This window comes from Loxodonta africana, chromosome 18 (genome assembly GCF_030014295.1).
Source record: "Loxodonta africana isolate mLoxAfr1 chromosome 18, mLoxAfr1.hap2, whole genome shotgun sequence".
Lineage (NCBI taxonomy): Eukaryota > Metazoa > Chordata > Mammalia > Proboscidea > Elephantidae > Loxodonta > Loxodonta africana.
This window is the reverse complement of record NC_087359.1, coordinates 47394848-47448540: the sequence shown is the minus strand read 5'-3', so window position 1 is coordinate 47448540 and position 53693 is coordinate 47394848. Positions and strand designations below refer to the sequence as shown.

The 53693-nt window shown below is 47.3% G+C and overlaps 2 protein-coding genes across 2 annotated transcripts; one reads left to right on the top strand and one right to left on the bottom strand.

Moving 5' to 3' along the window:
* The first annotated feature begins 1217 nt into the window (after positions 1-1217).
* MPO (myeloperoxidase) lies at positions 1218-12312 on the top strand. Its single transcript, XM_003414378.4, has 12 exons — positions 1218-1302; positions 1457-1550; positions 1923-2098; positions 2541-2664; positions 2747-2876; positions 2962-3168; positions 4179-4497; positions 6141-6301; positions 7997-8243; positions 8749-8919; positions 9867-10104; positions 10786-12312. Exons 1-12 carry the CDS (start codon positions 1227-1229, stop codon positions 10991-10993), a joined length of 2151 nt encoding a protein of 716 aa, XP_003414426.2. The 5' UTR covers positions 1218-1226; the 3' UTR covers positions 10994-12312.
* Positions 12313-14003: 1691 nt separating this feature from the next.
* LPO (lactoperoxidase) lies at positions 14004-33404 on the bottom strand. Its single transcript, XM_064271292.1, has 12 exons — positions 33130-33404; positions 32105-32192; positions 27202-27362; positions 26325-26442; positions 25720-25849; positions 24777-24980; positions 23210-23534; positions 20677-20837; positions 16623-16875; positions 15603-15776; positions 14668-14905; positions 14004-14303 (listed from the first exon to the last, which is right to left on the bottom strand). Exons 1-12 carry the CDS (start codon positions 33227-33229, stop codon positions 14096-14098), a joined length of 2160 nt encoding a protein of 719 aa, XP_064127362.1. The 5' UTR covers positions 33230-33404; the 3' UTR covers positions 14004-14095.
* Positions 33405-53693: the final 20289 nt, after the last annotated feature.

Here is a 53693-nt window from a genome sequence, read left to right as displayed (position 1 = left end):
TGGGAACCATGGTTGGCATGTGTCCAGCCTCTCTAGCACCCAAGAAAGTGGACAAACACAGTCATAAGTCATAGGGTACTTTTCTGCCTAAGAATGAAAGCCTCTTTGCCAGCCTTCCTCAGGGAGAAACTTCCCCTTCTTCTATTTTAGAATGATCCTAAAGTTTAACCCAAACCCTCCCAACAACCCTGATCTTGTCCCAAAAAGGCCCTGGGCTTCGTCACCCCACTGACCACAACCACAACCAGCTCTATTCTCTCCAGTTTCCTGAAATCCAGGAGCAGATGGTGGGGATGTGGGGACAGCCTCCTACAAAAAGCCAAGATGAAAGGGGAGATTGGGTAGGATAGAGGAAGTTTCCTTGGTCCTGGGCCTCTAGCTCTCAGGACTCTCCTTCCTGTGAAGCCCAACGGTCTCTGGCCAGATTTCCTGCCCATTTAGCCCTTGACAAAACCAGGGGGCTGCCCATCAGAGTTGATCCCAGAGACAGAATACTACTGGGATGGTCCCCTGAGCCTGATCAGGTCATTAGCACTCCAGATCTCCCCTCCTCCACCTCTCTGGGGTCACTCCATTCGCATCATTCCTTAGGCTGACTTTTGTCCCTTTCAAAGGAGCCCTGGGGGCTCAGTGTATCCAGAATTTGGGAGGAGGGTTAGCTGTTTGTAACCCCTGGTGACAGCACTGGTCTAGGCACACAATGGAGGGCTGAGAAACCCTGGATTGGGGGTGCTAAATTCAAAGGCTGCAAACAACTCTGGTCCCTCCTTTCTTGCCCTTCTCCTCCCCATCCTGGGCCCCTCTCTGTGCACCCCAGCCTCAGTTGTTGTTGCTGTTAGGTGCCATTGAGTCAATTTTCCACTCATAATGACCCCATGTCACAGAGTTGAACTGCCCCATAGGGTTTGGGGGAGGAGAATTCAGGCTCCTGGGGTGGACCTCCTTCTGCCCCACCCCTCCCTCCAGCTTGGAGGACATAAAAGCCCAGGCCCAGTGCAGAGGTATTGCCAATGCCAGGTGAGCTTTGGAGGTGGGGTCTTTGGGGCTAGATGATTGCAGCTGGTGAGGGTGGGCACTGTGGACCACTCCCTCAAAGAGGCCTGGACTGCACGCATAGAAAGGGTTGGGAGAGGTAGGAGGCAAGGAGGAGATGGACAGTGGGGTTCTCTTCTCCCAAATGCACCCTGGGCTTGGGACACTGACTGGGTTGGGGTCTCCTTGCAGAGATGAAGCTGCTCCTGGCCCTGGCAGGGCTCCTGGCCACTCTGGCCATGCCCCCGCCCTCTGAGGGCACCACTCCAGGTAACAGCTCAGAAAGGAGAGAAACGGTTGTTGTTGGGGTGGGTGGTTCTGACTCCCAGGGACTCCTCTCTTCAATACAGTCTTCCCTAGCTCTGGGGTCTGGATGGGGGGGACTTGGGGTCCATCCTGACCTCATGACCCCTGCTCTGGGCAGCTGTCCTGAGGGAGGTGGAGACCTCAGTGGTGCTGACCTCCATGGAAGAGGCCAAGCGGCTAGTGGACAAGGCTTACAAGGAGCGGCGGGAAAGGTGGGGGAGCCGATACTGCCCAGCTCTGGGCAAGGCTGCTCCGGGGCCTTTCAGAGCAGAAGCAGGCAACGGAGAGTTTGTGGGATGCTCCAGGGGTGTGTGAGGGGAGGCTGGGCTGGAGCTGGATCAGGGGACCCTCCGCCTGTCAGTCTGTCTGTCAGTCCTTGTCTTTCTGGGTGTGAGAACATCCTCAAAACCACCCCTCCCATGGCCTTACCTCTATCTCGACACCCAGACCCTGTTTATAGAGAAACTCTCGTCCCATTTGTGGTCTGTCTGTGGTGCCCTGTGAGTCTACCCCCCTCCCTCTGCTGGGGTTGCTGAGTGCTCCCGCACCCTTGTGCAGCCCTCACCCCTCCTTTCTCCAAACAGCATCAAGCAGCGCCTTCGTAGCCGCCTGGCCAGTCCCATGGAACTCCTGTCCTACTTCAAGCAGCCAGTGGCTGCCACCAGGACCGCTGTGAGGGCCGCAGACTATCTGCACGTGGCCCTAAGCCTACTGGAGGGGAAGCTGCGGTCCCTGTGGCCGAGGCCCTTCAATGTCACTGGTACTGTTGCCTCCTCCCACCCCAGCCCCGTGCTTACTAGTGACCCTTCCTAGTGTCCCCAGTCACCTCCCACCAAAAACCAAAACCAAACCCACTGCCATCAAATTGATTCCAACTCATAGCAACCCTGTAGGACAGAGTAGAGCTGCCCCCATAGAGTTTCCAAAGAGTGCCTGGTGGATTCACACTGCCAACCTTTTGGTTAGCAGCGGTAGCACGTAACCACTACGCGACCAGGGTTTCCCCACCTCCCACAGATCCCCCCAATTCCTACCTCTGGGGAGTCTCAGGGGCTTCCTAGCATCCCCTCCTAGTCCTCAGACTGGACCCCCACCCAGGGTCTCTGAGGTCCCCAGCCTCACACAGTCCAGGTTAGAGTGGCAGGGATGGAGGCTGGGGAAGGGGGCTCAGCTCCCTCTGACACCTCCCTCCTGGTGCGCAGACGTGCTGACTCCCTCTCAGCTGAACCTGCTCTGGAAGTCCAGCGGCTGCGCCTACCAGGATGTGGCGGTGACCTGCCCAGAGAGGGACAAGTACCGCACCATCACCGGGAAGTGCAATAACAGGTGCGGCCGGCTGGGGAGGCGTCAGGGTCCACGGTTGGGGCGCGGGGCCACCCGGTGCTCAGCACCCTGTCCTCCCCTGCAGGCGCAGCCCCACGCTGGGGTCCTCCAATCGCCCGTTTGTGCGCTGGCTGCCGGCGGAGTACGAGGACGGCTTCTCGCTGCCCTTCGGCTGGACGCCCGGGGTCAAGCGCGGCGGCTTCCCCGTGCCTCTGGTGAGCGCTGGCGGGCGGAGGGCACGAGGCTGGTCCCCAGTCCACGCAGGGTCCCGGCCTCGGTCTGACGCTCTGTCTTCCGCAGACTCGCGCAGTCTCCAACGCGATCGTGCGCTTCCCTACGGAGCAGCTGACCCCGGACCGGGAGCGCGCGCTCATGTTCATGCAGTGGGGCCAGCTGCTCGACCACGACCTCGACTTCACCCCCGAGCCGGCCGCCCGAGCCTCCTTCACCACTGGCCTCAACTGCGAGACCAGCTGCCTGCAGCAGCCGCCCTGCTTCCCTCTCAAGGTGCTGCATCCTTCCCGCCCACCGCGCCTGCCCGGTGGGAAGTGTGTGTGGGTGGGGTGGCTGTTCTTGAGAGCGCCCGAGTTTCCTTCTCCAGACCCTAATGGGTAAGGTTGGCCTTGCCCACCCACCCCCTAGTGTTCAGAGTCAATGCCTGTCTCCTTCCCTACCCAGCAATCAGGCAGGGTCTCTCATTCCTTTACTGTCTCTCCCAGGCATGATTTTTATTGGTGGAGTTGCAGGCTCTTTGTTAGGCTGGGGAGAAAGTTCTCGGCTGAAGGCTTTTCCCAGGGTCCCAAACCTCTGAGTGTAGGTGCCCCTGTGCTCATTCCTGTTTCCCTCCCTCAAAAGTAGTGCCTTCCCCCAAACCCACCTTACACAGAGCAGAGTCCAGGGTCTCCCGGTTATAGAGTTGGAGTGGAGTAGCTGGTCTGCAGCACAGGCTGAGAAGGGAAGGAGGGCTAGGAGACATAGGAGAGCCAAGGGAGGGGGAGACAGAAGAGAGGGAGAGAGACAGGAGAGACACAGTGGTGAGTGAGACAGGAAGAGACAGGAAGAATGGAGAAGCAGAGGGAAAGGGACAGGAAGGCAGAGACAGGGCAAAGGGAAGTGAGGAGATAGAGTGAGAATGTGAAGAGACCAAACCCAGGGAGCACAAAGGAGAGAGAAAAAGGAGAAAGTTCAGTGGGGAGTCAGAGGATGCCCCCTGAGGGGAACACCCTGCATTCCCCACTTCAGTGTTCTGGTGTCACCCCTGAAGCACAGAGGCATCTTGCTGGTGGAGCCCCAGGCAGTGATCATGTGGGGGCCTAGGAGAGGCCTTTTGACAGGCTGAGGGGACCAGAGGCCCTGGGGGACCCCTGCTTTGGTGCCTGAGTCTCCCTCTCTGGTTATGGGCTTCAGGGCTGCTTACCAGGTGAGATCAAGGCCCTCAGGAGGATGGGCAGGGGAAGAGCCATTCCTGCCACTGTTCTGGCCCTAACTGAGTGGTCAGTCCTCCCTCTGTGCCACAGATCCCGCCCAATGACCCCCGAATCAAGAACCAACGTGACTGCATCCCCTTCTTCCGCTCCTGCCCGGCCTGCACTGGGGGCAACATCACCATTCGCAACCAGATCAATGCACTCACCTCCTTTGTGGATGCCAGCATGGTGTATGGCAGCGAGGACCCCTTGGCCAGGGACCTGCGCAACCTGACCAATCAGCTGGGGCTGCTGAGGGTCAATGACCGTTTCAGGGACAATGGCCGGGCCCTGCTGCCCTTCGACAAACTGCATGATGACCCCTGCCTCCTCACCAACCGATCCGTGCGCATCCCCTGCTTCCTGGCAGGTCAGCCCTGGGGCGGGAGCTGGGGTGGCTCAGGGGATGTGCCCTGCTGGAGTCATAGCCAGCCTGCTGTGCGAAGCTTGTGGGTTTGCATTTAAAGAGAGTCCGTCCTCACCAACTTCACAATATTAATCAGTTGCCTTGGTGACAAATTGGATGGAACGAAAAGGCCAAAAATAAAGGTTAAATCCCAAGATGGAGACATAGGTATGGCTGAGGAGCCTCTGTCCATCTGTCTACCCTTTGTCTGTCTTTGTTTCCTCCTCTGCTTTCTGGAGAAGAGTGGAGTTCTTCAGGGGCAGGGAACTAGAAGGACAGACAGCAATGTGACACCATCATCCTCTAGAACTGTGCTGTCCAATAGCGTAGCCACTAGCCCTATGTAGCTGCTTTGATTTAAATTAAATAAAATAACAAATTCACTTTCTCAATTGCACTAGCCATATCTCAAGTGCTCAACAGTTTCACATGCCTAGTGGCTCCCATATTGGGTAACGCAGATGTAGAATATTTTCATCATTGCATAAAGTTCTGTTGCACAGCCCTGATCTGGAATGTCACCTCCTACCCATATTAATTAACCTTAATAAGAGAGAGTGGGATTTTAAAATTTAAAGAACTGGTAGACCCAGAATATGGTCGAGATGGTAATTGTGGTCATGCCCAGAAATACTCCAATGTGTTTAAATGTCAACCCAATAGAGGCTCCTCCCTCTGGCCACCCTCCCACTCAGCCAGGGGAAAAGGATCAAGGTTAGTGCCAGTGGGGAGGATTATCAAGGACAGTGCCAGTGTGAACTTCCTGGGACAGGAATGACTTTCACTGGTCTGCCTCCAGCCTGGTGTTGAAGAGCTAAATACCCCAGGACTGGATCCTCTGACCTCTGGATGCTCACGGGGTAGAGAAGCTGCTCTCGGGGAATTTTCTTTTCACCAGACTCTAGAGCTGGTCAGGACTGAACCCTGTGTCCTTTTGAAGTGAGCCTGGTCCTTCCCTTGAACAGGGCCCCAGGAGTGGACTTCAAATGTCCTATGCCCTAGCCCTCTCCCCCGGGACAGGCTGCACAATTAGCATGCAGTGAGGGTAGAGAGGGCAACTCTGATCAGATGACAGTGGCTTTCTTGAGTCCTGTGTTGAGAAAGATTCTGAGGTTTTAGCAGGAGAAAGTGCTGTGGCCCACCAGCTGCGTCTGACATGAACATGGAAGTAGGGGGTGCCAACAAGCATATAACTTTTTGGCCTTCCCTGTAGTCAACCAGACAGTGTTCATGGATCGCCTGCTTTTACCAGGCATTCACTATGTTAAACCCTGTGTGCCTATGTATGTGCTGGGAAGGAGTTCAGATACAAAAAGGCATAAGCCATAGTCTTTGTCCTCAACGATCTCCCAGCCTCAGGGAAGGTGGTAAGTCCTGCGTCAGGTGTGATGCCTAACATATGAGCATTTCCAACCAGCAGAAGAAGCCATTATGGCAGACTGGGGCATCAAGGGCAGCCTCCTAGAGGAGCATGGCGTGGAAAGATGGGTAGAGACGAGGGGTGGGTAAGGGGCACTTTAGGCCTTGGCTGGGGAGGGAGTTTCAATGGAGCAAGTCCTCTCTGGGACGGAGGTATTAGGAATCATGATGGCTTCTGCTTCCCCAAGGGGACACCCGTTCGAGTGAGATGCCTGAGCTCACCTCCATGCACACCCTCCTTGTCCGGGAGCACAACCGTCTGGCCACAGAGCTCAAGCGCCTGAATCCCCGCTGGGATGGAGAGCGGCTCTACCAGGAAGCCCGGAAGATCGTGGGTGCCATGGTCCAGGTAGGTAGTCCTGAGTGTGGGTGAAGTGGGGGAGGGAGGGTCGGACAGACTCGGAATCCAAACCTGCCTCTGCAGCATCCTAGCTATGTGACCTTGGGTGAGTTGCTTAAGCCTCTCGAGCCTCAGTTTCTTCACCCATGTTGCTGTAAGGCTTAAAGGACACATATGAAAACAACTGGCAGGTATTCTGTACCCAGCAAAGGTTACTTTCCTCTCCTTCTTCTTGGGCTTGTTGCCTTTTCTTCTTTCCTGAGGGTCCAGGAATGGTGTTGGGGGGGGTTAAATGGTGGGTGTGAAGTGCCTGTTGCATCGTAGGGGTTCAGTAAGTGCTTCATTCTTCCTCAATTTCAGAGTCACTCTTGGCTCCTTCACCCACTCGCCTCCTCGTTTTGGCTCTGTCAGAGCCTCCTCAACTGCCTTGGCCTCATTTATGCCTGGGGCAGTGCTCTGTCTCACTCCGTCTCCTTCTGGTGCTTTGGTACTCCCACTGTCCCCCAGACAATCACACATAAACACACGCACACCTTTTGATACTCCTTGACTCTGGAGGAAGAAAGAGTTGCAGGGGCTAAGGGTGAGTTTTTGATTTGCACTAAGAACTTACATGAGATTCATTTAAGCTTCACAGAAAATTCTAGGATCTAGAATCTAGAGTGATGCTGTTTTACCTCTTCCCTTTTCACCGGGGCAAATCAAACCAAGGTGACTCTTCATTCCTTCCTGCCTTCCCCTACTTCCGTAAACATATATTGAGTCCTATTTTGAGCCCTCCAGGAACTTATAAGTTAATAGGAGAAATGAGATATTAATAACTCAAGGGGAGGGGAGCTATTGCAATGACTGACAAAGCCTCTTGTTTTTTAATCTTCTAATTTTTTTTTTTTAAGGCAATAGGAAGGAGCTCTGGTGGTACAAGGGTTAAGCGCTAATCAAAAGGTCAGCAGTTTGGACTCACCGGCAGCATCACAGGAGGAAAAGACCTGGTGATCTGCTCCTGTAAAAATTACCAAAAGCCAAAACAAAACCTACTGCTGTCGAGTTGATTCTGACTCATAGCAACCCTATATGATAGAGTAGAACTGCCCCCATAGTGTTTCTAAGGCTGTAATCTTGATGGAAGCTGACTGCTACATCTTTCTACTGCAGAGTGGCTGGTGGGTTTGAACCACCAACCTTTTGGTTAGCAGCTGAGTGCTTAACCACTGTACCACCAGGGCTCCTTCTCGTAGGGATTACAACCTAGGAAACAGCACACAACAACAAGGCAGTGGGCAGTATAAACCAAACCCACTGACTCAAAGCGACCCTACAGGACAGAGTAGAACTGCCCCATAGGGTTTCCAAGGAGCGGCTGGTAGATTCAAACTGCTGACCCTTTGGTTGGCAGCCGAGCTCTTAACCACTGCATCACCAGGGCTCCTATGGGCAGTGTAATTATCCTTAATTTCCATTTGAGGAACTGGGGCTCAGATCAGTTGATAATTGGCCCAAGATCACACAGCCTTAGTCACACAGCAAGCAGTAGAGCTCTGTTTACGTCAGTTACCACCACTTTGTTAGGCTAGGATCTGTGGGAGGCAATTCCCTGGCCATGGACAGATAGAAGGGATCCTCCCAGCCAGGAGGAGGTGGAGACTCTGCCTGGTGGATGGGGGGCAGTGAGTGGAGAGGCCACTGTGACTATCTTTCCTTTAGATCATCACTTACCGGGACTACTTGCCCCTGGTGCTGGGGCCAGAGGCCTTCAGGAAATACCTACCCCAGTACCGTGGCTACAATGAATCAGTGGACCCTCGCATTGCCAACGTCTTCACCAATGCCTTCCGCTATGGTCACACCCTCATCCAGCCCTTCATGTTTCGCCTGGACAATCGATACCAGCTCATCAGCCGTGTTCCGCTTAGTGAGGTCTTTTTTGCCACCTGGAGGGTTGTGCTGGAAGGTGAGCCCAGCCTGGGCCAGAATGCACTGGCAGCTGAGGGTGCAGTGGGGTGGGCTTGGCCGCAGGGAGCCAGAGTGGGGAGAAATCCTCTTTCCTTCCACCTATGAGGATCTGATCTGACCTTCCAATCTCCATTCACCTGAATGCTGTCTTGTCTAATAATAAAAGCCTCTTTTTTTTTTTTTTTTTTTTGAGGGTGGGTGCGTAGATGGCTCTTAAGGGGAGTTGATTCCTTCCTATGTGTTATTCTCCATGACCCAGGAGGTCAGATGCTGGGGGCATCCCAACCTTGCAAGTCTGAATGGCCTAATTCCCTGATTCCTCAATGCCCTTGGCTCATGTGATGCTGGTGAGGACCTGCCCACTGGGGCCTCCTCAGCACCAGGAGCTGCGTGTGTACAGCCCTCTTCTCCAGTCCCTACCAGCCCTGGACTCGTCCCTGAATCCAACCTGAGCTCTGATACTGAACCAGGTTCTTTCCCAACATTGCTCCTCTTGACCCCAGGTGGCATTGACCCCATCCTCCGGGGCCTCATGGCCTCCCCAGCCAAGCTGAATCGCCAGAACCAAATCGTGGTGGACGAGGTCCGAGATCGGTTGTTCAAGCAGGTCATGAGGATTGGGCTGGACCTGCCAGCTCTGAACATGCAGCGCAGCCGGGATCATGGCCTCCCGGGTGAGGGGCTGCAGGAGTCCCCCGACCCCAACCCCACCCCATCTCCCAGCAGCAACACAGTTGGGGAAAGAGAGGGGTGGTAAACTTGTCTGCTAGGCTCCCAACTCCCCTTCCCATTTAAGGTAGCTGCTGCCATTCCCCGTGTCCCCAGCTGCCCCAAGCTTTCCCCCCACTCCAGCACCATTGTCTCAGAAAGTGACATGAGGTCAGGCCCCTCTCCCTGGGCCCACTGGATCAATTTTCAGCTCTTTTCGGCCTTCTTTGCATTGCTGTAATCCTCAAACTTGGAGCATCACAATAGTAACAAGCCCACTCACAGTCTGAAAATCTGTCTCCATAATTTCCTTTTGCTTCATTTTATATGAACTCTGAGAAGATATTATTGTTATCTTCATTTTGCTCATGAGGAAACTGAGGATTGGAGAGATTCAGAACCTGCCCAGGTTTTCCCAGCCAAGTCAGCTGCAGAGCTGGGCTTTGAACCCAGATGGCCCTGATCCCAAAGCTCCTGCTGCCTTATGGGACAGCCTGTGTGGCTGAGCCTTCTAGACACACTTCATTCTTCTCAGGTGGGAGACAGATCTATCCGGTCGCTCCAGAGGAGGACAATGGGAGGTCCCTATTCTTGGACCTGGCAGGAGTTATGACAATTTTGGGTTTGTTTTAGAGTGGGAGGGCAAGAGTAAGACAGAGAGGATCCTGGAGAGGCCCAGCTGCCACCCTTGACCTGAGCCGAGGGTTCAGGGTTCCTTAGGAGCTTGTAAAAAAAAGACAAACTCCTCTGTGCCCCACTTCCCGATTCACCTCCATATATGACCTAAGTGTGTTGGGAAGGTGAGTTTTCTGAGTTGATGACATATATGTGAATTCCCCTCAGCTATTCCCAGTGACCTCGCACCTTGCAGAAGAGGGATCTACCAACAGCCCCCTTCCCTCCCTTCACACAGGGTACAATGCCTGGAGGCGCTTCTGTGGGCTCTCACAACCCAATACGGTAGGCGAGCTGGGCACCGTGATGAAGAACCTAGAACTGGCGAGGAAGCTGATGGCCCAGTATGGCACGCCCAACAACATTGACATCTGGATGGGTGGTGTGGCCGAACCCCTGCAGCCCAACGGCCGTGTGGGCCCACTCCTTGCCTGCATCATCGGGACCCAGTTCAGGAAGCTCCGGGATGGTGACAGGTAAAAAGGTGGCTCAGGCTCGCTGTGTGTCCGTGGGCATATCGCTGAACCTCTCAGGGCCCCAGTACCCTCCCTCCTGTCAAATGAAGGGGCCAGAAGGAATCTGTGATTCCCCATTGTATTCCAAGGTCATCCCTAATGTGCCCTGAACCTGTTGGGGCTGCAGCAAGGAGGGACCTGGGCCACTGGTTAGGATGATGCCACCCTTGACTAGCATGGCTGTGTCCGTTGCTTTCCCACAACTCCCCACAGTATCAGATCATCATGACCCTGACATCTGTCCTCTCTAGTTCTCACCTTGCCTGTACTGCGCCTTAGAGAAACTTAGGAAAAGGTATCCCTGTCTGAGTGGACAAACTATAAACCACACCCAAGAGGCTCTCGCCTGCCCCTACCCCTACCCCACTGGATGCAGCCCTGGGTGGGGCACAGGGCTTGGTGAGCCAGTATGTGCCACTAGCCTCAGTGGTGCTGGAGACCACTGGGATGGGGGCAAGGAGGAAGCAGCTGTGCTTTACTCTGCACTGGAAGTGGAGTTCCACTTGTCTGAAGGCCCCTGGCAGACAGGGCAGGTGGGTGTCTGCCTGTGACCCTCCTGCGTCTAGGGAGCAACTCAAGCCAGCTGATGCCCACCCAGCCCAGGCTATCCTCAGGCCCAATGCCCACGGTGTCCTTGTGCAGGTTTTGGTGGGAGAACAACGGTGTGTTCAGCACGCAGCAGCGGCAGGCCCTGGCCAAGATCTCCCTGCCCCGCATCATCTGTGACAACACAGGCATCACTACTGTGTCCAAGAACAACATCTTCATGTCCCACATGTACCCTCGGGACTTTGTCAGCTGCAGAACGCTCCCTGCGTTGGACCTGACCCCCTGGAGGGACAGGGCCTAGGGGCTGGGTAAGGGGATGCAACGTGCAGGGTAAGCATGGCTGGGCTGGCCAGCTTAGACCCCAGAGATCTCCCTTTCCCCAAGGCAGAGTTCATCCCTGCTCTAGGTGTCAGCCGAGAAAGAGGAATGTCAAGACATGCATTCATGTGTGAGTGTGTGTGTGATGTATATAAATTGGCATTTCACATATGTGTTGTCTGTGAACACGGTAGGGTTTTGTGCGCCAGGTATGTGCATAGTTTATGGAAGTGTGTGCTTGCTGTTTATGTTAGTATTAGAGCAAACTGATGAAGGGTGCAAGCTCAGGCACTGGACTACCTAGGTTCAAAGACTGGCTCTTTGGCTTACTGGCTGTGTGATCTTGGGAAAATGACTATGTGCCAGACCCCTTAGGGGGCCTGTTTGCAGCCCCTAGTTCTCCATTTCGGAGGCTCCGGGTGGTGCAGATGGTTAACGTATTTGGCTGCTAACCGAAAGGTTGGTGGTTCGAGTCCGCCCAGAGGCACCTCAGAAGAAAGGCCTGATCTGTCCCGAAAAATCAGCTGCTGAAAACCCTATAGAGCAGTTCTACTCTGACACACATGGGGTCACCATGACTGAGGACTGACTCCATGACAACGGGTTAGTTTTTCACTTCTTGAGTCCTACTATGTGCCAGGCACTGTACTAGGCACAGGAAACATACAGAGGTGAGAAAGACATCATTTGTGTCCTCCTGGGGCTTACACTTTGACTGTGTCCTGGCTATGAGAGCTGAACAAGTGACCCCTGGGGAATGACCCATAGCAGTTAGTCTGAGTGGTAGTTGAGTTAGGGGTCCAGGAGAGCTGGGCTCAATCCACAGCCTCCCTTTCTTCCCTTACCCTGCTTTCTTGCTGTCCACAGGAGCCTGCCTGGAGAGGAACTGGGGCCCACCGGCCCTTCTGTACTATTTGTTTGTATCTGATGTTTATGACAATAAAGTATGCTAATGAGGATCTGTGCTCTGTCACCTCTGCATGGGGCTGGAGCCTCAGCTCCCTCTGGGCTCTGAGCCCTGAGCCAGTGTGGTCTGTGCCTCATGGGCCTGTGCACTGGGGAGCCCACATTGGCTGTCCCATAGATGGAAGACGGTTGGTTTCTAGAAGCCTAGGGGCCAGGCCAAGCTGAGCAGACGCTCCACCTGACCCTCCACCCACACCACCCTGGAGAACAGGAACTGTGGTCACCCAGCCCCTATGTTCATTCATTGCTCTGGCAAACATTTGCCACATGCTCACTCCATGTCAGGCCCTGTGCCACATGCTGGGAAGCCAAGGGGCCTTCGAAATTCTCACAGTCCAGTGGGAAAGAATGCAGAGGTGCGCTGAGCAGGCAGGCCCTCCCCAGAAGATAGGGCACCTCTGGATTCTGCATCCCTGAAGCCCGGCACAGTGGCTCAGGGCCTCCAAGACAGTAGATTCCTGTTCACTCCGGCTTCACATGGCCAGGTCTCCAGAACAGGGTCAGCGATGGCTGGTCCCAGGGGAAGGACAGAGCCAGCGCTGGGGGGGAGGGGAGGGGAGGGGCGGGGAGGAGGAGGGGCAAGAGTATATTTTTCAAATAGTCTTGCCTGGAGCTTGAGCCTGGCCCCTTTGTCTGACTGGTGGATCCCTCCCTCCTTCCTTCCCTCCATTTTCCCCTGCTGCTGGGAGCCCGGTGTGCAGGATGATAGGGTGTAGTGTCCCTGCAGGGGCCCCAGGTAATGTTAGGACCTCACCATGGTGAGAAGCAGGATAAATCCTGTCCACCCTCATTTCACGGATGAGAGAGGTGCTCAGAGAGATCAAGGGACTCAGTCCACAGAGTAGTGGGTGCCAGACTCTTCCCACAAGATGGCTAAGTGTCTCCCGCCCCTACTGGCCAGGCAGGATATCTGGAGGCCTCAGCCTGGCTAAGCTTACCAGAGGGCCATTTTAAAAGAAGAACGTATGAATATGTCCTGGGCATCAGCACAAGGAATATTATGGAGCTGCCCCTTCAGAAAGGAGCCCTGTTGACGTTAGTAGTTAAGTGATTTGCTGCTAACCGAAAAGTTGACGGTTTAAACACACCAGTCATTCTAAGGGAGAAAGATGTGGCAGTCTGCTTCCATAAAGATTACAACCTTGGAAACCCTATGGGACAGTTCTCCTCTGTCCTACTGGGTCACTATGAGTCAGAATCAACTTGATGGCAAAGGGTTTGGTTTTGGTGCTTTTTGGCCCCTTCAGAGGCCTTGTAGGCTTCAAGGAATGTCCTAAAAGAAGAGAGTATTTCCCAGAAGGGTTATGGGAAGGAAAATTAATTTGGGCTATAGTGGAATCCAGGCTAGGTTTTCCTTCTTGTTTTATCTCTTGACACCATCACCTGTAATCCCACCCATGGCCCCTCTCATGCTAATCCAAGGCCAATGCCTCTTTTCCTAAGATCCCCCTATATCCTCCCCTTCTGTGAGAACTCTTTGAAATCCCACCAAAGCATGCCCTCTCACCCATAGATCCCATTCACATGACATCTTAGTTGTAAGGCACATCTGGAATGTAAACATCTAGTTACTTATTTTGTGGTGATTCCAAAGCCTGGCTTGTGGAAGGGAACAATGTCATTGCCAGCATCTTTAGTCAATCAGCAAGTGTTTATTGAGCACATACTGTGTGCTAAGCGCCATGCTGGGGATCACCTGGGACACTTGGAAACAGACAGAAGTCCCTGCCTCAAGGAGCTTATAATCTCTTTTGAGAGGACAGGGGGCAAAGGCCACAGCCTCAGCCAAGGCTTGCTCAGGGGACAGGAGGAGCCACACCTGGTGAGACTGGAAGGGCATTTCAGAAGGTCTAAGTCTTTCTGGAAAGGAAGATTTCCATAGGCAGAGAAGATAGGAGTGGGAGCAGTGGGAGCAAAGTGGACCAGCTGGAAAGGCTGAGGCGGCTGCACCTGGCCTTGAGTGAGGCATTCATCTGGCATTCATCTGGTGTGGTAGGGAGCTGGCACATTCCTTAGAATGTGGAGCTCTAAGGGACCAGGTCATTGAACTTGCTAAAAATGGCATCTTGGACCAGAGGGCCTTTACTATGCCATGTGGGAGGTTGCGGCACCCAGGCCCCTAATTCTCCACCGAGGCCCAGGGTGAGAGGTCCAGCTTATCAATGGCTGAGCAATCCACAAAGTCCTGGGGGTAGCTGTTGGCCTGGAATGGGTCCAGAGGGACCTTGGTGATGTGCGTGTTGTCACAGATGAGGCGTGAGACGGACACTTTCTGCAGAGCTTCCTGCTGCTTCTTGGTGAAGACCCCAGGGTTCTCCCACCAAAACCTGCAGAGACAGAGCAGTCTATCCAAATGGCCCAGCGGCAGTTTCTCCCCAACTTGCCAGAGGGGAGGAAGAGTCCCTCTGAGGACCTCTGGGTGCCCTGCTGTAGATTCTGTGGAAGGTGGCCTGGGTTTCACCCTTGTGATTATCCACCAGCTAGAGGTTTCCTTCATCCCAATCTTAGGAGGACAGAGGGGTGGGCATCAGCAAGGGGATAATGAGAGCAGTGAGGAAGGAGGTCATAGGGGATAGGAGAAAGCCCTGCCCATGCTGAGGTCTGGAGCTGGCTCTTACGTAGGATGAAAATTGGGATGCCGAGTGTAGAGAAAGGCTCTGCTTGGCCCTCCCTGGCCCAGGCTGCACATACCTGTCTCCGTCACGAACCTTCTGGAACTGCTTCCCCATGAGACAGGCCAGGAGAGACCCTACACGGCCTCCCTCTACCATGGGCTCAGCAATGGCCCCCATCCAGACATCGATGTTGTCAGGGGTCCCATAGAGATCCAGTAACTTCTTAGCCAGCATCTCATTCTCCAGCACAGTGTTCAGCTCCTCCATTGTCTTGGGCTGGGAGAGGCCACAGAAGCCTCTCCAGGAATTGTACCCTAAGGTGGGGAGGCCGAGACTGTGTTACCCCAGGGGCTTCTTGCGCACACCACCTTTTGGAGACATAACCACTCCAGCTTCATCAGCCCCAGAAAGTCTGGGCTCCCAGCCTTTTGGGATAAGGTAGACAGTGATCCACTGTTTATCCCTTTGACATTTCAGTCTCTAGGGGGCTAGATTATACAGGAGCTTACTGTGGGTCCAGCCACAATTCTAAGCACAGTACAAATGCTGTAAACGAAAAAACAGATGTTAAGTAACTTCCCAGGGTTATACAACTAGTAAATGGCACCACTGGGCTTTGAACTCAGGCAGTAGGGCTCAATTACTACATTAAATTGCCTTTCGTGGGCACAAAGAAAAGCCCAACAGTCATTTGTTTCTTTCCATTTTTTCTTTTCTTAGACTTTTTTTGGGGGGAGGGGCTTTTAAACTGGTTTTACAAGCTAGTTGTTGATTGCTTTTTCATTCAAGGCATTCCAAGGTAGTACCAGGTATGTTCCCTTGTCTCTGCATTAGGGAGAATGGAAGATTCCATTTCACAGATGAGCAAAGTGAGTTTTAAAAACTGGTTTCTCTGCCCTCTGTTTTAGAACTGATCAGATCCTCAGGATTAGAGCAGAGAGTCAGAGAGTCCCCAGGACACCCCAAAGTAGCTAAAAGCTCCCCAGGACCAGGTCAGTCCTGGGCACTCACCAGGCAGCCCATGGTCCCGGCTCCGTTGTATATTGATGGCAGCCAGGTCATGGCCGTAAATGTTGTGAGGTGGCTGGAAGAGCTTGTTGCGTAGCTCTCCTGTCATCATTTTATTCTGATGCATCAACTTGGACTTCCTGGCCAGCATGCCCCGTACCAGAGGGTCAATTCCACCTGCAAGGGGGACCCAGAGGCCATCCTGAGGGTGGGGACATCTTCCATATTTGGCCCTTCCCTCCACCAGACATTGTCTCTCAGGTGAAAGTAGGACCAGAGGAACATGTCAGGCTGGAAGCCTGGAGAGAAGAGTACATTGCAGCCTGCAGAGGATACTAGTGGGAGAGGGCAGCCCAGCTCCCCACAAGTGGCGTTCATGGGTTGATGTCATGAATATAAGCTTCAGGATTTTCTCCAAGCTGCAGTTCATGGAGTCAGCTCCTTCTCCTTCCGTATGTTTCCCAGCAGAACACTGCCGCATGGGGGAGAGGTAGCATAAATCTTTAGGAAATGACCCTGACTTGTCAGTCCTTAAGTAAAGCAGGTCTCAACACAGCCCAGCCCAGGGATAAAGGAGAGCTGGGTCCAACCTCTGACACCTAGTGGTGGTGGAAGGCCGTAAAGGAGAGCAGAAAAGAGCAATATTATTTGCCGACCCATGAATTCTTTCTACAAGGGTTACAGAAGCTTAGGGCAGGGAAAGGAGGTAGGAACATCCTAGGCACTTTAGAAGCCAGAAGGAGGAAAGAAATAACTGATATTTACAAACCACTTTCTGTGTGTCAGGAACCCTTGTAGGGTGCTGTACACATACATGTCATTTAATTATTTTGGATATCCTAGTGAGACAGGTACTATTGTTGTCCCCATTTTACAGATGAGGAGGCTGAGGCTCAGGGAAGTGAATTCACTCACCCAGGGTCGCACAGGAAATGCTGGAAGTCTGAGTTCCAAGCCAGGTTTCCAGACAAGCAGGCGGAGGATGAGAAAGCTGGGTGACAGCACTTCCCTAACCAGGCTTACCGTCTTTGACTATTCTCCAGGTGTTGAAGAAGAGGGTATGCAGGGGGAGCTCTGACTCTGGGCCCCATGGCTGATAGTTCTTATCCAGGCGGGACATAGTAGAGGGAATCTCTAAGTGGCCAAAGCGGAAGGCAAGGGTGAAGACATTGGAAATTCGGGGATCCACAGATTCATTGTAGCCTTGGTATGGAGGGATCTTCTTCTGCATTTCATCACCCAGCACAATGGGCAGGTAGTCCCTAAAGGTGATAATCTGGAGGGAGAAACAAGCCACGGGGAAAGGGCATGAGAAGGCTTAAATCTCTGCAGAGGGAGGCTGACGAGGAGCTGTTGCCAAGAGGGATGAGCAGTCAAAAATCAAGGATGGCAAACAGATAGCATATGTGCCCAGTTTGCCTTCATATGACCGTGGCAGACATTGATAATTGATCATGACATTCTTTCTCTTGATCTCTCATGATTCATCTCAACATAGGTGCTATTCGGATTTGTCAACTGAGATGCACTGTCTTGGCCATCTTTGCTCTAAGTTTATGACCTTAATGCTAAAGTGGCAGTCCTTGTGTGTCACTTTAACTTAACAATGTCATGTTATTAGAATTAAGGCTTACTATTTTTTTTTTTTTTTATAGCTACAGTAATCAGTGTGGTACTGTTGGAAGAATAAATATATAGATTAATGGAACAGAAAAGACAACCCCAAAGTAGAACTACACAAATATGCTCAATTAATTTTTGACAAAGAAGCAAAAGCAATTCAATGGAGGAGGGACAGTCTTTTCAATAAGTGGTACTGGAGCAATTGGACATCCATAGGCAAAAAAAAAAAAAAAGAAAGAACCTAGACCTAAACCTCACACTTTATACAAAGATTAACACTAAATATAAAACATAAAATTATAAAACTTCTAGAAGAAAACATAAAAGAAAATATTTGGGATCTAGGGCTAAGCAAAGAATTCTGAGTCTTGACACCAAAAGCACAATCTATAAAAGGAAATACTAATAAATTGAACCTCATCAAAATTAAAAACTCTTATTCTGCCCAATGCCCTGTTAAGAGGATGAAAAGACAAAATACAGAGTGGGAGAAAATATTTTCAAATCACGTTTCAGACAAAGGACTTGAGTCTATAATACATAAAGAACCCTTAGAACTCAATGTTTAAAAAAAAAAATCTTTTGGCCAGTTGGAAAATCGGCGAAAGATCTGAACAGATATTTCATTGATCTGCAGATACATCAATGATACACAGATATATCAGGTATGCGAAGATATGCAGACGGAAAATAAGCACGTGAAAAGATATAAATCATTATTAGCTATTAGAGGAATTCGGATTAAAATCACAATGAGGTATCACTACACACCTATCAGAATAGCTAAAATAAAAAACAGTGGTAACATCAAATGTTGATGAGGATGCTGAGTGCAGTGCGGTGAATTACTTAACATGACCCTTCTAGCCATAGCCTTTGTAACTCCCACCAAATGACTGGGTGGGACTATGCAAATGAGGGGCTTGTGGCCCACAAGGGGATTGGATAGTTTGCTAATAATGTAAATAAGGTGCATAGCACGCTTGCAGAAGTGGGATTATGCAAATTAGGCATATGGAACCCTGACGAGGGAATTGGTTGGTTTTGCCATCCTGCTAGGCGTAAAAGAGAGCAAATCCCAGACCAGAGGGGGGAACTCACTACCACCAAGAAAGAAGAGCCAGGAGTGGAGCACATCCTTAAGATCCAGGATATCTGTGCTGCATACCTCATACACCCAGGAGACAGAGAGAGAGAGCTGTAACACTGGAGATGTCGAGAAGCAGAGACAGTAGAACTCGGAGACCTGCAGGAGGCAGTACCGACGGGCTTCTCGGCCCTCAGAGTGAGAAAGTTGAGTGCCTTTGGGCAGGAGGCTTCCTGGTGGAGTGGGGTGCCTCCGAGCACTTGGCACCACAGCTAGGCTCACTGACTCACTAAGTGAGAGAGCTGAGCAACTTTGGGCTGAGGCTTACTGGTGGAGTGGGGTGCCTCCAGGCACTAACAGGCAGAGTTAAAAGAGCTTTGTAACACTCACTCAAGCAAGGCAGAGGCCTAGGGGCCAGAGAGAGGCATGCCTGTGGGCACGACAGATAAAAGGCTGTCCTGATCAAAGAACTGATCCTGAGTTGTTCCTGAACCTGAATTATAACCTGCTACTTCCCTAATAGCAGCCCTGGTGGCATGGTGGTTAAGAGCTTGGCTGCTAACTAAAAGGTCGGCAGTTTGAGTCCACCAGCTGCTTCTTGGAAACCCTATGGCACAGTTTTACTGAGTCCTATATGGTTGCTGGAAACCCTGGTGGCGTAGTGGTTAAGTGCTACAGCTGCTAACCAAAGGGTCGGCAGTTCAAATCTGCCAGGCGCTCCTTGGAAACTCTACTGGACAGTTCTACTCTGTCCTATAGGGTCGCTATGAGTCGGAATCGACTTGACGGCAGTGGGTTTGGGTTTGGTTTATATGGTTGCTATGTGTCAGAATCAACTTGAAGACAAGGAGTTATTTTGTTTTTGCTTACTTCCCTAATAAACTTCTTAATGATGAGTATTGCCGGTGAGTTCTGCGTGGCCATTGCAACAAATTATTGAACCCAGCAGAGAAGTAGAGAGTGTGGTGAGAGGGACGGCTGGTGTCAGAATTGGTAAGAAGGCTGGAGGGTAGAGACATGTTTGACCACCTCATAGGAATCAGCCTTGTACTGTTAATCTTGATTCTCACTCTTCTTTATGAAATTAGAGGAGGTCAGACACCCCATCGTGCCATTTTTTGCAACAAGAAACTGAATCATTCATACATTGCTAGGGGGAGGGGGATGTAAAATGGTACCAACCCAAACCAAATCCATTGCTGTTGATTCTGACTCATAGTGACCCTATAGGACAGAGTAGAACTGCTTTATAGGGTTTCCAAGGATCAGCTGGTGGAGGTGAACCGCTAACCTTTTAGTTAGCAGCCAAGCTCTTAACCACTACGCCACCAGGGTACAGCCAGTCTGAAAAGTAGTTTGGCAGTTCCTTTAAAACTAAAAATGGGCTTACCATAGGGCCCAGCAGTTGCACTCTTGGGCATATATCATAGAGAAATGAAAGCTTATTTTCATACAGAAACATGTATATAAATGTTACAATAGCTTTATTCGTAATAACCAAAACCCAGAAACTACCTGTTTAGACAAACTGTGGTACATCCATACCAACAACAAAAAGGAATGAACTGTTGATATATGCAATGTCATGGATGAACCTCAAGGAAATTATGCTGAATTAAAAAAAACAAAACAATCTCAAAAGGATACATAATGCATGGTTCCATTTATACAACATTGGTAAAATAATTTAACTGTAGAGAGGGAGCCGTTCTATTCTGTAACACAAGGAGGTGCCATGAGTTGGAACTGACTTGACGGCAATGGGTTTGGGTTTGGGTTTTGGTTTTAGAGATGGAGAACAGATTAGTGGTTGCCAGGCATGAGGGATGAGGAGTGGTGGTAGACATGACTCTTAAAGGAGGAGCATGAGGGAGTCCTGTGATGATGGTGCAGTTAAGTACCTTTATTGTGGTGGTGGTTACATGAAACTATCCATTGCTGTCGAGTCATACATGAAACTACGTGTGATAAAATTGCACAGAGCTATACACACATGGAACCCTGGTGGCACAGTGGTAAAAAGCTCCACTGCTAACCAAAAGGTCAGCAGTTTGAATCCACCAGCCAGTCCCTGGAAACAGTGTGGGGCTTTAATGGGTTGGTCACATTGAAGTGACCAACCCATTAATGCCTTTCTGATGCTCTGAATCCAGAGATTGATTCATTTTGGGACTGAAAAGCTGAAGAAAGGAAAGGATGGAGGGTTTGAAAGAATGAGACAATGGGAGAAAAGCAATAGAGGAGAGGAGGAGGGGAACGGAGGAGTGGAAAATAAAGAAGGTAGCTGGACGTGCGGCAGCGAGCAGAGGGCTGAGCTGGGAGCCAGCGCCAGATGGTGTGTGAGGCAGTGCTCCCGTCTCTCTTTACCTGTGTGAAGGCTCCCAGGATTTTCCGGGTTTCCTGGTAGAGCATCTCTCCATCCCAATGAGGATTGAGTTCCTTTAGTTCTCTGGCCAGCCGGTTGTGCTCTCGGAGGAAGAGGGTGTGGGAAGCGGCCAGCAGGATCTGCTCTGAGGCTCGGGAATCTCCTAGAAGGCCAGAAGGCAGGAAGGTGGATGCTCCCTGAGCAGCCCAGAAGCCAGTAACCTGTTAAAGGAATGATGGTGCCCCCAAGGAGCCCTCTCCTAAGCATGTCCTTCCAGTTAATTTAAGGGAAGTCCTGTGGAGAAGTGGGATGGGGTGGGGAAATCAGAGATTTGAATCCCAGCTCTACCGCTTTTTAGCTGTGTGACCTTGGGCAAGTTATTTAACATTTCCGAGCCTTAGTGACCTTATCTGTAAGAATGGGGATAACAAGGCCTATCTCATAGTATTGTAGTAAAGGTGACATATTAAAAATTTTACTAACTATAATCCCGACTGCCTTTAAGAAAACCCCAATTCATTGCTGTTGAGTTGATTCCAACTCTTAGGGACCCATAGGACAGAGTAGAACTGCCCCAATAGGGTTTCCTAGGCTGGTGGGTTCCAACTGCCAACCTTTCGGTTAGCAGCCTAACACTTAACCATTGCGCCACCAAGAATCTTTTCACAAATAGGTAAAAGGCTCTGTATTTTGTTGACCAACTTTGAAGGCTTTGGGGATGGAGGTTTGAGGGTAGGCTCCTGGGCAGGGCTGAACTTTTCTGTGGAATGAAGAGAAAAGAATCTGGAGTGGGGAGACTATCTGGGAGGGAGGGCAAGAGAAGCAGGGACAGTGGAGGGAGACCACGGAAATGGTGGAAGACCGTGTGTTCCTCTGTCACGTAAGTCTATTAACCTCACAAATGCTTGGGCTTAGTGGATATCTTTGTGAAAAATGGGCAGGGGCTCAGTTTTGTGTCTGGATTGTTGTGAGGCACATCTGGATGCAGAATCAAGAGATCTGAGAGATCTTGGCCTACGGGCCAGCCTTCTGCTATGTCTCGGTGGCCAGAGGGTTCATCTGGGAGGAGTGGGTTTTTGGATGAGGGAAGGCCTCTAGAAGCCAAGGGCAGAGGGAACCAGGTGGGCATGAGCCCCTGAAATGAACAGAATTGAGGGGGCTCTGATGGTCCACCATATGGAGAGGGGGCTTTGTACCGAGTTTATAGAAAGCCTTAAAAGTACATTCCTCTTAATCTAGAAACTCCCCCTCTAGGAAATTCTATTAAAAAATCATTAAAAATGAGCACAAAGATTAATCAACGAGGATGCTCATTACCTCGGGGGGGGGGGGGGGAATTAGAAATAGCCTGTTGTGTGCCCCTGGGTAGATTCTAACTCATAACAACCCTACGGACAGTAGTAGAACTGCCCCATAGGGTTTCCTAGGCTGTAATCTTTACTGGAGTGGATCGCCTGGTCTTTTCTCCCTTGGAGCCTCTGATGGGTTCTAACTGCCTAGCTTTTGGTTAGCAGCCAAGCACTTAACCATTGTACTACCAGGGATTCTTAGAAATAGCCAACGTGTCCCCAGATAGGGCTGATAAAATACACTGTGGTAATACATGCCATGAAATACCAGGCAGCCATTAAAAATCATGTTGTAGAAGAATATTTGATGACATGGGGTATATTAAGTGAAGGACCAGGTTATAGAACATTATTTATAGTGTGATTTCAATTACGTAAAAAAATGTAGAATTATATCTATGATAGAAAACAGATGCTGTCATGGATTCAATTGTGTCCTCCCAAAATACGTGTTGTAAATCCTAACCGCATACTTATGGTTGTAACCCCATTTGAGAATAGGGTTTTCTTTGTCATGTTAGTAGGCCATAATCAGTGCAGGGTGTGTTTTAAGCCAATCGCCTTTGAGATATAAAACAAGTAGATTAGGCACAGAGAAACAAGCAGAGATGGGGGAAGATAGAAGCCAAACCAGATGAAGATCGCCAGGGAACCGAGGCATAGAAGCTGTAAAGAGACGAGGACCTTCTCCCCAGAGTCGACAGAGAGAGAAAGCCTTCCCCTAGAGTTGGGGGCCAGAATTTGGACTTCTAGCCTCCTGTGGAAAAAAAGAAAATAAATTTCTGTTTGTTAAGGCCACCCACTTGTGGTATTTCTGTTGTAGCAGCACTGGACAACTAAGACAGATATACATCACAATGTTATCATCTGTGAGTGGTGAAATTACGTGTGGTTATTATTTTTTAATATTTTTAATATAAATATGCATTTCTGGACCTCCCTAATTTTTTTTTTTTTTTGCAGTGAACACATGTTCTTGAATTCTGTATTCATCTGGGCCCTTCTGCCAGTCCTGGGCCAGTGCCAGGGGGAGTGGTGGCTTGGTGTGCAATTTTGCAGAAAGATAATGAGAAGGAGCAGTGGTAAAGACCCCCTGCAAGTTGTCTGGCAGCCTTGTGAAGTTTTTGGTCTCCTTCTGCTCTAGTCCCTTTGTCGGTGGGCCCCTCTGTTCCCGACCTAGACTCACCCGCCAGGAAGCAGGGCACTCGGGCCGTGGTGTTGATGAATTCGCAGGGGTTTGGCTTCTTGCTGACAAAGGGCAGGTAGGGGAGCCCATGGTCCGAGACCTCCTGGTTGACGGCCATGAGGCCCAGGGGGCTGCTGAGGTTGCGGAGGCGGCTGGCCAGACTCGGCTCCGACCCATACACAAAGCTGGCATCCAGGAAGGAGGTGGGAGCATTGATCTGATCTCGGGTCAGGGACTCGTAGGGTGGAGTAGGGCAGACAAACCCAGATCGGATGAACGGCATGCACTTCCCTTGAGTCTTCACCTTGGGGTCGTTGGGTGGGAACTGCAGAGATTGGGGTGGGTGACTGGGGAGGGATGGCACAGCTGGGCCCTGGGAACCTCTCTCCAGCTGAATCTGAATGCAGCTGGCAAAATGCCGATGGTACCCTCCCAGGGCCCTACTACCAGACACCTCCTGCTGATACCTCCTGCTGACACCATACATCCTATGCCCACAAAACCCTGAATTTCATTACATCTTGCTGGGTAAGAGAATTCGGGGGGTCATTTAGTCTTTCACAGCTTGGGTTCTGAATTTTTGGTGGGATGGAGCCTGAGATCCCTGGATAAGTAAGCTGGGCATGAGATGAGAAAAGGGTTTGTTAATAATTACTACTAATAATAGCTACCATGTATTTATTTTGAACTTACCATGTCAAGCATTATGCAAACTTTATCTCACTTAGGTCCTCACAAAACCCTGCAAGGTAGACAACTCATCCATTTTTACAGGTCAGAAAACTGAGCCCTAGGCAGGTTAAGCAACTTGCCCACGGACTTAGACACTGGAAAGGAAAGACGTGGGGTTCAGATCCAGATTGGCCTCACTCTGTACCCCATGCTCTTTCTACCACAGCACAGAGCCTTGACTTGTTGCTTGAATGAGTACATGACTCTCTAACTGTAAAATCCACGAATACCTAGAAAAGGTGCACCACTGCAAATTCCTCTCCCTTCCTGCTGAAAATTCCCACAGTTCCCTGCTGGCTCACTCTGACTCATCCATCAAGTTGCAGTTCCTTATGGGAATAGCCTTCCCTGACCCCAGGATGATTTAGAGCATCTTTCCACAGACTTCATTGCGTGTGAGCTGAATCTCCTGGGGATGGTAGTAAAATGTTGGTTCAGTTTCCAAATGTCTGGGTGTGGCTTGTGGTTTTGCATTTCTAATAAGCTCCCAGGCGGTGCCAATGCTGCTGAGCTGCAGGCTTAGACAGCCCTCCCCAGAGCTTCCTGATTTTGTCATCAGTGGTTTACTTGTTCATTTCTCACATTGGCCCTTCGTCGCTGGGCAGGAACTATGTCTTTATTCACCTTTGAATTCTCAGCGCTTAGTGCATGGCCTGCCACCGGTAGATGATTAATGTGTTTACTGAATAAATGGATGAGTGAATGGATGAATAAGTTAGGCTTAGGAAGCTATCAAATCAGCATTAAAGATCCTGGCTGACAGGCAGGGCATGTCTGCTACATTGGGGTGGGCAAGGGGCTTGTCTGGGATCACCACCTAAGCGAAGAGACCTACCATGATGGGGAAACAGTTGTCCCCTTGGATACAGTGTTCGTCACACTGGGTTTGGGAGTGCTGGCTACTCCCCAACTCAGTCTCAGGGGCAAAGTCCAGGTCGTGGTCCACAATTTGGCCCCACTGCATGAAGACCAGGGATCTTTTTTGATCCAGAACGTCCCCGTTCAGATAGCCAACGATCTGGTTGGATACCTCTCTGGCCTATAGATGGAAAGAGAAGGGGAGGATTAGAGGAAAAAGTGTTTGGAGGATTCAGATTCAACTACAGTTTATGCAGTATGGATGATGTAACAGGTACATTTAATCCGATAACAAGCGTCTGAGGTGGGCGGCATTTCTCCCATTATATAGACGAAACTGAATCCCAAAGATGTGAAGTCAGCTCTCCCATGCCCTGCAGCTATGAAGGGACAGAGATAGGTTAAAATCAAGTCTGTATGGTTTCCAAGGTCAGTGCTCTTTCCACTATGAAGAAGGAAACCAAAGACAGGCTGCTTTGGAAACAAGCACCAAGGAGGTGCCAGGTGCCCGGGAGTAGGAGAGGAGCTCTGGGTAGAGGCTGCCAACTCAGATGAGGCCAACAGATAGGACCTCCAGGCAAACAACAGCTGATGCACTCCGGGGGCTAGGACAGGATAAGCACGAGCAGGATGGGGCAAGGAGGCCATCTGCCTGGGAGACCCCAGGGTACCTGGCCGGCCGGCAGCTGGGACACGACCACGACGTGGCTGGACTCCGGGCTCTGCTGCCCTCTAGTGGTGTTGTGGGGATCAGCGCCAGAAGGCAGGTCCCCATCTCCACCTTTCCCCTGATGCGGCTCCATCGCCCTCCCACCTATTTCTTCTCCCTTCCTGTGTATGTTTAGGGAGTGCATTCCCTTCCCTGTGACTCCCATCCTTCATCCACCATAGTCGAGGGCCCACCCCCACCCCGCCCTCACCAGCGGGAGAGGAAAGCCGTTCCGCGTCTTTCCCGGCGTCCACCCAAAGGGGAGGGAGAGCCCGTCCTCGTACTCGGCCGGCAGCCAGCGCGCCAGCGCCCTGTTGGCAGCTCCCAGCTCGGTGTTCCTCCTGAAACCCAGCAAGACTTGCCCTCAGCCTCTGCGGTCCTCCCGGGGTTTGCTTCTCCGTGGAGCCCCGATTGGCCCTGGAAGGATCTGGGAGCCTATGGCCTAGGGGAAGGGGACGCGTAGGAGGTGCCTCTCAAATGTGGGGTTTCTGAATTACCCCCACCCACTGGGAAAAGGTGCTGCTTCCAGTGGGGTACGGTGGTCTCACGGGAGATGGCTGGAGACGTGTAATCTTTAGAGGATGGGGAAGTTGGGGGAAGGCTTCGAAAGAGCAGATTCCGAGGGGACGCAAATCCAGGAGGGCTAGGCAGTGGGAGTTCTGCCTGGAATGCCCAGGTGACAAAGTGCCTAGCTAGTCTGGGCAGCTGGGCTGGGCTGGGCTGGGCAGGTGGGGCAGGTGAGCTGGGCTGGGCAGGTGGTGCAGGCCTGACAGTCCTGGGAGGGTCTACCCCACACCCCCACTCCCGACCAGTCACCTGTTATTACAGTCTCCTGTAATGGTGCGATAAGGGCTGTACTTGTTGCATATCACTGCAGAGGCAGGGAGACCACATCCCACTTCATGAAAGAGGAAAGCCAAGTGCAGGCTGGGGCCTGAAACAGAAGGGACACCAAAGGGGTTAAGTTATTTCTCCATTCTTCATTCTGCAGAGGGGGCAGGCAATTGAAACCAAGGATGGCCTTACATTGTTTCAGGCCCACGTTACGCAGAACAGATTGGAAAGCTCATCTTCTGTGACACAACCCTAGTAAAGCCCCCTTACACAGGTGGCTTAGATGACCTCTCCCCTCCCTCCCGCTGTGGAACTGGTGACACTGTGGTTTGGGACAGGGATCCCACGTTTATTGACGTTAGCACTTCCTCCATTCAGAGGCTTTACAGATGGTATTATACAAAGAGCACTTGTGTCCTCTCCTTAGGAGTTTGCAAGGTAACCTTGTCTGAGTTCCTGCCTCTGGAGAAAAAGTAATGGACTAGATGTCCTCTAAGCTCCTCACTCTGCTGGTCTCCGATTCTGAGAAGGCAGAGACAGGGAATGCAGCTTTTGATGGCCTCTATTCTCTCCTGCAAGGTGCCTGGGTGGTGCACATGGTTTGTGTTGTCTACTAACCTATAGTTTGGAGGTTACAGCCCACCCCAGTGGTGCTGCAGAAGAAAGGCCTGGAAATCTCCGTAAAGATTACAGCCAAGAAAACTCTATGGAGCAGTTCAACTTTGTTACATGGCATCACCAGGAGTCAGAACTGACTCAACAGCAACAGCTTTTTTTTTTTTTTTTCCTCTATCTCTGTCCTTTGGGGAGAGGACCCCTTCTTGCCATCAGAATCAGAGGACCAGTGGGTTTTCTGTACCTGTGACATTGGTCAAGGTCAAGCTCTGAGTCAGTCTCTTTAAGGTCTCCTCCCACACCTGCCCTTTGCGGATGGCCATGCGAGTCTGGCCTTTGGCATGCTTGAGATATTCTAAGAGCTGTCGCATGGTGGGAGACTCAGAGCTCATGGAAGTCTTCAGCCTGCAATGGAGAGCAATGGAGAAGTCATGATGGGACCCCATGATCCTATAGAAGGGAGTTTGTGTGAGGTAGTGCGGGTATAGGAGGCACCATGGGGGGCGGTGTGGGCAACGTATAGGAGACAAGAACGTATTGTGCACTCCTGACATTTTCTTCGTTTCTGTTTAATGCTTCTTGAAATTCTCTCCTGGAAAGAGGAAGCTACAGTGTGTTTTGCAGCTTTGTTATGTGTGGTCCTGAGAGAAGGCAGGTGGATGCTTCCAATCTGAATCACAGAGTTGCAGCTGAGCAGGCTGTGTCGGAGTCAACTGGGGCAGCTTTAAAAACACGCAGCTCCCAGGACTTACTGAATTAGATTTGGGGAACCCCTGACACAAGCTGGCATCTCCTCAAGTCTTGTGGGCTGATAATTAGAGGAATAAGATGCTCATGAGCCTTCTGCCCATGAAATCATCCTTACCTGCTTCTTGGCTAGAGTCAGTGTGGAGTTTGTTTAGATGTGGTTAACATTGGCTTGGGGCCATAGCATCCAGCCTGTCGCTGACCCTACCTTAGACAAGATATCTAGCCTTTCTATTCCTTAATTTCCCACAAGTAGAATGAGAAGCCAAAACCCTTCTATTAAATTTGTGACAACACAGAGATGACTGAGGGCAAGGTTTTGTCAGGAAAGTCCCTCCATGTGAACTTTCTACCCCCTCAGTGGGCCTCAGTTTCCTCATGTGTGAGATAAGGGGATGTGGCACAGTGGTTAATTGCTCGGCTACTAACTGAAAGGTTGGTGGTTTGAACTCACCAGCTGTTCCGTGGGAGAAAGATGTGGCAGCCTGCTTCTGTAAAAGATTTACAGCCTTGGAAACCCTATGGGGCAGTTCTACTCTATCCCATAGGGTTGCCATGAATCAGAATCAACTTGACAGCAATGGGCTTGGGTTTAGTTTCGGTAGGTAGCACAAACTGTTTTCATTCGATTACTAACCTAAAGGTTGGCAGTTTGAACCCACCCGGCAGTACCACAGAAAAAAGTCCTGGTGATCTGCTTCTGTAAAGATTACAGCCAAGAAAATCCTGTGGAGCAGTTCTTCTCTGTAACACATGGGGTCACCATGAGTTGGAATCGACTCGATGGCAACAGGTTTGGTTTTTTATGAGATGATCTCTGAGGTGTTCTATGGTTCTAAGACTCCGCAACTTTGGAAGTGGCTCGAATTATCACCAAAGACAGCCCTGCTTTTTGGGTGCAATTCACTGACTTTAACACCTGTCCCGTCACTACAGGTCAGGTCATTAACTCTATATTTAAAGTGAGGTGTCTCAGCCTCAGGGGCTACATGAGTGTGCAAGCCAGGCACAAGGTGGACTCTGATTATTGGGCTCTAGTCACTGGCCCACCACCTCCTAACCCCCACCTTGATAAAAAAGAACCCTAGAGAACAAGACATTTTGCTTTTTGCTGTTTTCACAAGAGACAGCATGGCCTAGTGGCCCAGACTGCTTCACTGTCCAATATACTAACCACTAGCTATATGTGACTATTTAAATTGAAATTCATTAAAATAAAATGAAATAAAAAATTCAGTTTCTCAATTGCATTGCCACATTTCAAGTGCTTAATAGCTGCGTGTAGCTGATGGCTACTGTATTGGACAGCACAGATACAGAACATTTTCACCGTCGCAGAAAGTTGTCTTGGACACTGCTGGCCTAGAGCCGAAGAGACTCAATTTTGAATCTTGGTTCTACCAGGATTGGCTTAAATTATATGACCTCTGGGTGATCTGTCTCTCATCTATGAACTGGAAAGCATCATATGACTTATATCAGAGACTCAAAAGTATGAACTTTGGAACAAACTGGCTGGGTTCCAACTGCCACTTTGGGCAAGTTACTCAACCTCTCTACCCCAGTTTCCTTATCTGTGAAATGAAGGTAGTGATAGTAATCTTAGGTTGAACCATGGCATTCGATCATTTTTACCCCCCAAATTAGCTCTTTTGTATGGTTTGATCTAACACTTTTTTGTGGATTGAATTGTGCTCCCCAATTTGGAATCCCAACCCCTACACCTATGGATGGAGCCCTGATGGCACAGTGGTTAAGAACTTGGCTGCTAACCAAAATGTCGGCAGTTCAAATCCACCTTGGACACCTTATGGGGCAGTTCTACTCTAGATAGATACCAGTGCCCTAAATTTGGACTTCTAGTCTCCTGAACTGTGAGAAAATAAATTTCTGCCACCCACTTGTGGTATTTCTGCTGCAGCAGCACAAGGAAACTAAGACACACTTCATAGCATTGTTGGGAGGAGTAAATATGAAGCAGCTACAGCAGTATCTGGCACACAGTAAACACACAGTGAACACCCACGTTAGCATCAGCAACGGCAGCAGCCAGGTCCTGAAGGGGTTAGTGCAAGATGTTTTAGAGCAACACCTCCCCCGACCCTGAACATAGGAAGGTGAATTGCTAGGTTTCCTCGGGGCTCAACCTGAAAGATCCCCTGTGGGCATTCTAGATTCTCTCCTTCTTTCTACACCCTGGGCTCTTCGGGGTTTCCACCTGAACACTGACTCACCAGGGACTTACCTCCTGCTTTGAGTCAGAAATAGGCTCCACTGGAGCCGGCAGGCCTTTAAGGGACTCACTGTCCATCCCCACCGCCTCCACCCTAGTCCAACCCACCATCCCCTACCTGGACCACTGCAGTAGCCTCCTACCTGGGCTCCCTGCCTCTTCTTCTGTCTCTTTCCTATCCATTCGTCACACAGATGCTGGGGCAATCTTTTTAGATAAAAAATCAGACCATGTCACTGCCCTGGTTAAAGTTCTGCAGGGGCTTACCCTGGGATGTGGTTTAGGACAAACCCAGCCCTGGGGCCCACCTCTTTACCAGGCCTCCATTGTTTCCTGCGCACCCCAGATCTTCCTTGCCTCAGGGCTTTGCCTTTGCAGTTCCAGTACCTGGAATGCCACCCCCTGCCTCTCTGAATTCTGTCTCCTTATCCCCCTCTGGTAGGCTTCCTTGACCTCTTGCCTAGAACAGCACCCCTTGCTTTGCCTATTTCCTCCATTGTCCTTATTGTGAGTGGCTAGATTATCTGTGTAACAGGATGTTTAAATGTGACTCTTTCTGTCTCCACAAAGCCCCTAAATCCAAGAACTGAACAATGGGCACAAGTATTCCCACATTCCAGAGCAGGGTGCTGGTCCTCCTTCCCCACCCAGCAGGACTTGCAAAGGAGGTAGATGAACACCAATTTTGTGGCTTTTATTCTATCCCCCATCTTGAGGCTATGAAAGGATCGAAGTGGAGGAGAGAGAGAGGATTTTCATCTGGAGATAGCTGCTGAAGTGCTGGGCCTTTCCCCCCACCATGGAGCCTCCCTTTCACTTTCATTTTAGTGAGAAGGACCCTACAAGGGCCGACCACTGAGGAGGAGGGTTTGGTGTGTGTTCTGGAGTCTTGGCTGGAGTTTGATAACCAAAAAAACTAATACAGAGGTCCCCAGCCTGCAGAAAATTCCACTGCAGCTTGCTTGGCCGGCCTTGCAATTTTTGCGTCAGTATTCCAGCCCCATTGCTCGGCCAGCCTTGCCATTTTTGCATTAAAATTTCAGTTCCTTTGCTTGGCCTGCCTGGTGAAAATCCCGGCACCTGTATGATATGATTTAAGAATGTCCTCTGATGTAACTTTTATGAACTCCCTACTTGTAAACCCCTTAAAAATAACTCTTCTCCTCGCCCTCTGGGAGCAGTCTTGGCAGCAGCAGCCCCAACTGCTTCCTTTCCTTGTGCAATGAAACAAAGGCACCTTTCTACTTGCCCACCTCAGCCTCTCGTTTATTGGCTGATATGAGTCATGCTGAGCAAAACCTGGGGTTTCCACCCGGTAACAAAATCTGTTCCTGTCTAGTTGACTACAACTCATAGCGAACCTATAGGACAGGGTAGAACTGCCCCATAGCTAACCAAAAGGTTGGAGGTTAGAACCAAGGGTGGATTACCAGATCAGCTGTAGTGAACAATTTCACATTTTTCACCACATCAAAGATCTGTTTCTAGGTATGGCTGGCATCTATCTCTCTCCCAACCCCACAGCATCTTTTTAAATTTACAATCCCTGACAGGGGCAGATGACTCAGTAAGCAAGGTAAACAAGGGCTTACTTGTGCTTGCTTACAATCTGTAGTGAACAATTTCACATGGGTTTCACCACATCTTTGAAATTATGAAGTTGTTCACTACAGTGAAGTTGTTCACTACAGATTAGGTAAGCAAGGTAAGCACCGTGCCATCTGCTTCTGTAAAGATTACAGCCTTGGAAATCCTGTGGGGTAATTTTACTCTGTCTTATTGGGTCGCTATGGGTCGGAATGAACTTGATGGCAATGAGTTTCAGTTTTTTTTAGTTGCTATTGACTAGCGACTTCATTCATTAGCTGAATGAATGAAGATCAATTACCGACAGGCTTTCTGAGACTTTGGAATGCATGATCTGAGGAAGCATTCAACTACATGTAAGAAAGTTCTTATAGGATTAGAGTAGATGTCTCTCAAGGTAATCTACAGGATTTTAGGGGTTGTAGGCTCTTGCTCTTACCTGCCACATACTTGAGGAGGTGTGGAAGGGCAAGCTTTACAATTGCTTTGGATCATTGGCTTGTCAGGGCTCGCCTAGCAGTGCCTATCGTGAGCAGGAAGCCTGTGAAGGGAGGTACGTGTATGTGTGTGTCTCACGTACCTGGTTCGGGAATCCAAGAAGGCCTTGTCGACTTGGACCTTGACCTGACTCACAGCATCAGAGATGGCAGCAGCTATGGTGGTCTGTGCTTAGAGTGGGAAAATGGAGCAGGATATCAGACACCATGCCTTTGAGATGCCCTGCACCTCTGCCTCACCCTTTCTCAGCCATCACTCCCACCCCTCAAATCTGAGAAAGCAGAAGATCAAGATTAGGAAACTTTCACAACTGTTCCAGTGCTATAAGGGAAAAAAGCACAGAACAGGAAGAATATTCCCTAGTGATAAGATGTCAAAATTACTCTTCAGGATTCCACTAGAATGCCCAGTGATGGAACTAAGAGTGTGACCACTCAGGTTGGCTCAGTTACTGGGTGGAGGGGGTTTTGCTGGCTCCTGGTAGGATGTCCTCCTGGATCCTTAGGCAAGCCCATCAGAGAGCTTAGCTGATGACCACGATCCTGAAGTAGGTAAGGGGTACGAGGGTAGATGTAGGACTCTTGTTTTCACTGGTATCGGGGCCTGGAGTGTGGGGAACAGGATGCATGCTCTGAACAGGGGGAGTATAGTGGGTTGAATTAGTGTCCTCCAAAAATTCATGTTCATCCAGAACCTCACAATGTGATCGTATTTGGAAACAGGGTCTTTGCCAGTGTGATTAGTTAAGATGAGGGCATACTGGATTAGGGTGGGTCCTAAATTCACTGATTGGTGTCTTTTTAAGAAGAGGAGGGGACACACAGACACACCGAAAGAAGAAGGCCATGTGAAGTCAGAGGCAAGGACTGGAGTGGTATAGCTTCAAGCCAAGGAATGCCAAAGATTGTTGGGTGCCACCGGAAGCTAGGAAGAGGCAAGGACAGATTCTCCTCTAGAGCCTTCAGAGAGAGTGCAACCGTGCTGATACCTTGATTTTGGACTCTGGGGCTCCTGAACCATGAGAGAATATATTTCCATTGTGTAAGCCACCCAGTTTATGGTAATTTATTTCAGCAGCCACAGGAAACTAAAACAGGAGATACTTACCACATGTGGCAGACACTGTAGCCTGGAGCAAGGCCAGAGATGCCAGGAGGGCTGGGAGATGGAGAAGGAGGCTCATCACTGAAATGAAACCCAGGTTCATATTTGTGAGCCTCGCTAAAGCCCCAGCTGGTGGTGGGCGGAGGGGGATACGGTGTTGAATCACAGAAAGGGGATGAGAAGGCAGAGAAAGCCCAGGGAATACCAAACACCCTAACACTGGGATAGAGAAGAGGAAATTGTACAAACTGATGAAGCCTCTACCACACCCCAGGCCTCTGCTGTGTACTGTAAGAGATGTAGGTGGTGGTGGTGGAAGGGAAAAACACAGGCTTTGGAGGGAGGCAGCACTGGGTTATAATCCTGTACTTCTCTAACTAACTCCACGACCTTGCATGGATCACTTCACCTCTCCGGGCCACTTGCCTGCTGAGTGAGGGCTCAGGCCAAGTGATCCATGATGTCAGGCCAAGTGATCCATGATGTCAGATTCTGCTCTGACAGCCTGTAACTCTTGAAATTTTGTTCCCTGCCTTGTCACAGTTTTGAGAAATGCTGTCACCAAACTTGTAACACATCTTTGGAGTCCCCTCCCTCTTTCCACTCAGGACATACTGCTCCCTGCAAGTCAGCCTGCTGTGGTCTAGCTCCACTCAGACACTCAGCTCCCTTCCTGGGGAAACATGACAGGGGCCTTCACCTCCCCTCAAAGAGCCAATTTGATGGGACAGCATGAGTGAACTTTGTGACAGAGCTCAGAGTGCCCCTGAGCCCATTGTAGTGTTCCAGGCTGGCTGGAGGAATTCCAGCTGTTAGATTAACCCTCCATCAGGAGCTTCAACTCCAGGCCAAAATCATGTGGACTAAAATTCATGCAGCTTTTTTTTCTGATGAGGGGCTTTGGGACTTTGAGTGTCCATTGGACTTGATGGAGTAGACCCAAAATGTCTTTTGAGAAGACTCTAGGGCTCTTCCCTCCGTCTCTACCCAAAGATCCCCTGAGAGAAATCAGAATTTTGGAGTTTTGCCTGAGAGACTGCTGGTCACTCTTCTGTAGACGCTCTCCAGACCAGAAGAGGTTAGATCAGACCAGAGGAGATGAGGAATCCCTGGGTGGTACAAATCCGCGGGCTGACTTTCCTGATCTGTGTAGAGGAAAGATGTGGGTCAGAAAGCAGAGCCAGGCAAACACAGGGTCATGCCACTAGCAAAGGATGTTCTAAAAAGATCCTGGAGGGACACTGTCTGCAGCTCAAGCCAAGCAGGGCAAAAGGCAGAGCACGGGACTTCACAATGTAAGAGACCAATGAGAAGCTTCTGTGATGCTTGGATATTTACCCACAATCTTATCATCATGGTCAATGCAGAAGCCATTTCCCAAATTCTTTGGTTTGCAGCAGAATCTGGAGCCTTCCCTGGGACATGGAGCACTAACCAGGGACAGAGCCACAGCCTCTGCCCCTCAAATGCCAGGCTGTTCCATAATCCTACTCATGCTTTTCCTTATGCCTGGAATGCCCTCTCTGCCTAATAAACTCCTATTCATTCTTCAAAACCCAGACCAAATGCCACTTCCTCTGTGAAGTTCATCAAATTTCTCCAGTCAAATTTAAGTCACTCCTTCCCATGTCCTTCCACAATATTTTGTTCATATCTTATATTGCTGTTTTCATGTCTCTTTCCCCTATCAGACCATGAGCTTCTCAAGGATTATATCTTATTTATTTCTTTTCTCAGAGCCCAAGCACAGTGCCAACGCATAATAGGTGTTGGGTACACGCTGAATGAATGAAACTCCTGGAGCAGAAAAGCTCAGCCTCTGGAAGTTGGCAGAAGGAGAGGGTAGTGCTGGTCCCTTAGTAGGCTTCTCACATTCGATTGTCCCTGTTAATCCTGGGGGATCTTGTTAAATGCAGATTCTGACTCGGTGGGCCATGGCAGGGGCCTGAGAGTCTGCATTTCCAGCAAGCTCCCAGGTGATAACCAAAGTTGCTGGTCTGCAGAGCACACTCTGGGTACTGGGTACTCCAGTGGAAGCCTTCCACTGAAGACTTGCCCAAGGGATGCCGGAGGAAGACCCAGGAAGGGAAAGAGCCAGAAGGATTCTTTTCCAAGAATGGAGAGCTCTCTATTGAGGATAGTGGGATGAGCCAACAGGAGAGCGAACAAACACCCATCACTCCCCAGAACACTCTATTTGATCTTTTGACCAGCTACAGGATCAAGAGAAGAAAGGACAGGAGTTAGCTTTCATCAAGTCATCTATAGCAGAAGCAATCTTCCACCTTAGCCCCAGAGTTTGGGACTCCTGATCACATAAAACACAATACGATTCAATCATTCCATTCACCCAAAATGAAGCCCATCAAGTATTGCTGCAACTCATACACTCGATTGAGGGCCAGGTGTCTAAGGGCATTTAAGACTCCTGGGACTAGAAATTCAAGGCTAACTAGATGTCTAGAACTGATGCAGGTAGCTGGAAATGGGATGGAGATCTGAGACCCCCAGCTTAGGGAACCTCTAACACCACAAAATTCCACCACATTGGAGAGATCATATGATATCTCTAGAGCACCACACAGAGCCCGTCTTTGTTACTATCTTCCTCCCACTTTTGGCATGGCCCTGGATACATGGCATCTCTTCCCTGGCCTCAGTTTCTAAACTTGGATGGGAAATGTCTATGGTGCCTTCCAACCCGAAGAGTCTATGATTCTGTGACTCAGTTTTCAAGCACAAAAAAGCCTTTTTGCCTCACAATGAGTGCAATCATGTTCTCTCACACTGAACAGGGGTGAACCTGCAGCCAAATCTGGAGCCAGAAAATGCTTGATGGAAGGCAAGTTCAAATCCAGCACTAGGATTTCTGAGAAGCCTTTAGGAAATTTCATCAAGAAGTTTACAGAACCCAGAAAACTAAAGTTAATGTGTCTTACCTGCCAAGTACCTCCTGTGACCTCCTGTGGCAGACAGAGGAGTTGGTTTGCCTGCAGGAACTGCTGTTTTATACCTTCTGGCAAGAATTTATTTCTGCGAAAGACCCAGAAGGAAAGACTTGAGGAGTTGAAGTGGCTTGGAGGAGACACTCCAGTGCAGCAGGCAACACCCAGTGACTCCAGGCAGATGTACAAGGAAATTGCAGGATGGCAGCGATTGGTTGATACAGAGCAACTCCCTGTCTTCCTATTTTCCAGGTTAAATGCACAGTCCTGCTCCCATCGTGGAAGGCAAAACTCCAAGTCCAGAGCATACTTGTCCCTCATACACCCCTAATGGGATCTAAATACCTCTTAAAATTAGGAACCCATTCATGTATTCACTGCCCTCAGATCCCTTTTTTACCTTTCACCCAATCCATCATGGAATCCAATGGACTCATCTTTTGAATTTAAAGTGATCAGAAAATATTTATTTTTTCCCCTCAAATTTCAAAATACTGACTTTTTTTTTTTTGGCTACCAGAGAGGTGGGAAGAGGCCTGGACTTTTCAGCAGAATGGTGGGTTCCAGTCCTGCCTCTCACTAACCCACTGCCTGGCTCTGGGGAAGTCACCTCACCTTCTTCTGGTGCCTCACATTTTCCTAGTTGTTAAATCAATGGTTGGTTTAGATGATTATTATAATTCTATGACTTTGTGCCTTCCATAGGGTGGCCCATGAAAAATACCAATATCCTGAAAATTATTGATTTAAAGCTGAAGTATAATGTTACATACCAATCCTACCTCAGAGATTTTGAAAAATTCAAAATCATTAGACCTATACAGGAAGGAAACAGGGAGATTTGGAGAAAACAAAATTTTGTGAAAATGTATTTTACAGACAGTTCAAAACATAAGCCTCTTCAAGACATTATAGTTCGAGTTGGAAATGCTCTGGGGGACTGTCAGAAATTCATCAGCCAAAAACCCAACCCCTTGATTTACCTTAGACTAAGTGATATCCTTTTCTCCAGCGGACAGAATGGAACTAAAAGCTGCTTCTCTTGTAATGAACCAGGCAACTCAGCCAGGTGCCTCAGAAGAAGGCAGCTGTCCAGGAAATGCAAGTGAGGGACATAGGCTATTCTTATTTTCTTTGAAATACATTTCAGCTCCATAGCCAAGCATTGTTTTTCTTTGACCTTCTCCTGAACTTTGGAGCATGCTTCTCAAGGATTTTACCTCAGGATTTCATGATTTAGGGGCACATGATGTTTTATCTTTAGATGGATCTTGGCCTAGTTGGTCCCAAATGATTTCAAGATGGAATTTCCTTTCTAGAAGACCTTTTGGGATAACACTGTCATTCTATGCGCAATAGCCAGAGAGCTACTGGAATCAGGGTAACAGCAAAATGCAAGTCTTCATCCTGAGTTTTCATCATGTTACCACAGAATGTGATATGTCCCGGGTTTGACCTTTTTGTAATGGCCAGGGATGGGGCAGTATCAGCTCCAGCCTGGCATGGCCCTTCCTTTGATCTTGGCATGAGGCATATCTGGAGGCAGCCACAGTGGACATGTCACTGTCTGATGGCTAATTTCTATTTTCAGAGCTTTGATGGCATCTGATGACATCTTTTCACGGACTTATCTCAGCCAAATCTGTTTAGCACAGTTAGATGTCTCCCCATTAGGGAATGGCAAATTGGCTTGAGAAATGGAGACTGGAAGACAGAAAGACCAGTGGAAAGCTTAAAAGAACAACAGCTTCTCATAAGTCAGCACAGAGATTCCAAGATACTTTATCAATAGAAGCAGCAGCAGGGAGTACTCAACGAAGATAAGATTCCTTGCTTGTTCATAGCCACATGTGCGTGCGCGCGCGCGCACACACACACACACACAAACACACACACACACACACACTCCAGGAATTCACAGTCTGTAAATGATGCTGGCTTGGGATATGGTTGGCCCCCCTCCATTTCCTTCCAGAAGTAGAATGCTGCATGCTGCACTTACAACCTTAGGCAGATCAAAGGGACTCCTGGCGTTGACAGAGTAACCACTCTGTTTGTATGAGGTGATCGCAGCTGTCACACTGGGCCATGGTCTCCCAGTCATCCCCACCTTTACAGGTGCCATCTTCCTTGGAAGCCTAGCCAGTCCCTTCCTTGGCTGTCTGTTTTACCCACCTCCCTCTGCCTTGGCTGTCACACACAACTAGGCAGGTTTATTATTATTCTTTTTTTTCCTGGCTGAAACTCATTTCCTCTTGTTGGTTGCCCAGAACACCACACAAACAGACATCTTATCCTGAGGATGGCTCTATATGCCAATGTTTACCCTCTTTGGGACTCATCTACTTTTTCTACTTCAAAGAAGGGAGGAACCTGGGTGCTCTGTCTTAAGCCATCCCTGTCCTCTGGAGAGGCGTGAAGATGACGAAGTTTCTCTAAATGGCGTCCAGAGCAGGACAGGTCCTGGGAAGGAATGGGAACATTGACAGGCAGTCCCCTTTGAGAGAGGAAGGATTGGTGGAAGAAATAAATACATGTCTGGGATGGTTTGTGAGTCTCCTTCAGCAGACAAGAAGAGGCTTCATCGTCTTTTCCAAGTATTTTTTAGTGAAAGGGTTTATTGGATGTTTGGTGGCTTCTGAGATGGGAATAACATAAAGATTCTGAATGGAGTTCCTGGGTGGTACAAATGGCTAACGAGTAGAAAGGTTAAGAGGTTCTAGTCCATCCAAAAGTGCCTTAGAAGAAAGGCCTGGTGATCTACTTCCAAAAAATCAGCCATTGAAAATCCTGTGAGTCACTGGTCTACTTTGACACACATGGGGCTGCCATGATGGCGACTAGTTTGGTCTTATTTTTGGTCTGAGTGGCAAATTGAGCATCAATGAGTTTTCTCTAATTGGCCATAGCATGTTGAGGCTGGACATTCTGTATCTTGTTCAGGGCCTCTCAGGGACTCATCCCGGTGGGTGGGCAGAGGGAATTCCTAGGAACCACCTGGTGGGGTGGGCAGAGTGCTATGCTTCCCTTCTTCTCATTAAATAAAAATCCTTTTCTTCTGTAAAGGCCATTTTCCCATTTCCCATCACTGTTCTCTCCCTTTTTCCTTTTGTCTTTTCCTCTCCTTCTCAAACACTGATTGAGCACCTAGCATTATATGCTTCCTATTTTTTTCCTTTTCTTACTCCCAATCCTCTCACACCCCAATTAGTTTACAAACAATGAGGTTTGATAAGTTTGCTTCAAACAAAAAAGTAGATCTGCTCCCTGCCTTTGCTGGGTAATGTAGGGGTAGGGTGGAAAAGTGATAGGTCTCAGGGCTCAGCCAAGATAACCCAGGAGCAGAGTTTGACTCCAGATAACCCAGAAACAGAGTTGAGGAGATGGTCCAATGATCCGATAAGTCACAAATAAACAGGGTTTTAAACAAAGCAAATAATTTTGTGTTATTATGTGAGGGGCGCTGATCAACTACGTGTTGTAGGAAATCCATAGAGAAGATATTCCAGCAAAACGGCCCATGATTCTCAAACAAGCACACATGTGCACACACACACATACACACTAAAGTAACATTAAGCAACAATTGGAAATGTAAAGAGCACTGGATCGAGACTCAGCAAGTCAGGTTCTAGTCCCCTTGCTACTCACTAGCCACATGACCTTGAGAAAGTCACGCTCCTTTTCTAGGTCTCAATTTTCCCCTTCCCCCCACCCCCCGTAAAGAGAAGTGGGCCCACTAAATAGTTGCGATAGTGCCCTCCGGCTCTGCTGTTTAGGATTCTGTTGTAGATCTAGTAGGTTCTGGTACTGCCTCGTTGGACAGTCCTGTACAAGTCATGGACCCCAGGTTCTCTTTACACAAAAAGATGATCAGAACCCTGCTACCATCACTGTTAGGACCAGGGATGGGGTAGGATGAGAGAGCTACCCCAAAGGCCATTTTTCTTAGTTCTGAGAGACAACCAGAAACAAAAGAATGGGAGGAATCTTCTTGAGAAAAGTGGAAAAAAATTCTGCTAGGGATGTGATCATTCTCTCAGTCACTCAAGTTGGAAACTAGGGAGTCATCCTGGATGGTTTCCTTTTCTTTCTTCCTCACATCTAGTCAGTCACTAAATTCTCTCCAATTTGTCCCTCATAAATCTCTTGCATCTGTTGCTTCCTTGCCTCCCCCACATTCTACCTCTGCCCTGAATCACCTCAGTTCCACTCTAAAGCCATATCTTTCTCTCTGGTCTCCCTGCCACTACCCAAAGTTTTCAGTATGGAGTTCCCCACTACCCACACGACAAAGTGTTAGCCGATGTTCTATACTGCCTATCCTCGTATGACTCCCAGCCTTATCACACATCACTTCTCTACCCAAATTTTTCATTCCAGCCAAATTAGCCTATTTGTTTTTTCCCAACATGCTGTGCACATTCCTGCTTCTATGCCTGATTGCCCTTCCTTTCTTGTCCAAGTCCAATATCTGGCTCATCTCCATGAAGCCTTCCCTGTCTGCCAAGCTCCAGAAAGCAGTATACATTGGTCCTCTTTTTCTCCCCTTTGTTTTTCCTATTTATTATCTCTTTATGCCTATTTCTTGTTGCCCAAATTAGACCATAAACTCCTCAATATCTACAAATTACATTGGGTAATCAATAATATTTGTTTTGATGATAAAGATGATGACACTGGTGTAAAAATTACCTTGCTTAACTCAATCTTTCAAGTCCAAATGCTTGATTGTCAATTCTGAAGCTACTTCTGGAAACTGTTTTCTAGCTTCATTGAAATAGGTAGCTATATAAAGTGTAGCTCCCATTCCCATTGTTTTTGGGTAGATTCCAACTCATAATGACCCTATAGGACAGAGTAGAACCGTTCCATAGGGTTTCCAAGGCTATAATCTTTATGGAAGCTGGCTGCCACATCTTTCTCCCTCAGAGTGGTTGGTGGGTTCAGGCTGTTGACCTTTCAGTTAGCAGCTGAGTGCTTAACCACTGCACCACCAAGACTCCCTAAAGTGTAGCTAGAGGGCATAACTTTTGGATTTTTCTCTTCTCTCTTCCATCATCCCCAACTTAGAACCCCACAGCTCATCACAAGCTGTACAGGAACAGAGACAGCCAGGAGGTCCTGAGGAACATTGGGACCTTGGTCCATTTATAGTTGAGAGACCAGCAGCTTGAGACCCCTTTTTCAACCTTAAAGTGGAACTTCTGCACCTGTTTTCCAGAAGCCTGAAGAATCTTTCAGAAGCAACAGAACGAATTGTGTTCCCAGTCTTGCCAGGCATGAAAGACTGAAGCTGGAGTTCTAAATGGACATCCTGGAGAAGACATCCGGGAGGCAGCTCCCCTGCTGACTAAACCACGCCCTTGTCCTCTGTTGACCCCAGGGTGTATGCTCATCAGGACTTACTGTAAATGACTGAGTTCTCACAACTTCCCTCTTGGGGCTCCACCCAGATGATTTGGAGGTGTGGGAGGATAGCAAATGCCCTGAAGATTGTGGTGGAGCTTGGAATGGAGTGAGGCACCCCAGCTGACTAGCTGACTCTATAATGGAATCCTTTCTACCCCGGTGGGAACGTGGGTAGAGTTAAGTATTTCTTTGCCTCTCACTCTTGTCACATTGCTAAGAAGGGTACAGGGAAGGGGAGTGAAAGAATCTTTTCTGTCCTGCTCTCATTCTTTTTAAAAAATACAGTTGGTCATCTGTATCCGTGGGTTCCACATCCGCGGGTTCTGCATCTGCAGATTCAGCCAACCATGGATCAAAAATGTTGGGGGCGGGGGGAGGGAAGTTACAAAAAGCAAAACTTGAATTTGCCGCACACCGAGCACTACGCTCAATTCAAGTGCATGTAGGAATGTGTAGGCATCCCGCCATTTCACAGATCTGCAGTCTCTCTCCAGCACTCGTTGTCTGAGCATTGTTCACCTTGGTCTTGTTCGCTTGCTAATATATTGCGTGCACCCTTTGTTTCTGTGAAAATTGCCTCCTAAAAAGCAATAAAGTGAGGGGCGGAGCCAAGATGGCGGACTAGGCAGACGCTACCTCGGATCCCTCTTACAACAAAGACACGGAAAAACAAGTGAATCGATCACATACATAACAATCTACGAACCCTGAACAACAAACACAGATTTAGAGACGGAGAACGAACTAATACGGGGAAGCAGCAATTGTTTCCAGAGCCTGGAGCCAGCGTACCAGTCAGGTACGGCACAAGCACAGAGAGCGGCTCCACCCTCCTGAACTAACCCCGGGAGGGGGACCAGCCAGTTCCACGGGCGGCGTGGGACGCAGCCGGTAGGAGAAGTCCCCGGGAGGCAGTGACTGGTCTTGGAGCAGAAAGAGCAGCGTCTGAGCCGGGGAACCGTCCCGCAGGGATTTGGACTGGACACAGCGGATTTTCGGGAAAAACTAGTTTCCCAGTGATGGCTCGGAGACAACAATCCATATCAAACCACTTAAAGAAGCAGACCATGACAGCTTCTCCAACCCCCCAAACAAAAGAATCAAAATCTTTCCCAAATGAAGATACAATCTTGGAATTATCAGATACAGAATATAAAAAACTAATTTACAGAATGCTTAATGATATCACAAATGAAATTAGGATAACTGCAGAAAAAGCCAAGGAACACACTGATAAAACTGTTGAAGAACTCAAAAAGATTATTCAAGAACATAGTGGAAAAATTAATAAGTTGCAAGAATCCATAGAGAGACAACATGTAGAAATCCAAAAGATTAACAATAAAATAACAGAATTAGACAACACAATAGGAACTCAGAGGAGCAGACTCGAGCAATTAGAATGCAGACTGGGACATCTGGAGGACCAGGGAATCGACACCAACATAGCTGAAAAAAAATCAGATAAAAGAATTAAAAAAAATGAAGAAACCCTAAGAATTATGTGGGACTCTATCAAGAAGGATAACCTGCGGGTGACTGGAGTCCCAGAACAGGGAGGGGGGACAGAAAACACAGAGAAAATAGTTGAAGAACTCCTGACAGAAAACTTCCCTGACATTATGAAAGACGAAAGGATATCTATCCAAGATGCTCATCGAACCCCATTTAAGATTGATCCAAAAAGAAAAACACCAAGACGTATTATCATCAAACTCACCAAAACCAAAGATAAACAGAAAATTTTAAAAGCAGCCAGGGAGAAAAGAAAGGTTTCCTTCAAGGGAGAATCAGTAAGAATATGTTCTGACTACTCAGCAGAAACCATGCAGGCAAGAAGGGAATGGGACCACATATACAGAACACTGAAGGAGAAAAACTGCCAGCCAAGGATCATATATCCAGCAAAACTCTCTCTGAAATATGAAGGCAAAATTAAGATATTTACAGACAAACACAAGTTTAGAGAATTTGCAAAAACCAAACCAAAGCTACAAGAAATACTAAAGGATATTGTTTGGTCAGAGAACCAACAATATCAGATATCAGCACAACACAAGGTCACAAAACAGAACGTCCTGATATCAACTCAAAAAGGGAAATCACAAAAACAAATTAAGATTAATTAAAAAAAAAATACACATAACAGGGAATCATGGAAGTCAATAGGTAAAAGATCACAATAATCAAAAAGAGGGACTAAATACAGGAGGCATTGAACTGCCATATGGAGAGTGATACAAGGCGATATAGAACAATACAAGTTAGGTTTTTACTTAGAAAAATAGGGGTAAATAATAAGGTAACCACAAAAAGGTATAACAACTCTATAACTCAAGATAAAAACCAAGAAAAACGTAACGACTCAACTAACATAAAGTCAAGCACTATGAAAATGAGGATCTCACAATTTACTAAGAAAAACGCCTCAGCACAAAAAAGTATGTGGAAAAATGAAATTGTCAACAACACACATAAAAAGGCATCAAAATGACAGCACTAAAAACTTATTTATCTATAATTACCCTGAATGTAAATGGACTAAATGCACCAATAAAGAGACAGAGAGTCACAGACTGGATAAAGAAACACGATCCATCTATATGCTGTTTACAAGAGACACACCTTAGACTTAGAGACACAAACAAACTAAAACTCAAAGGATGGAAAAAAGTATATCAAGCAAACAATAAGCAAAAAAGAAGAGGAGTAGCAATATTAATTTCTGACAAAATAGACTTTAGACTTAAATCCACCACAAAGGATAAAGAAGGACACTATATAATGATAAAAGGGGCAATTGATCAGGAAGACATAACCATATTAAATATTTATGCACCCAATGACAGGGCTGCAAGATACATAAATCAAATTTTAACAGAATTGAAAAGTGAGATAGACACCTCCACAATTATAGTAGGAGACTTCAACACACCACTTTCGGAGAAGGACAGGACATCCAGTAAGAAGCTCAACAGAGACACGGAAGATCTAATTACAACAATCAACCAACTTGACCTCACTGACTTATACAGAACTCTCCACCCAACTGCTGCAAAATATACTTTTTTTTCTAGCGCACATGGAACATTCTCTAGAATAGACCACATATTAGGTCATAAAACAAACCTTTGCAGAGTCCAAAACATCGAAATATTACAAAGCATCTTCTCAGACCACAAGGCAATAAAACTAGAGATCAATAACAGAAAAACTAGGGAAAAGAAATCAAATACTTGGAAAATGAACAATACCCTCCTGAAAAAAGACTGGGTTATAGAAGACATCAAGGAGGGAATAAGGAACTTCATAGAAAGCAACGAGAATGAAAATACTTCCTATCAAAACCTCTGGGACACAGCAAAAGCAGTGATCAGAGGCCAATTTATATCAATAAATGCACACATACAAAAAGAAGAAAGAGCCAAAATCAGAGAACTGTCCCTACAACTTGAACAAATAGAAAGTGAGCAACAAAAGAATCCATCAGGCACCAGAAGAAAACAAATAATAAAAATTAGAGCTGAACTAAATGAATTAGAGAACAGAAAAACAATCGAAAGAATTAACAAAGCCAAAAGCTGGTTCTTTGAAAAAATTAACAAAATTGATAAACCATTGGCTAGACTGACTAAAGAAATACAGGAAAGGAAACAAATAACCCGAATAAGAAATGAGAAGGACCACATCACAACAGAACCAAATGAAATTAAAAGAATTATTTCAGATTATTATGAAAAATTGTACTCTAACAAATTTGAAAACCTAGAAGAAATGGATGAATTCCTGGAAAAACACTACCTACCTAAACTAACACATTCAGAAGTAGAACAACTAAATAGACCCATAACAAAAAAAGAGATTGAAACGGTAATCAAAAAACTCCCAACAAAAAAAAGCCCTGGCCCGGACGGCTTCACTACAGAGTTCTACCAAACTTTCAGAGAAGAGTTAACACCACTACTACTAAAGGTATTCCAAAGCATAGAAAATGACGGAATACTACCCAACTCATTCTATGAAGCCACCATCTCCCTGATACCAAAACCAGGTAAAGACATTACAAAAAAAGAAAATTATAGACCTATATCCCTCATGAACATTGATGCAAAAATCCTCAACAAAATTCTAGCCAATAGAATCCAACAACACATCAAAAAAATAATTCACCCTGATCAAGTGGGATTTATACCAGGTATGCAAGGCTGGTTTAATATCAGAAAAACCATTAATGTAATCCATCACATAAATAAAACAAAAGACAAAAACCACATGATCTTATCAATTGATGCAGAAAAGGCATTTGACAAAGTCCAACACCCATTTATGATAAAAACTCTTACCAAAATAGGAATTGAAGGAAAATTCCTCAACATAATAAAGGGCATCTATGCAAAGCCAACAGCCAGTATCACTCTAAATGGAGAGAACCTGAAAGCATTTCCCTTGAGAACGGGAACCAGACAAGGATGCCCTTTATCACCGCTCTTATTCAACATCGTGTTGGAAGTCTTAGCCAGGGCAATTAGGCTAGACAAAGAAATAAAAGGTATCCGGATTGGCAAGGAAGAAGTAAAGTTATCACTATTTGCAGATGACATGATTATATACACAGAAAACCCTAAGGAATCCTCCACAAAACTACTGAAACTAATAGAAGAATTTGGCAGAGTCTCAGGTTATAAAATAAACATACAAAAATCACTTGGATTCCTCTACATCAATAAAAAGAACACCGAAGAGGAAATAACCAAATCAATACCATTCACAGTAGCCCCCAAGAAGATAAGATACTTAGGAATAAATCTTACCAAGGATGTAAAAGACCTATATAAAGAAAACTACAAAGCTCTACTACAAGAAATTCAAAAGGACATACTTAAGTGGAAAAACATACCCTGCTCATGGATAGGAAGACTTAACATAGTAAAAATGTCTATTCTACCAAAAGCCATCTATACATTTAACGCACTTCCTATCCAAATTCCAATGTCATATTTTAAGGGGAGAAACGAATCACCAATTTCATATGGAAGGGAAAGAAGCCCCAGATAAGCAAAGCACTACTGAAAAAGAAGAAGAAAGTGGGAGGCCTCACCTTACCTGACTTCAGAACCTATTATACAGCCACAGTAGTCAAAACAGCCTGGTATTGGTACAACAACAGACACACAGACCAATGGAACAGAATTGAGAACCCAGACATAGATCCATCCACGTATGAGCAGCTGATATTTGACAAAGGACCAGTGTCAATTAACTGGGGAAAAGATAGCCTTTTTAACAAATGGTGCTGGCATAACTGGATATCCCTTTGCAAAAAAATGAAACAGGACCCATACCTCACACCATGCACAAAAACTAACTCCAAGTGGATCAAAGACCTAAACATAAAGACTAAAACGATAAAGATCATGGAAGAAAAAATTGGGACAACCCTAGGAGCCCTAATACAAGGTATAAACAGAATATAAAACATTACCAAAAATGATGAAGAGAAACCCGATAACTGGGAGCTCCTAAAAATCAAACACCTATGCTCATCTAAAGACTTCTCCAAAAGAGTAAAAAGACCACCTACAGACTGGGAAAGAATTTTCAGCTATGACATCTCCGACCAGCGCCTGATCTCTAAAATCTACATGATTCTGTCAAAACTCAACCACAAAAAGACAAACAACCCAATCAAGAAGTGGGCAAAGGATATGAACACACATTTCACTAAAGAAGATATTCAGGCAGCCAACAGATACATGAGAAAATGCTCTCGATCATTAGCCATTAGAGAAATCCAAATTAAAACTACGATGAGATTCCATCTCACACCAGCAAGGCTGGCATTAATCCAAAAAACACAAAATAATAAATGTTGGAGAGGCTGCGGAGAGATTGGAACTCTCATACACTGCTTGTGGGAATGTAAAATGGTACAACCACTTTGGAAATCTATCTGGCGTTATCTTAAACAGTTAGAAATAGAACTACCATACAACCCAGAAATCCCACTCCTAGGAATATACCCTAGAGATACAAGAGCCTTCATACAAACAGATACATGCACACCCATGTTTATTGCAGCTCTGTTTACAATAGCAAAAAGTTGGAAGCAACCAAGGTGTCCATCAACGGATGAATGGGTAAATAAATTGTGGTATATTCACACAATGGAATACTACGCATCGATAAAGAACAGTGACGAATCTCTGAAACATTTCATAACATGGTGGAACCTGGAAGGCATTATGCTGAGCGAAATAAGTCAGAGGCAAAAGGACAAATATTGTATAAGACCACTATTATAAGATCTTGAGAAATAGTAAACCTGAGAAGAACACATACTTTTGTGGTTACGAGGGGGGAAGGGAGAGAGGGTGGGAGAGGGTTTTTTATTGATTAATCAGTAGATAAGAACTGCTTTAGGTGAAGGGAAAGACAATACTCAATACATGGAAGGTCAGCTCAATTGGACTGGACCAAAAGCAGTTTCCGGGATAAAATGAATGCTTCAAAGGTCAGCGGAGCAAGCGCGGGGGTCTGGGGAACATGGTTTGCGGGGACTTCTAAGTCAATTGGCAAAATAATTCTATTATGAAATCATTCTGCATCCCACTTTGAAATGTGGCGTCTGGGGTCTTAAATGCTAACAAGCGGCCATCTAAGATGCAGCAATTGGTCTCAACCCACCTGGAGCAAAGGAAAATGAAGAACACCAAGGCCACATGACAACTAAGAGCCCAAGAGACAGAAAGGGCCACATGAACCACAGACCTACATCATCCTGAGACCAGAAGAACTAGTTGGTGCCCGGCCACAATCGATGACTGCCCTGACAGGGAGCACAGCAGAGGACCCCTGAGGGAGCAGGAGATCAGTGGGATGCAGACCCCAAATTCTCATAAAAAGACCAAACTTAATGGTCTGACTGAGACTAGAGGAATCCCGGCGGCCATGCTCCCCAGACCTTCTGTTGACACAGGACAGGAACCATCCCCAAAGACAACTAATCAGAAATGAAAGGGACTGGTCAGCGGGTGGGAGAGAGATGCTGATGAAGAGTGAGCTAATTATATCAGGTGGACACTTGAGATTGTGTTGGCAACTCTTGTCTGGAGGGGGGATGGGAGGATAGAGAGAGAGGGAAGCCGGCAAAATTGTCAAGAAAGGAGAGACTGAAAGGGCTGACTCAAGAGGGGGAGAGCAAGTGGGAGTAGGGAGTGAGATGTATGTAAACTTATATGTGACAGACTGATTGGATTTGTAAACGTTCACTTGAAGCTTAATAAAAGTTATTTAAAAAAAAAAAAAAAACTCACAATAAATAAATAAATAAATAAAAGATAACCCACAGAGTGGGAAAATAAAGTTGGCTATGTCAAATCTGGTCAGTGCCTAATGTCTAAGATCTACAAGATATTGCAAAATCTGAACAACATGGGGAATATAGGGTGGAGGAGAAGTATGACATCACATGGTAGGGAGAGCAACTAGGGTCACATAACAATGTGTGTATAAGATTTTGTATGAGAAACTGACTTGAATTGTGAACTTTCACGTAAAGCACAATAAAAAATATAGATTCCTAAAAAAAAAAAAATTAACAATAAACTTTCTGTAAAACTTAGCATCCGTATTATGATTTTCTATTATGATGACTACTAATGACAGTGAATGTACTTTGGATTTGTCAACCGATCTTCCCATAAAAAGTGACTTTTTATAATTCAGAAACCACTCTCCATTCTTTGGGCCTGACCATGTCAACCATAAGAAAAAAAAATGTATGGGGAAGAAAAAAAAGAAGAAGAAAAGAAAAAAAAAAGCAATAAAGTGCTCAAAGCAATCTCTCAAAGGCTAAGCGTGAGGGTTTGAGGAGAGCAAGAGGAAGGCATTTAAGGCTGGTAAGGGATGGCTGGCTAGCTTTGGAAAGCACTAAAATCTCCAGAGCTTCGAGATCACGGGCGAATCGGCATCGGCTGATGCCCAGGCAGCATCGGCATTCCCTGAAGAGCTCAAGAAACTCGTAGACCCTGATGGACCAAATTACTGGGCTGAGGGATGTGGGGACCAGGGTCTCGGGGAACATCTGGCTCAACTGGCATAACATAGTTTATAAAGAAAATGTTTTACATTCTACTTTGGTAAGTAGTGTCAGGCCTTAAAAGCTTGTGAGTGGCCATCTAAGATACTCCACTAGTCTCACCCTGTCGGGAACAAGGAATGTTCCTTCTCCAGATATCCGCATAGCTCACACTCTTATGGTCTTTACATATTGGCATGAATATCACAGTATTTTCTGATTTCCCTTTAAAATTTTTTGAACCCTTCTCCTACAATTCTTATCCTTCTTTCTTGCTTTATTTTTCATCATGGAACTTACCATATTGTACTGTATGCTTTACTTTTTTTATTTTTTTACTTTCTGTTTACCCTGACCATAACGTAAGTTCTCTGAGGTCAGAGACTGTTTACTGCTTATTCCCAGGGCTTAGCATAGTGCCTGGCAAATGGAAGGCCGTCAATAAATATTCGTGGAACAAATTAATTAAGTGAATAAATTAGTGAATTGTGGGGCAAACTCATAACCACCTCATTTTAGGGGCTCAGCAGGATTGTTGAGAATCCTTACACAAGGGATTTGCATCACCACCTACTTTCAACCCCAATAAAAAAAAAAAACTGGAGCCAAATAATGCTTTTGAGATTATAGCCAAAACCTGGACCCAAAATTATTGTGTAGACATAAACATAGATTTTCAAAAAGTTACTGCTGATTTTGGAAAAGTCAGTGGATTGTAATGAGACTGAACTTGGATGAATCCTACAATTAGAAAAAAGTTCTGGAAATAAGAAAGGGAGAAGACTGACTACTTAGAGACTAATTTCTTTGTTATTTACAGCAAGAAAAGGAGGTGCATGGAAGTTGAATTTTATAGTCCCTCGATTTCTAAAAAAATGAAAACCCCTTCTTGGAGAGGAGACCCATAGGAGCCAATATCATGAGTCCTACTATTTAAAACACTCCTTTTGCCCCAAGTCTTGCCACATCGCTGGAGAGATCTGGGCTAACCTGTTGGGACATGCTGTAGGGAAAATGAGGCTGCCCAAGACAAAAGCAATTAAAATTATCAGAAGCATAGTAAGTTTCTTGGGAAGAGGCATTTTAGATTTGGCTAGGACGTATAAGTAAACTGCTTCAGAGGCTGAGCTCCTGCATATTGCTGACCTATTTTATTCTCCTATTGACTCTGGCAATGTCAGCGTGGTAATACCTATGTGGTCTCTGTATGTCAGTGTGGTATTATCCATGTGGCCTCTGTATGTCAGTGTGGTAATACCCATGTGGTCTCTATGTGAGTATGGTAATACCCACATGGTCTCTATGTCTGTGTGGTAATACCCATGTGGTCTCTGTATGTCATTGTGGTAATACCCACGTGGCCTTTGTATGTCAGTGTGGTGATACCTACGTGGTCTCTGTGTCAGTGTGATAATACCCACATGGTCTCTACGTCAGTGTGGTAATACCCATGTGGTCTCTGGTATGTCACTATGGTAATACTTATGTGGCCTCATCTGTTCTACCTGCTGACACACTGCCTGCAAGGAGACTGGGAAAGGCAAGGATCCTCCTGCTCTTGGTGCTCTGAGTAAACTGGCCTGGGTTCAGCAAAATCCAGACAGATCATTGCTCAGGTCATTTTTCTGTCATTACTATAGCCCAAATGTGGGAGTAGAGCAGGGAGTCTGTAGAACATGTAAGGATGCTACTTGAAGCATTGTTTGTGAAAACAAAAGCAAAAACAAAAACATAAATGTCTTATACCCATTGATGTTGGGTAGATTCCGACTCATACAGACCCTATAGGACAGAGTAGAACTGCCCTATAGGGTTTCCAAGGAGCAGCTGGTGGATTCAAACTGCCAACCATTTGGTTAGCAGCCGAGCTCTTAACCGTCCCGCCACGAGGGTCCTAAATGGTTTACGGTGTACCCATATTATGGTAGAACAATCTATTGCTATATTTGTAGCAGATGCTGCTCCTCACCCATGACTAGCATTTCAGTGTGTGCCAGCCTGACTTACAACTGCCAACAACTACATTTCCCTGTCCACATGTGTGTCAGGCCAGGACTGTTAGGAATTAAGACCTCTTGGGAGTAACCTTCACTCAATGGCTGAGAGGGGCTAGTGTATAAATACCATAGCTCGCTCACTGCTCGAGTGAAGCCTTTGAGGCCCATGTTCTCAGACTTGAGCCCGCATCAGAATCACCTGGAGGGCTTGCTAAAACACAGATTGCTGGGCTTCTGTCTCAGAGTTCTGATTTAGTAGGACTGGGGTTAAGCCGAAGAATTTGCAGTTTAATAGATAGAGGGCTGTTAAAGGTATAGTGAGCTTTGGTAGTTTGTATCTTTCAAGGAATTTGTTCATTTCATTTATTAGATTTATTGGCATAAAGTTGTTTATAGTATTTCAATATTATTCACTTAATGCCTCATAGCAGTTGTAATGATGTCCTCTCTCCCATTCGTAATACTAGTAATTTGGGACTTCTTTCTGTCTTGATCTATCAAAAAAAAAAAAAATTTTTTTTTTCTTTATCTAGCTAGAGGTTTACCAATTTTATTGATTTTCTAAAGCAAGGGTTATCAAACTTTTTCTATAAAGGCCAGATGATAAATAATTTAGCTTTTGTAAGCCACTGGCCTCTGGCAACTCTGTAGTCACACCATGAAGGCAGCCATAGACAGTATGTAAACAAATGAGATGGCTGTGTTTCAATAAAACTTAACCTACAGAAACAGACAGTGGGCTTGATTTGACCCATGGGCCATTTTTTGATTCATTGATTTTGTTGATACCGTAATTTATTTTATTATTTTAATTGTAGTCTTAGTGAGAATATATACCACAGAACACACACCATTTAATAATTCCTACATGTACAATTCAGTGACATTGATTACATTCTTCAAGTTGTACAACCATTCTCGCCCTCCTTTTCTGAGTTGTTCTTCCCCCATTAACATAAATTCTCTGCTATCTAATCTTTTGAGTTGCTGTGGTAAATTTGATTCCGTGTAAATAGACCTTGAAAAAGCATAATGCTCAAGGCAGACATTCTTTACTAGTTAAGCTAAACTACCGTTTTGTTTAAAGAAGACTTCAGGGGGTATTTTTGGTTTAAAGTTTAAAGATTATCTCAAGGCAGTAGTTTTGAGGGTTCATCCAGCCTAAATGGCTCCAGAAAGTCTGAATAGCATGAGAATTTGAAATTCTGTTCTGTATTTTTATCCAAAAAAAACCCAGTGCCGTCGAGTCGGATTTTTCTTTAACTTGACTTCATTTCTGTTTCCATTGGGGTGTGAAAATTTGGAGTCCTCCTGCCCCCATCCCAGTGAAAAGCAAGGGGTACTCAGTGTTTTCTGTTCACAAAGGTCTTTATAGAGCGCTCATAACCCAGCTGTACCTCAGCCCCGGGGAGGGCTTCTGCCTTGTCAGCCTGTCCCTTCAGGGCTAGTAGCTTCTCTGATTTCTGCCTGACAGCTATGAAGCATAGAAGTCTTTCTGCCACTTCCTTGCTGTACAAGGACACAGGCATCACTGCCAAGCCTTCCATGGTCTTTTCACATCTGTTCCTACTGCAGGTCTTGCTGCTGCCTCCCCGGGAAATGGGATCAATCACTCCCCGGTCCCTCTTGTCTTAACCGCCTTCTCAGATCCATTAGCCCATCTTGGAAGCAGGCTATGGGCCTCTCCAGCTGGGACCTTCTCCATGTCTCCTCTTATAACTTCATGTTCTTCTTTCCTCCTTCTCCTTGAAGTCCAATGAATCTTTGCATACTGTGTGCGCTGCTATTGCTGTTGTATGATGTCAAGTTGATTCTCACTCATAGTGACCCTACAGGGCAGAGTAGAACTGCCCCATAGCATTTCCTAGGCTGTAAATCTTACAGGAGCAGATCACCAGGTCTTTTCTCCCGTGGAGCCACTGGTGCATTCCAACTGCCAACCTTTTGGTTAGCATCTGAGCACTTAACCACTGCATCTCTATTTTCTGTTGGGTAGAGGCTCAGTTTTGTGGAGGCAGGTTGTTTTTTAAAAAATTTAAGTATACAATTTGGTGGGTTTTAATATAGTCACAAAATTGTGCAAATATTAAACCAAAAAAAAAAAAAAAAGGAAACCCATTGCCGTTGAGTCAATTC

Excerpts from the sequence above, each read along its gene's own strand:
- MPO (XM_003414378.4), top strand. The coding sequence starts at position 1,227 with ATGAAGCTGCTCCTGGCCCTGGCAGGGCTCCTGGCCACTCTGGCCATG. Across the intron at positions 1,551-1,922 it reads TACAAGGAGCGGCGGGAAAG|CATCAAGCAGCGCCTTCGTA; the intron begins GTGGGGGAGCCG and ends TTCTCCAAACAG. Across the intron at positions 3,169-4,178 it reads CGCCCTGCTTCCCTCTCAAG|ATCCCGCCCAATGACCCCCG; the intron begins GTGCTGCATCCT and ends TCTGTGCCACAG.
- LPO (XM_064271292.1), bottom strand. The coding sequence starts at position 33,229 with ATGAACCTGGGTTTCATTTCAGTGATGAGCCTCCTTCTCCATCTCCCA. Across the intron at positions 32,193-33,129 it reads TACAGTGTCTGCCACATGTG|CACAGACCACCATAGCTGCT; the intron begins GTAAGTATCTCC and ends TCCCACTCTAAG. Across the intron at positions 27,363-32,104 it reads TTCTTGGATTCCCGAACCAG|GCTGAAGACTTCCATGAGCT; the intron begins GTACGTGAGACA and ends TCTCCATTGCAG.